At 40.8% G+C, this 72,089-nt stretch overlaps 2 long non-coding RNA genes across 2 annotated transcripts; one reads left to right on the top strand and one right to left on the bottom strand.

Annotated features, from left to right (window-relative positions):
• Positions 1 to 17,942: 17,942 nt before the first annotated feature.
• Positions 17,943 to 24,964, bottom strand: LOC117064521. Its single transcript, XR_004429511.1, has 4 exons — positions 24,729 to 24,964; positions 21,777 to 21,864; positions 20,364 to 20,489; positions 17,943 to 18,077 (listed from the first exon to the last, which is right to left on the bottom strand). It is a non-coding gene; the product is annotated as an uncharacterized LOC117064521 (long non-coding RNA).
• Positions 24,965 to 38,370: 13,406 nt separating this feature from the next.
• LOC117064520 lies at positions 38,371 to 40,363 on the top strand. Its single transcript, XR_004429510.1, has 3 exons — positions 38,371 to 38,576; positions 39,476 to 39,551; positions 40,161 to 40,363. It is a non-coding gene; the product is annotated as an uncharacterized LOC117064520 (long non-coding RNA).
• Positions 40,364 to 72,089: the final 31,726 nt, after the last annotated feature.

Below are 72,089 nucleotides of genomic sequence, written 5' to 3'. Positions count from 1 at the left end.
ACAGTTTATTGCCTTTCCATTCAAATTTAGTCTGAGCAATATATAATTTTAATTACAGAAATTAGATGCTAAATATCAGAAATATCCTTACATTTCTTGAGTTAACAAAAATTATCTTCCTTTAGTTGTGTAAAATTTCATTTGGAAAAAGACAGAGAACAGAGAGTAAAGAGATAGAGTAAAAAGATGTGCATTTGTAATGCTGGCTCTGTGCAATCAGTATCTTGATAACTATATTTTATACAAACTCTCCAGCAAAACCAGAGAGTCAAGATGTTTTAGGAATTACTCCTCCCCACTCCTCCGCCCTCACATTCCATCACTGGGAGTCAAATTGTCTGTGGAAAAATACATTCTAATATTGAAAATGGCCTTCTGATTGAACTGTGGCATATTCTTGAAGCTGCCATGCAGGAGTCTCATTTAGCAAATGCAAGAGTTTAAAAACTCTAACTGTACAGATCAGGTACTTTATGATTTACAGAAGAGGAAAAATAACGCTGGTGGTTTGAGCTGAAAAGCACTTTGTCAGGACTGCCTATGATCTTAATACTGACAAAGAATAATGACTCATATTTCTAACCGTTATAGTTGGGTTGAGGTGAGGGTCAAAAGCTGGGCTGTATGAGATACTGGTTCCTAGCCGGTCCCCATCCTCCTCATCCCCACTGTTCTCTGGGCTGAGTCTATACTCAGGTAGAGGAGAGATAACTGCTATAGTCAAACTCAGGATTGCTGGGAAGGATCTCTTTCTTCTTTTCTTTTCTCTTTTCTTTCTTTCTTTCTTTCTTCTTTTTCTTTCTTTCTATTTATTTATTTATTTTTTTGAGATAAGGCCTCACTCTTTCACTCAGGCTGGAGTGCAGTGGTGTGATCATGGCTCACTGCAGCATTGAACTCCTGAGCTTCAGTGATCCTCCCATTTCAGCCTCCCTGGTAGCTAGGACTACAGGTGTACATCACTACAATCAGCTAATTTTTTCTCTGCGTATTTTTTGTAGAGACAGGGTTTCTCCATGTTGCCCAGGCTGGTCTGGAACTCCTGGGCTCAAGTGATCCACCTGTTTTGATCTCCCAAAGTGCTGGGATTATAGGTGTGAGCCACCAGGCCAGGCCAGGATCTATTTCTTTTGTACCCTGATTTATTTCAGGGTGTTGTATGCAGGAAACTGATCAACCCTCACATTCTCTGCCTACAGTGTATATAACTGTGCTCAAAGGGCCTTTTCCCAGAGCCAGACTCTAAACCTTGGATATATACAGATGCCCAAATGCTGTAAAGTACTATAGAGTACAGATCATTATATAGTATGAATATGATCATTTCCAAAAAGCAATGTGATTTTAAAACTTGCTTTATTGCCTAAGCTCTGGAATTGATTATTTTTCAATCTTTTTTGGATACCTGTGTTATTTTGGTCAATTTAAATTAATAAGAATGATGGTTATGAATAATGTGCTGTCATTAACATTTACTTGGATGTCAGAGAATGGATGTTGGCAGTGGGGATATTTGTGTGGATACAGAGCCTGGGACTCATTCCTTCTTATTCACTACCTTTAGAATGTATTCTTCCTTGTACTGCAGAGGATTGCACTCTAAAAGGGTAGATCTCTCAGTCTGGCAAGTGGAATCTCCGATGTGGAAATCAAAGAGACCATATGCCTTCTAGCTTACCTTCCTGAAGAACTGTCAGACACTTAACAAATTTTTAGGCTTGTGTGCAGCATCAGGACAACAGGAATTATATGAGTGGATAGAAGGCATTAGGCTCTAGCATGCATTATTTTTAAGCCAGAGAATTAAACTGAAAGAAAACCGAGAAGAGAAAAACAAATTGATGAAATAGCATAGAAGATTGAGAAACAGATCAGTACACATATGTTACTTAGACATGTATGTTAAAAGTGGTATAAAAATCAGTGGGGAAAAGATAACTTACTAAATTAATGGCGCTGGAACAATTTCCAGGGAGAAAAAAAATTACTGTATTCCTTTCTCATACCACACACAAAAATAAACATAAGAAACAAAGTTATAAAAGAATGAGAAGAAAATACTGGATTTCTTCACTACTTCTAGAATGAGAAAACTCTTTAAAATACCAATAAGTACATCCTATAAAGAAAAATATTTATCCATTTGAGTATATAAAGTGTAAAATTAAAACAGGAAGGATGAGGCAGGGAGAGAATTTATACCAGGTATTATAGGCAAAGGATTAATGTCCAAACTATATGAAGGAAGAGGGTGGGAGGAGGGTGAGGACAGGTAAACTGCTTACTGGGTACTACTACGATTACCTGGGTGACAAAATTATCTGTATACCAAACCCCTGTGACACACAATGTACCCATGTAAGAAATCTGCAGATATACCCCCGGACCTAAAAGTTGGAAAGAAAATAAAAGAAAGGAAAATATAAACATTCAAAAAAAGAGAGAGAATACATAAAAAAGAAGCCACTTTAAAAATAAGCAAAGAGCAGAGAAAGACAATTCAAACAGGAATAAATCCAAACCGCAAATAAACACATTAAAAAAACTTTCGATCGTATTAGTAATCAGCAAAATGCAAATAAAGACAAGGAGATACCTTTTTATAGCCAGCAAACTGGCAAAATCAAAATGGTTAATGACATAAAATATTGGTGAGAAATGGGAGTTTACATTAGCTTATTAGTGTGGTTCATGAATGTAGTCAACTCTCGAGAGCAATCAGCAGGTTTTGGTAAAATCTTTGATAGGTATAATGTATGACTCAGCATTTCTACCCCTACATCTCCTTGTTTGCAGAGGTGAAGAATTGGAAACAACCCAAGTGTCTAGTCAGTACAGAATAGGAGTGGTTTTCAAGATATTTAGCAATAAAATAGGTACAGGCACCAACCAATCAGAGCATATGCTGTTCATAGAGTGGGGCAAGGTCCTGCCGGATCAGGGCAGAGTGTTTGGGGCAATATTTTAATAACAGGAATGGCTGTACTGGTGAGGATGCCTGAATTTTCCTGGGTTATTTAGAGTGGAATTCAAGGGAAGGGATTCTGGATTCAGATCTTCTGGGGTTGAATTCTAGCTCTGTGGCTTAAGAGCTGTAAAACCTTGGGCTGATTCCTATTTCTCTCTTGCTTTACATTCTGTCTTATACACAACAGGGATTGTAACAACGTCTTCCTCATGGACTTGTTATGATGATTGAGATAATACACAAAAAGCTTTTAGAATACTTCCTGGCACATCATAAGCTCTCAATATATGTAGTAGGAAAATAGAAATGGATAAATAAAATGTACTGTATATTTATGGATAGAATATCCCACAGCAATTAGTATGAATGAACTGTATGCATTAACCTGGATAAAGTTCAAAAACAATGTTGATTGAAAAAGAAAGGCTTCAAAAAGATCAATTTATATTATTTATGAATGCATATGAGAAATTTAAAGAGACACATGGACCAGGGAGATACCCATAATGATATTGATTATTTCTGGAGAGGAAGGGGAATGTGATTGGTGAGGAATACAAAATGGACTTCAATCTTCTCAGTAATTTTTTTAATCTAAAAATAAAAATTTCCAAAGCAAAATGACAAAAACATCAGCATTTGTTGAGTAATGGTTTGACATTTATAATATTCTCTGAACTTTTCTGTATCTTTCATCTCTAAGAAAAAAAGAAAGAAGGAAGGAAGGAAAGAAAGGGAAAGAAAAAGAAAGAAAAAGAGAAGGAGGAAGGAAGGAAGGAAAGAAGAAAGGAAGGAAGGAAGGAAAAAGAAAGGGAGAAAGAAAGAAAGGAAGATGTTGGGCTAGATATCAGGAGATCTGAGTGCTAGTACCAGTTTTGCCTCTAATTAGCCATATGACTTTGAGCCAACCACTTAAATCTTTCTAGATTTCAACTTCCTCTACTGGAAAATCAAGTTAAGAATAATATTTACCTTAAGGGAGTGTTTTTTAGAATTCAATGAGATTTGGGGCATAGTTGTATAAATGCTAAAGCTCTACTCAAACGTTAGTTAAAATAAAATTGGGTTGGTGGATTAATAATTCCCGAGACTTCTGTAGCTCTGATGGCCTGTGGCTAGTGGAGGTATTTTGAGGAAGAAGCGGAGCTATGTATATAAAGTTCTTAGCTCAGGCGCTGGCACCTCACTTGGAGCAGAGACTGCTGGATGCCTACTCAGTATCGATTCTCTCCTTCCTCACTCACAGGTTCTGATTTTATTCTGGTTGGTGATGGGCCTAGAAACAGAGGCATATTTCCTAGCCTCCTGTAAGTAGGAGTTGTTTGTTGGGTTTCCAGAAATCTTCAAGAATCCTGCCTCAACTGGGAGAGCTATGTGTTTCGCCTTTCCCTTTTTCCTGGTTCTCTCCTAAAAAGCAGAAATGGTGGCTGGCATTCCAACAGCTGTCTTGGACCATGAGGTGATCTTTGAGGATGAAAGCCATATGCTAAGTATGATGGCAAAGAAAGATGAAAAATCACCTGGTCTTCAGTAACTGTGGAACTTCCATTACAGCCTGGGGCTGCCCATCTCAAGACCTCTTTTATGTGGGGAAAAATAAATTTGTATATCATTAAGTCACTTATGTGGGCTACTGTTATGTGCAGAGGAACCTAATCCTAACTGATACATTTTTGTTATTCTGAAGATGCTTAGTCTCTTCCTATGTGTTTTGACTAGGTAAATGGGTAAAAATGAAAATAATAGTAAGGACACCTGTTGCTCTGCCAGCTATGGAAGTAAAGAAAGCCCTCAATTGCTCTCTCCCTTCCTCACTGACCTGTTTTGTTGCTATGAAGATTGTCAAGGACATGCCTCCAGAGGAGACAAACTCAAGGAAAGCTCTGCTGTGTAGCAGTCCCACGACCCTGGGCTGTTCTTAGCTCTCATTATGCCACTCACATTGGTGAGTGGGGAGGAGCCCTTCCCCCAGTAGTCTTAGATGGTGAGCATTAAACTTGTTGCCCCTGGTCATACTCAAAGGCAAGACCACAAAAGAACACAAAATAGCTCTGCCTAAAAGTGGAGGGGAGAAGAAAGAACATGATTCATGTTTGTCAAATCTTGCATTTATTATGTAGTCCAAAGCTTTCTGTGGTCTGATACTGCAAATTGCAATTTGTACTCTGTAGGAAAAATATTATACCAGTCATAAATAAGTACTAATCAATACTAACCAGTAAGCAAGTCCTCATTCAAGCTTTGGCCATGTGGAGAGCTAGAGGATCATTTTTTAATGTAGCAGAGAAAAGAGAGAGAGACACAAGATGTTCCCCCATAAGCTTTAGTAGTAAAGAGGATATAAAACGAATCCATCAGCCCCTTGGAGCCATGTGTGATAAGCAAGGTCCCAAATGAGAAATTCTCTGAAACTTAATGTGATAGTTCCAGCAATTTCACTCGAGATACAGATGTTAAGGAAGTCGGTTAAAAGGGGAATAAAAAAGAAGGAAAAAGAGACACAAAAATTCAGAGAAAGCAAAAGAGGGGAACATCTCAAAGAAATGAAAGAAAAAAGCAAAGAAAAAGAAAAGAAAGGGAATGGACAAGGGAAAGAAAGAAAAAGAAAAAAGAAACGGAAAGAAAAATGAAAGTAAGAATGAACAAAAGAAAGAAAAGAGAAAGGAAGGAAAGAAGGAAGAAGAAAAGGAAGGAAGGAAGAAAGAAAGAGAACAAGCTTAGAAACCCTTCGATGAAACTTTTTCTACCTCCTGAGTCAAATAAAAGCTCTTTCTTGGCAGTGAGTTTGTGTGCGAGGTGTGATTACTTGAATTCAGGAAAGAGCCCGAGAGAAGTGTGCTTGTTCTGCGGAGAGCAGTAGTACCCTTAGCATGTCTTCCTGCATTTATACACAGTCAGGGAACTCCAGGCCATTTTCCATGGTGCTCACCTTCAGGGGGTAACTCAAACCTCAGCCCTGGGCAGCCTCATCTGGGTTTTAATTCTGATACTACCATTTATGAGCAGCGGGCCATTGGGGAGGTCGCTTAACTTCTTGCAGTCTGCTTTTCCTTGTTTCCAAATCCTGGGATTATCACCCCTCCCTTGAAGAATTGTTGGGGAGAATGGAAGGGCCATTGTGCATGAAAATTTTTGGCAGAGGGCTTGACCCAGAGGAGCACTTCCATAAATGAGACATCTGCCTCGTGCGTTTCTTCTCCCTCACTCTGGTCAGATGTTATTGGAGGTGCCCTGGGCTGCATTGGTGAGATTCTCCCTGGCTCTGGGGTCATGGGCGAGAATAACAGGCAGAAGAGTGCCAAGGGCAGGGCATGGCATGGGGAGCTCCACCCAGTGCCAGCAATAGGGGTGCAGATCTATAAAGAATTGCAAAACAATGACAAATCAACTAAAATGAGATCTGTTTTTTGATTTTTTGTTTTTGTTTTCCTGAGACACTGTCTCACTCCCTTCGCCCAGGCTGGAACGCAGTGGCGCAATCTCAGATCACTGTCAGCTTCACCTCCCAGGCTCAAGTGATCCTCCCACCTAAGCCTCCTGAGTAGCTGGGACTACAGGTATGCACTACTATGCACAGCATATTTTTGTATTTTCTGTAGAGATGTGGGCTCACTATGTTGCTCAGGCTGGTTTTGAACTCCTGGGCTCAAGCAATCCACCCACCTCAGCCTCCCAATGTGTTAGGATACAGGCTTGAGCCACCACGCCTGGCCTCTTGAAACACTGCATACAGCCCCTGAGATCTGTTTTTTCACTAGCACCATGTACCCCCACTTCTAAATAATGTCATAATAAAAACTCTTCCCTGACAAAATTTTTAATGATCTAAATGTTAAACAATAGCTGTGGTTACTGTTGAGTTTTAATGCTCTACAGGCTTCAGATCAGCACATTGTAATTCTTTATCTTTTTTTTTTTTTTTTTTTTTTGAGACGGAGTCTCGCTCTGTCACCCAGGCTGGAGTGCAGTGGCACAATCTTGGCTCACTGCAACCTCCACTTCCCAGGTTTAAGTGATTCTCCTGCCTCAGCCTCCCGAGTAGCTGAGATTACAGGCACGTGCCACCACGCCCGGCTATTTCTGTATTTTTAGTAGAGATGGGGTTTCATCGAGTTGGTCAGGATGGTCTTAATCTCCTGACCTCGTGATCCACCTGCCTTAGTCTCTCAGAGTGCTGGGATTATAGGTGTGAGCCACCACACCTGGCCAAATTATTTACCTTTTAATAAGTATGTCTTATATGGAAGTTAATCCAGAAACTTCCTGGTTATGTGAAAATAAGTGCTTATTTGAAGAGTCAGTTCACAATGGCTTGGAATCCTTTGAGCTTGCGTTGCCTGCCATTTGTTTCTTCCATGTTTATTGTGCTGAATATTCCTACAATAGATTTGAAAAAAAAAAAACAATGATTGCAAAAGACAAACAGAAGTTGAATTACCTCACTTCTGACACTTAAACATTTTGAGTGTTTATTTGTGTTTAAAATTTGAAACAGTGAATCACTGAAAATTGGTGCGGTATGAAATTTTTGTTAAGTGCAAATTTTAGTTCATACATAAAATATTTTACTGAATGTAAATGATAGCTTTAAAATGGAAATGCACTCTTATTTTAAAATTATAATTATTCCTTTTAAAACTAAATAATAAATCCAGTAAATAAAATATTACCACAATTGCATGATTTCACAGCTGCCTGACTTGTATTTTTTGTAGACATTTTGGTTTTATGAAAATTTACTTAGAAGTCGCCGGACAATTCTTTATATAAAATAATATATTGTAAAGAAAGGATCAAACCTCACGCTGTAAGGTGGATATAAAACCCTTGATTAAATAGTTGTGCCTTTCCCTTTTATGTATGTTTAATACATTTTCCCTTCCTCCCTTCCTTTCTTCCTTTCTTTCTTGCAAGTCTGGCTATATGTACAAAAATATAATAAAGAAAAATTTTCACTGCCTTTCCTGGCCACATTATTTTTAAAATTTCCAATTATTGATAGAAATAACTTTGTTGAATAGAGGAGGAAGTATTAAGGATGATCTGCTGTGAGTGTGAAATGTGGGAGATAGGCCACTGACAATAGGTTTCCCTGTCCTGAGCACAGAACACCCAAAAAGGCATGTAGGTGCCAAAGCATGGGGCCTCCCAGTTGTCTGAAGAAAATACTTTTTCTCGGCTAAGGGCATTGATTTTCCACAGTCCTGTGAGCTCCAACCTTAAGGCAAATAGCAGCAGCAGTAGTCAAAACAAATAGCTTCTCCAGGCATCAGGCAGCTATTTCCATCCTTTCCTTTCCCAAATGGCCCAGACTTAGACTTCCTTCAGTCTGCTTCAGACGATCCAATAGTTGCACCTTAAAGTCAGCCCACTCTGCAAACTGTGGAGGAAGGAGCAGCCACGTTGCAATCTTTTCTCCGTAAAGTTCATTGATTTCTTCCTGTTGTACTGTGCAGTGCTTTTTTCCTAATGCCCTTTTGAGACTGAATTAAACTTTAATTCTAGCTGAAGAGGAAGCGCCGGGAGGGTTGGACAGCACTCCTGCACCATCAGTGCGACCATTGGGGAGTTAATTATGCTCTAACTCTTTTGTGGCTTGGAGCTCATTACTTCCCCTTCCCCTTAGCCCCCCTTCCCTTTAGAGCTGTTTAGTTATTTCCAGCTGAAGTTGCTCATCGCCTGGAAGAGTCTCCTAGGACTCAACTGCTTACCAAACAATAACTGGAGCTCTTTCTGTCCTGCTATAAATGCTCTCCTTCACTGGAGATGTTTCTTTTCACATAAAAGCCTGGATTTGTATACAGTCAGGGCAGTGCCCTCCGTCCTGCTGGACTGGGCCAGGCCAGGTCAGTAGTAAAATGCATGATGCAGTGTCATGGGCAGACAGCAGCTAATCTATTTCCCCTGCATGTCATTAACACAGGTGAACACAATCCACATCCAACATGGTTTCTTATTTAAAGGCCCTATTTATAGCCCATTAGTAGTTAGGGCGAGTGAGAACAAGGTTTTTGGTGGTAAGAATGCAATCCATCACAGTAATTAAATGGGTTTAAGCATGGTACTAACCTGGAGAGTGCAAAGAGTTCCAACTTGACATATTTACCCCCCAGAATGAACAAAGGCAAGGAAAGTTCCTGTCCACTGTCAGGACAGGAATCCCTGTCTTTCAGCGTGTTTCTGCTTTTAGGAACTCTCTCCATCTCTGTTTTCCTTCATGTTCTGTCTCTCTTTAAATCTCTTTCCCTGTATATCCCTGTCTTTCTTTGTTTTCCTAGCAGATTTCTTTTTTTTTTTTTAACAAAACACTTCTTCACTTCAACGCTACAATATCTAATAGCATAAGTAAATCTTCCAGAAATTAAACCAAAAACCAAAACAAAACAGAAAAACCTTTACCATACTGCCCCTGCTTTCAGCATTTTACCCGCTAGGCATCTTGCCAACTCCAGTCAGAGTAATGCACTTGGCTATGCAATTAGATTTTTCATCAAGATTTCAGAGTGATCCTGGTACTGCCTCACATCTCCCTTGCTACCTGCTTTGGTTCAAGGGCAAAAATTTAAGCCACTCGGCTGATTAGATACCCCCCTTAGCCTCCATCCCTGCTGAGAATGTGAGCTTTCCCATAAAATGCTGATCTTTGGTGCTTACAAAATAAGCAGCCAAAAGCAAATCTCAAGCTCTGAGCATGTAATTTTTACCTGTACACTGAAGCATATCATGGACCCTAGAGCCAAGGTGCTGAGGCGCCAGGGATATCAGACTAATTTCACACAACCTCCAGAAGCAGCTGCCTGCGGAGGGCCCCGGCCGCTGTTTCATACACAGAGCAGCAGCGCACACTGGTTTAGGATGGGAAATGAAGAAGTGGCACCATATCTACTTGCAGCCACAGGGGGCACCGAAGCAGGCAGGATGTAATTATCCTTGATGCATCTCTTTGCCTCCCAACTTCAAGAAGTTTATAATTCCTCCTTACATAAAAAATATAAAAAATTATATATGGTCATAATGCCAGCCATTGCTGGCTTCTAGAAACAGCTTTCAAATTTGCCTCTCTGGAAAACGTGACCCAGGAGGGAGAATGCAAACACTAGCAACCACGTTTCTGAGGGCCTGGCTCCAGGCAGACAAGACAATGTGAGAATTTAGGGTCATCAAAAAAAAAAAAAACACCAGGTCAATCTATTTTTCATAAACATATATTTTATGCTATAGTAGTCATGGTATACCAGAAGAATATTATATATTTTTTACCCTTCTACTATAGCAGCAGGCTTTACATTGATAAAGGGAAGTTATGTACCTAATAAATCACATTTAATGACTATAAACTACATTTTTTTCTTTTACCCCTTTAAAAATCATTAAATATAGCATACATACAGAAAAGTCTAGTATAACAAATAATGAACACCATTATTTCAAAGGATGCAACATCATCAGTACCCCAGGAACCCTCATCTTACTTTTCCCCAACAACCCCTCATCTCCCACGGGAAAGCACTCTACTCTGACTTTTAAGGTGATCACAACTTTCTTTACATTTTGACCACCTCTATATCCCTAAGCATTATAGTTTAGTGCTGCCTGCTTTGGAACTTTAGATAAGGAAAATCATATACAAGATATTATTTTGTATCTTTGCCTCTTTCACTCTATATCATTTATGAGCTTCATTAATGTTAAGTGCATCTCTAGTTGATTTGTTTTTATTGCCATTTAGCATCCCAGGGTATGAATATGCTACAGTTTACCCACTCCCACTGGGTATTTATTTACCCACTGGTATTAACATTTGGGTATGTTCCCTGGTGCCTGCATTTATCTAGGGTTTTTATGTAGGAATAGAATTGCTGGATCATAGAGATGTGTATCTTCAACTTGACTAGTGTTCTGTGTGTGTCTGTTTGGCATCCACTCATCACAGAGCCAAGTATAGTAACTGTTTTTTTCTTATTTTTCATGTTCTTGATTCTGTGGCACTTGGAGGCATTGCAGACCCAGGGAGATGCTGCCCCTCCCAGGGTTAGCCAATTCCTAGAGATTGCAAAGGGCTTGGCAGAAAGCATACTTTTCATATACAAGCCAAACCAATCCAGGATCTATAGTCCCAACCGCCCTCCTTATCTAACTCGCACACACCACGCCAATACTTCTTCTGCCCTAAGTTATCCCAGGGCCAAGTTCCAGGCAACTTGAGACCACCCCTGTAACCCAAGGGCTGATAGAGGCTATTCAAACTAGCTCATCCTAAACTGTTTACTCCACCCTGCCTTCCCTTTTCAAGGAAACCCTGCTAAAGGCTGTGCCCCCAGCTTTCCCCTACCTCCTGTCTTCTGCCTCCTGACCATACCCATGCTTCCCACGTGGCCCTGCGTGGTGAGCGTGCCCCCTTCTCTTGGGAAATGAAGTAATAAATTCTACAGTGGCATCAGCTTCTCTGTGTTGTCACTCAGTCATACCTCTATAAATTAAGCCCTGGGTATAATTTCAGAACAACTAGAAAATGTCAAACTGCTTTTCAAAATGCTGGTGTCACTTTATACTCCCACCAGCAGTGTATCAGCACCTTTCCAGAGATGCTCCTTGAATGAACAGGATATTTGATTGTTGTAATATCATAAAATCAGAATTTGAGTACATCTGGGTGAGCTTCCTGTTTCAGAGATCTGTGCTGAATGCATAGTGAGGTCATTGCTGCAAAGCCATGGTCTTAGCCTTAGTCCTGGTGATGGGGCAGTCAGGAGGGCACCTGACGGCATGTTCTTTGGGTCTTTAAGGAGAAACCTTAAGATTCACAGTGAGTGGTGAATGCTGATTCTTTTGCATTCTGATGTAATGCTTTTTTTAAAGCACTGAGCTATTTTCTGAATCCGCATATGCTTTAGTTGTCTGCTCAATATCTAGTTCTGCCATCTTTCTTACCAAGAGAACTCTGATTTGGTTTGGGAGACAATGTGCCCAGCCCTAGTGATGGATCATGCCTGGCCCAAGTCAGTCGAATAATTTCTTTTCAGCTTACCAGCCTCCCTCACCTTTAGGGGTGAGACTATTCCCTGATCATGTGACTTGGTTTTGGCTGATGAGATATGAACAGAAGTCTGGGGAGGAGGCAGATGTAGCTGGAACCCCCTTATCATTGCTTCCTGTTCTGACTGTTGGAGTTATTTCCAGAGCTTTAGGAAACATCTTGAGGTGATAATTGAATAGAATTTTCGAGTCCTGATAATGGCAAACCACTGAATCAATATCAGCAGCCACTTTGTTCCAGACTTCTTATGTAAGAAAATAAACCCTTGCTTGTTTAAACTGGTTGTTCAGGTTTTTTTGTTGTGCAGCTACATGCACTCTTAACTAATACACTGAAGGAAGCCTAAGTGTCTTCGTGCAGAAATTTGTAATTTAAAGGGGAGTAGAGTGGGAAATGTTGCGTCTGAATGATGCAGACATGAACACATGGAGGATTGCCTTTGCCTTTTATTACGTACCCACTTCTTTAATTTTTCACATATTAATCTATGTATTTTTCTATCACACATCTGAGCATTTACTATGTGCTAGGCATTGACTTCAGTGCTGGGGATAAATAAGAGAGTGTTGTTGTCCTCAAGGGCCTTGTGCTTTATTAGGCAGACAGATACAGAAGTAGTAATATGAACACTAATAATGTCAGTGTGATAAGTGAATGACAGAGGAATGTCCAAAGTACATGGTTAGCACAGAAGAGGAGTGCATCACTTAGCCCAGGGTTGGCAGGGGTTGGGGAAGGGTGGCAGATAACCCAGGGAGGAAGTGAGTTATGGATAGTTGCTATTGTTTAATCTTGAAGTCTTGAAATGTCAAGAGGATTTAAAAGTCACCTAGAAGGGAAGGGAAAGGACATTCCAGGCAGAAGCAACAGGGTATGTAAGGGCACAGAGGTTTGGAACCATGCGATATGTTGGGGAACCACTGTCCAGTATTATTGGAGTGTGGCCTTTGAATCAGTGTAAATGTAGTTCCCAATATGAATGGGGCAGTAAATGTCGAGTGCACATTTGTGATATAAGGTGACACATTTGAGTTGTCACCTTTACAGCAGGGGTCATGGAGTTCATTTGTAGTGGGACCAGGTAATGGGGTCCATTAGTCATGGGACCAAGATCAATCCTTGGCAGTCTTGTTTGCTAGGGATCATCTAATTTTTAAACGGCAAGTAAGTTTTGTCTTGTAGTCAGATCTGATTGGTAAGTAAGCACCCAGAATTCTATATTTTAAAGAATCAGAAGCTATATCTATTATCAGCAAGAAAGCCTTGATTGATGGTGTGGAGCCCACGGCCAAGAATTTGCCACCCTTTTTCTAAATGCCTTGCTCTGCAGTAGTTCAGACCCTGTGGAGGAGCCCTCCAGAATCCAGCTCATGCTGTTTGCATATTGCTTGCTTTATTATGTGTGCAATGCTGCTCTAATCACCAGAGTTACCATTATAAACTGCATCAGCCATCTGCGTGCCTGGGAAGAACAGACACTAGGGTGAACACGATTTAAACTCTCTTGGCTTTCAAATGACAGGAAGATGAGGTACTGAATGTCAAGGTCTTATTTAAGGAATGATAAAACAACCCGCTTCATGTGCTATCATTAGAGCAACCACATTTGTTATAGATAAAAATGAAGAACAATTTATATTTTGAGTCTTTCTCTTTCTCTCTCAAGCTAAAATGATCTCAACATTCCGTCCTACAAGCTGTAATGGTACAATGTGTATTGTGTAGCAGGCTGGTTTGATTCGCAACTCTGAAAGAATCAGTTTCCTGGTGCTGAAAAATAAAAGCCCTCTGTATTCAAGCAAAGCCCAGCCTCAGGTAGCTGGGTTCTGGAACACATCTTTATTAAATCAAGGGGCTAGAGAGAAACAGTTCTAGGTACTAAATGAATATGATCAATTTATTTTTAGTGCACCTATGGAAGACAAAGGAGATTTTCTTGTTAAATGGCTACTCCCAGAGTGGGCATGTGGGCAGACCCCAGTCACATAAATGTGCATGCTAAACCTAAAAGACCCTTGACCTAATGAAGACAAGAAAAGAGATACCCTCCGATGCCACAGGAACACAGGTAAGAGCAGCTCCTGGGTGTCTACGGCAGAAAGAAAAACTACAGAGCATTTCAGCACTGAAATGACAGCCAGGAGAAATCATTCTTTGTTGTGTGGACTTGCATGGGTTTGTTGTCATTCCTGAACCCAGTTTCCTCATCTGTAAAATAAGAAAAATACTCCACACCTTCATTAAATGGATCTGGTCAAATGAGATTGTGTGTGTGAAATGGTCATTAAATTATATAACACCATGTAAATATTAGGTAGCATAATTACTATTGTTACCTCATAAGGCTATTACAAGATTCAGAAGAGATAATGTAGGTGAAATCGCTTGGAAAAGTACTATGAAAAATCTGGAAAAGTACAAATGTAAAATGGTAGTTGAAGTAATAGTATCAGTACTTTTAGTTATGAGAGGCTAGAGACAGTATGAGAAGTACATGAGAGAGTACAAAGGCATTATGGAAATAAAAGGTTTAGAGCATTTGAAAAACAGGCAAGTGGTCATTTCAATAATAACAGAAGACAAACCCTGGAATTTCCCAGAGCAGAAGCATCCATGTTAGTGGAGTTGTGAACAGGTTAGGAGTCATTGTTCAAACAGTAAGTCCATACGGCATTTTATACTTAATAGGCCTTTTCGATGATCAGAACGAGAGACTGACTCAGGTTACAGTGAAGAAATCGAGATTCATTGGTGGATATATGTAGGCAGAAATCTGTACCAGACCTCATGGTGGAATTGCAAAGAGCCAAGACTCATGGAGAATGGTATGTCCATCAGGAATTAGGAGGTTATACAGGATCAGAAGCAACTCTGGAGACTGGATTGTCTTGTGATCCTACAGCAGCAGGAGTTTTCGAATTTTCTACTATTTATGCCACTGCACAACGAGTATCTCATTGCCCTTCTGCATGTCACTCAGTTTTAGCTGTCTAGGACTGCAGGCTTTCCCCTAGCTTTTGCCTTCCCAGGCTTCCTCTTGCCTGTGGCTTCTGCTGCTCTAGGTTTCTGCTGAAGGCCTCTGGGCTTCTGTTTCCTTCCTACTTTTCAATTCATGAATATCTGTATGATTCTCATTTAGACTCTTCTAGAGAGGGACTCTGAGTGCTTCCATGATCCCCATTGTCTGTGTTGGGCTCGGCTTTTGTGTCAGGCCGACTCAGAGAGGAGCTGCTCTGAGATCAGACTTCCACACCTAGATTGTGATGGTTAATACTGAGTGTCAACTTGATTGGACTGAAGGATACAAAATATTGATCCTGGGTGTGTCTGTGGGAGTGTTGCCAAAGCAGATTAACATCAGAGTCAGTGGGCTGGCAAAGGCAGACCCATCCTTAATCTGATATCTAATCGGCTGCCAGCACGGCTAGAATACAAGCAGGCAGGAAAATGTGAAAAGAGAGACTGGCCTAGTCTCCCAGCCTACATCTTTCTCCCATGCTGGATGCTTTCTGCCCTCAAACATCATACTCCAGGTTCTTCAGTTTTGGAACTCAGACTGGCTCTCCTTGCTTCTCAGCCTGCAGATGGCCTGTTGTGGGACCTTGTGATCATGTGGGTTAATACTTAATAAACTCATATATATATATATTCCATTAATTCTGTCCTTCTAGAGAACTCTGACTAATACAGGGCTCAGACCAATCATCTGTGAATCAGGAAGGAGAGTCACCTGATCTGAACCTAGCAAGAACCCCTTCCCTTGGGTCTGTTGGCGGGCAGGCACTCCACAGTTTTCCTGTTCAGTACACATGTGAGGATGCTTGGAGTTCTGTGGCACTTAGTTTACTTTCCACTACTAGGTCAGTAGGAGCAGTGGCTTGCAGAAGGCACTTTCTGTAAAAACATAACACATTAAACAAACACCCTAAGTACAATCATGATGATAATGATGGCAAACAAGATGAAGGAGGAGGAGGAGAGGGAGAAGAAAAAGAAGAAAAATGTAGGGATTTTGAAATGTCTTCCTTTTAAGACACTGAAAGAAAATACACACTGTAGAGCAGGTGTGTCCAATATTTTGACTTCCCTGGGCCACACTGGAAGAAGAATTGTCTTGGGCCACACATAAAATACACTAACACTAATGATAGTTGATGAGCTTAAAAAAAAAAAAATCTCATAATGTTTTAAGGAAGTTTATGGGCCAAATTCAAAGCTGTCCTGGGCTGCATGTGGTCCACAGGCCACGGGTTGGACAAGCTTGGTGTAAAGTGTCAGGAATATTATGCTTGGCTGAAAGTCGAACTTTGTTTTGGATTCTGATTATTTTATCTAAAGTGGCTTCAAAGTGGCTTCCTCAACATAATTAAGAATCTCAGAATTTTGGAACAGAAAGAAACCTCAAAGAAATCTATTCTTTGGTTAGACCATTTTGCATGGTGTAATCCCTACATCTTAGAGAAGTAGAAATGAGGCTCTTTGAGGCTGAGTGGCCCGGCAAGCTTAGGAGGCCTCTGTTCTGGGATTTCAGAACACAGCGGTGATTTCAGAGATTCTCTGCCACAGAACTACAAACTCTGGTTGGCTGGTTTCCACTTGGGCGTTTGTGTAGATGGAAACCTTATTGGCTTAAATAGTTACCTCTTTCTTGGGGGCAGCTGGCCTGGAATTCCTGCCAATCTTTCCCTTATAAAACAGAAATCTGTTTTTTTCTATAAAGGCGTGGTGTATTTTCTAAGCTTTATTTTAGACCCTGGGTGTTCCCAAGCCACCTTTCACTGTCACATTCTCACCTCCAATTTATTCAACCTCAGAGCTGTTACCAAATAGCTAGAACCAGAAGCCACACTAGTTTCCAGGTATTTGTAAAAGATCTGGCCACTAACAACACAAAACAAAAATAATATCACAATGTCACTGTCATTGTAATCAATCTCCCAACTTTATCACACAACAATGGCTATCCTGGGTGAAGCTTTTTATAAGTTTTGAGTTCTGCCAACAAACAACCAAAAAATAAAATTGTCACTGGATTAAAAAAAATCATATGTTATAGTGGTAGCTGAGGTGTTCTTGTGGTTCTAAAATGATAAACAAAATAACCAGAATATGTATAAGATATCTGCCATGTTTTAACTGTGTAGCTCTGGGCAAGTTACTCAGTCTCCACCCTTTACAATTCCTATCTGAACACTAGGATATTTGTGTTCTTAGCACTGTCGTTGGCTTACAGGAAATGCTTAACAAACTACCTATTAATATTGAATATCTATTTATTTAGTCATCATAAGAACTGTATAAAGAATGAAACTCAGAAAAAAATCAAGTAATTTGCTCAAGTTCTAAAAAGCTGTAAGTGGTAGAGTTAGTAGAATTAGAACCAATTTTCTGAATTCCATCTGGTGGTCTTTTTGCTTCACCAGAGCTAACCACAACTGCCATGTTTTAGGGCTAGGCAATGGGAACCCCAGTGTGTATCCTGGATCTGACTCTCAGCTCCCAGAATTTAGAAACCCCAGTGCAACCCCTGTCTCAGTGCCTCTCTCCTTGGAGGCATCTTGTGGGCCACGCCAGCACCCACTGTCCCTCTGCTCTGACAGGTGGCAGGATCCCGGGATCTGGAGGTGTTGAAGGAGAGCTATAATTTTCTTCCTCCCCTGCCTGTGGTATGGACTGTTTGACACTCCCTGAGGAGCCTCAAGAACTTCTTGCCATAAACTCTAGGCTCCTTATCTTGGTAAATCAACATAATGCTCACCGAGTTGGCTTTCCTCAAGTTAGGATGGCTGATGTGTATGGAATTACTCAGTAAGATTTATTGAGAGCCTCACAGAAAACTTGGCAGGTTTTATTTCTTAAGTGATGACAAAGGTGGCCCTTGCCAGTGAAAGGCCACGCTGCTGGCCACCCCTTCTGAAATAGTCTTGTTGACTAAAGTTCTGTGCAGGATTTTATTGGCATCTTTAAATAGACAAATTGGCGACTCCTCGTTTTCTTTTTTATTGACAGAGGTGGTGGTGAGGCTTGCTCTCGGATGCTGTCAGGGAGCATCATCTGACTGCGTTTGGTACCCTGGGGGAGACAAACAAAAACTTGAGTGAAAGGAAAATGAGAACTCACCTGAAACCAAGAAGAGTCTTTGGAGAAGGATTTTTGTGTAGGTCATCTGGAAAGTGTTTACTCTTAGCGGTTATGCATAACTATAGTCTTAAGAAGAAAGTGAGGTGGGGGTGGGAGTGGGGTAGGGGTAAAGGAGTGGGTGGAGATGTGTCTGTGTGCCCAAAAAACTGTCCCAAAGCAAACATGGTCACATGAACACATCTAAACAAATGTCTCTTACGACTTTAGCCTCCAGCATACTCTGCAGTCACTGCATTTGTTGACTTGCCTGTCTTACCCAGCAAAAGATGTAGACGATTTCCACTATCTTTCTGTAGACCCTCACTAAATGACCAGATGGGAAAAGTCAATTGCCTGATCAAGTTGCCAGTCAGCCCGTGAGCAGTCCAGATAGTGCAGAATTTATAGCAAAGGAATTTTTATGATTTCTCCCTCCCCAACCCCCACGAAGAAGCAAAGGCCCTACCCTTGACCTCGGCATCCCCTTGTTGCTTTCTTCTCGTCCATGACACCTAGGCTTGATATTCTTTACCTTGGGCATTCTTGTGAATATATGCTGAATTTTCATTTATACTGAATACAATTCAGAAGACAGAGGCTTTCCAAGTTTCAGATCTCCTGAGAAAGGTATGAGTGTGTGAGTATGTTAAAGAAAAGCTCTTAGCTTGTCTCATGGTTTAAAGTCCTCCTGAGATATCTGAGCTCAATCTAAGGAATAAAGTAGATTGGTTCCTCCCTGTCTGATGAATTTTATCAAAATGTGATAAAATGTGGTGAAGAAAAATGGTGGGCCAACTTCGTTATAGTTCTACTAAGGGACACTGTACAGGTAAACCAGGCCATAACTCATTTGTCCTGTGACAGTTTTTATTATTCTGTTTTTATGCAGTTTTGAAGAGTGAGGGGAATTGCCCTAGACAACAGATGTGAGAGACTTTTTTTCTTTCTTTCTGTCCTGTGGACAGGCCTCAGGCTCCAGCCCAGTGACTCATTGTTGTAGTATTATATACCTCAAGATGAAGTGTGTGCGGTGGAAAGCGTGGGCAGGATTTATCAGTACGACTTCTTCCTTTGAAGTATCAGGGCAGGCTACTTTGCTGATGGTTTCTGGAACCTGGCCAAGCCCCAATATGCTGTGAAAATAGCCGTCTTAGGTTTTCTTGGCACATGAGCACATTTGCACTTGATTCTCAGACCTCCATTGCTTTCTGATGTTTTTGAGGCCAGTGTTCTTGGGATTTAGGGCCCAGGGCCAGATTGTAACCCTGCCTGTTTGTACTCCTTCAAATGCCCCATCCCAGCATGGTTTTGATGGCTCCAGATACAGACTGTAACACCAACTTGAGTTCCAAAGTGCAGGCTGGCTTTAGGTTGCTTTTAAGCATTCATGCATAAATTTCTCTATAGCCCACATTTCCTGCTGCCCTGCCCCCACTAACAAAATGCTGACTCTCAAGGCATTTTACCGTGACAATGCTTTCTACAGCAATGCATCTTTGCATTTTCAACTTGAAACCAAGGCAATGTGTATGCGGAGAAAAACATAGGAATGCCATGATAACTCTATCAGTAATTTGAAAAAATAGGGCTGGGCATGATGGTTTACACCTATAATCCCAGCACTTTGGAGGCCAAGGCCAGTGGATTACTTGAGGCCAGGAGTTTGAGACCAGCCTGGCCAACATGGTGAAACCCCATCTCTACTAAAAATACAAAAATTAGCTGAGTGTGGTGGCACGTGCCTGTAATCCCAACTACTCGGGAGGCTGAGGCAGGAGAATCGCTTGAACCTGGGAGGTGAAAATTGCAGCGAGCCAAGATCATGCCACTGCACTCCAGCCTGGGTGATAGAGCGAGACTCTGTCTCAAAATAAATAAAAAAGAAGAAGAAGAAAAAAAAAAAGAAAATTGCTCCTTTTCTAGTAAAAAAAAAAAAAAAAATCTAACATCTATTTGCCTGTACCTTCCTCCTCCCGCCTTTATTCATTGTCATACTGTTATCAATTTTGGGAACAAAGGACGTAAGAGCCTAATTATGTTAGACTCCCAGACACCCTTCCAGAGGTGAATGTTTCAGCCACATTTCTCATCACCCAGCTGTGTGTAAGAAATAGCTTCCCTGTAAATGCATATTTCCCAATAGATGCCCCATTTCAGCTTTCCCTCTAGCCTGGGAACCAGACTCTGTCGTTCTTGATTAAAATATTGCCAGCCTGTATTGGGGAACCCATAACTAACCTTGCTGAGCATCTTTTGCACTTTCTCCTTTTGAGTGGGCAGACCCTTTAATACGGCAACTTGATGTGACCGGACTTAAATCTGGGGAAAGGCTGAGAAAGGTGGCAGATCCATGTCAATGGCCTCCTAGTTGAAAAGAAAATTGATATGTTTGCAGGTTGGGTCCTGTTATGGGTTGAATTTTCCCCCCAACCCTCACAAATTATGTGGTGAAGTCCTAACCCCCAGTATCTCAGCATGCCCTTGTTTGGAGATAAGGTATTATAGAGGCAATCAAGTTAAAATGAGGTCATTAGGGTGGGCCCTAATCCAATATGACTGACGTCCTTACAAAAAGGGGAAATTTGGGCTGGCCACAGTGACTCATGCCTGTAATCCCAGCACTTTGGGAGGTCGAGGTGGGCAGATCACAAGGTCAAGAGATCAAGACCATCCTGGCCAACATGGTGAAAACCCATCTCTACTAAAAATACAAAAATCAGCTGGGTGTGGTGGTGCATGCCTGTAGTCCCAGCTACTTGGGAGGATGAGGCAGGAGAACAGCTTGAACCCGAAAGGTGGAGGTTGCAGTGAGCTGAGATTACACCACTGCACTCCAGCCTGGGTGACAGAGCAAGACTCTGTCTCAAAAATAAAATAAAATAAAATAAAATAAAAAGATCGGTGGGGGGGAAACTTGGAGACAGATCTATATACATTGAGACTGCCATATGAACATAAAGACAGTTCTCTATCAGCCAAGGGGAGAGGCCTGGAGCAATTCCTTCCTTCACAGCCCTCAGAAGGAACCAATGCTGTGGACACTTTGATCTTGGATTTCCAGCCTGCAGAACTGTAAGCCAATAACTCTGTGCTGTTTAGGCCTCCTCATCAGTGGCACTTTGTTGTGGCAGCTCCAGCACACATATATGTCTCTTTGGCAGCAGGCTCTGAGGCAGAGATGAGTATGTACGCTTATTAGGGAATGCTCTTGGGATAAACTCCCATGGAAGAGAAGGGAAGTGGGCAGATTGGGACGAGGGAGAAGTTGAGCTGTGATGTAGTCCCAGCAAAGGTCTCAGCTAACTCCATGGGAAGCTCTGGAGCTGGTATGGCGCTTCATTGTTGGAATATGAGCTTGGGCCTTTATAACTCCCTGCTGATCAGTCATTGGGTCGGGGCTGCCTCTGCCTAGTTTTCATAAGCCTAGACAAATCCTGAAGAGGACCTACAGCTGGGGATGGTCTTTTGGGAGCAAATTCCAGCTTCTGTGGGATAAATCCTTCAGTCCTCATGGGGGATCTCACAGCACCACCGTGAGTACATATCCCCAGTAGCTGGCTGACTTAAGGGTGGCTTATCAAATTTCCTAATTTTCAAAATGGGGTTGAACTTTGTAAGGTGTGGTACTGTTCAGTTGTCTTTCTATCTTACTTTGTAGGTGAAGCAGGCTGTGGCTCCCCCAACACTTTGATCCTGTTGTGGGTGAGAGGTGGGACATGGGAGGTGTATCAATCATTATCTAGACGGAAAAACAGAAACTATTCTGGATGTTTCAAACAGAAGGAATTAATGGAGAAAGGTTACAAAGGTGTTAGATGGACTGGGGAAGCACATAGAGAGGGAAATGTGCCCCAGAGATCAGGAAGTTGGGTTTTTTCAACCTGGGTTGAAACCTGCAAGCCCATACTGTCTGCTGAGTTTCTAAAGATGCTACTGCTGCTACCATTGCTACAGTGAGATCTATGCTGTTCCCTCTGACCAGGAACCCCGGACACCACATTTTGATGCTGGCGAAACCAGGACGGACACCGCTAAAGCTCAGTGTTACCCATGGAGCTGCCAGAGCACATAGTTGCTGATCTCGGTACTACTGTTACTGGTGGCTCTACCAGTAGCAGACAAAAAAGCCTTCTTCCTCCTATCTTTTAGCCTTCCTCTAGCAAGAGGAAGGCATGGAAGAATGGCATGGATCTGGGACCAGCAGACAATAGTCCACTCTCTTTCAGACTAGCTCTTTGCCCTGTCTCTTCTTAGTGTACTGTCCTGAGAGGGAGGTCACATAGCAATGGCCAGGAAGCCCCTCCCCAAGACTGAGGAGAAACCAGGTCTACTAGCTCTCATCCAATATTCTCTGAACCACATCATGGCATAGCTAAAGCCTCACCTCCCTTTTCCTTTCCTTCTGGTTTCCGAGAGGAATACTGGGTCACCACTAAAATGTGGACCTCAAAAGGGCCAATGAGATCAACTATACTACCCAGCCACTGCAGTCAATACCTGTCAAACTGATGTTTCAACTGAATTTCTGGTTAGTTGATTGAATTGGTCAAATAAATGTTCTTTGGACACATTTATTTCTTTGGGACATTGATAAAATAGTAGCATCTACTTATCATGAATACAACTTCTTGTATTTATTATCTATTGACTTTTTACAAATAAAATTCTTGTATTTGTTATCTATTAACTTTTCAAGGTGATACATTTTTTCCCCATTCTTCCAGCAACCGGGGACATATCATAAATCATCCTCCTTTCATCCATTTGTTCTTTCAGAAAATATTTACCAGAGTCCAACTATGAACAAGGGTTTGTATTTTGTAGTGGAAGGAATACAAAGAAGTAAAAGAAATGACTCTACAAAGAAGGAGTTGATAGCTACTAAGAAGGAGACACTTTTACAAGGAAAGTAACTGACCTGAAGAAAGAGAACAAGGAAGTTCTAGAATCAGCCAAGACTTCTGATTGGCAAGCCCAAGCCCTCCCAATAAACAACCCCCTACTTGATGAATACTGAGGTGACACACTCAGTTGCATCAGCTCTAAGATTCAAGTCAATGTCTTTTATTATTTTGAATGGCATCTGATTATAGATTAATATGTGTTTGGTCTAAGGTTACCTTGAAGTGTCTTCATTTGTCCTCATGGAAGTGACTGAGCAGGCTTTTTTTTTTTTTTTCATGTTGCTTAGCTTTGTAGATACAAATTAAGCAATATATTGTATTCCTTCTGTCTAACCATGTGGTTGGTATAATTTTTCCACAGACAGCTGAATTCAACAGCCTGTGCGTAGTGATTCAACATGAGTAAGGACAAAATGGTAGGCGGTAAAGGTTGTCAGAAGGACACCTGGGCCTTCACTAGATGCTGCCACTAAAGCCAGACCATCAGATATGGCAAACCTCAGGGTGTTGCCAAATCTTACAGACCAAATTCTTTCACCTGGGAATTTTACTCATTCATCAGACCTAATATTTCCCCTAAATTAGGAGACATGATGAGAATTTTATCAAATCAATTCTGCAGTTAGTAATTTGACTACCATCTAGCATATTATTCTAGCAATCTATCCATTTCTTCAAATCATGGACTATTTCAGGATATTTCCCCAATCATACTCGGATCTCAAATGATAGGCTGAACTCACTCTCCCTCTTTTGAGTGGTCACCATGCTCAACAGAGGCACTGATGTTACCATGGTTTTCTTAGTGACACAGATACTACAAAGGGGAGAGTGTGGTTGAGGAGGCAAAGCAAGAAAGGGAAAAGGGACCTTGATATTCCTATGTGCAGGGTGCTAGCCAGACTTCACTGCCTCACACAGGGGACAATTGTCCAGCTCATGAAAGATTGCTGTCAGGGCATAAAAGCCTTGTTTGGCTCACTTAAGATTTATGAAGTATGTTCTGTGCATTAGGCATTTTACCATTTTAATTTCCAGAAAAGAGAGCTAATTTTTCCTGTGCATCTGGGATGTTCCTCCAAGATAGCAGGGACAAGAAGGCAGTTTTGTGGTGCCACAGTTGTATATGGGCTTAATTTGAAATGATTAGTTTCATTAGCCTTGATATTCTAATTATATCTCTACATTTCACCATCTTGCATAGAGAATATGCAAAACAAAGGGCTACTGAGCCAGGGTTGGAAGGAGCCCTGATTTTGATTGTTTCTCATTTTCATTTTTGTTTTCTTTTTTTTTTTTTTTTTTTTTTTTTTTTTTTTTTGAGGCGGAGTCTCGCTCTGTCGCCCAGGCTGGAGTGCAGTGGCCGGATCTCAGCTCACTGCAAGCTCCGCCTCCCGGGTTCCCGCCATTCTCCTGCCTCAGCCTCCCAAGTAGCTGGGACTACAGGCGCCCGCCACCTCGCCCAGCTAGTTTTTTGTATTTTTAGTAGAGACAGGGTTTCACTGTGTTCGCCAGGATGGTCTCGATCTCCTGACCTTGTGATCCGCCCGTCTCGGCCTCCCAAAGTGCTGGGATTACAGGCTTGAGCCACCGCGCCCGGCCTCATTTTTGTTTTCAATAGAAATCAATTCCTAGTGTTCAGTAAGGCCTCCAAGCCATTGGAACCATTTAGCAGAGCCCCGCCAGGGTGTGGGCTTACCTGGACAGGTTCCTGACTAGTCATCCACTGCTGTCAGGACTTACGGATGGTGCTTGTCAAGTCTTATGCTGCTAGAGAACCTGCCACCTATTTCTCAGAGATTCTTTCCTGGTTAGAGGTACCTAAGTGTTGCCCTGAGTTCCATGAAGGGTGATAGCCACCAGATTTGACTTCAATAATATTCTTCATCTCAGAAGCCGGGGTAACTGTGCAACTATGTAACATTTTGTGTTTGTAAGGTGGTGGAATTTTATAGAATAATGAATCTTCACAGAGCCCTGGGTTGCTAGGTAACCTCGATTTAGTTCCACTTTGGAATGAGGAAAATATGAAAAGAAAAAGAGAAATAAATTTCTTAGAATTTCCCCACTCATGATTCAATGCTGATACAGAATTCCAGAATGATTAAGTATCCTAAGCCCGTGTCAGTCAACTCTCAAAGTTGAAAGGAGAAACCTGGTGAAAGGATAGGGCAGTAAAAGAGAACTGAGGTGGCTGTTTGAAAGGGGCCATATCTCCTTGAAGACACGTGTCTCTCTAGGAGGATCAATATACAGCATTGCTTCTCCATGGCTGTCATGTACTGTTTTGAGACCTTAGTGTATTATTTCTAGATCAACAATTTATGGTATTTATTGAGCACCTGCAATGTGTCCAGCTTTGTGCTTGGTGATGTGAAGGCAAGAGATATAGAGGACCTAGTTTCTAATCTTCAAAAAAGTCTACACTGTGGTTGAAGTGATAAGGTTTATTCAAATAAATCAATTTAGAAACTATGTCAGATAGACATTATATAGAAGCTTATGCTACCTGTTTGCAGGTCAGAAGTTCCTTTCTTGCCATTGGAAAAGAGAAAGGAGAGAGAACACCAAGTGCCAGAGTCCCTAGGAAAAGCTTCCAGGAAGAAGAAAAGCTTAAATTGTGGAAAAGAAAAAGGAAGTCTGATAGGTCCCTGACATTTGTGAGCTTCTGATTACACCAATATCGTGATAATTTCTTCCACAAAACAGTCAAACACAAAGAGAGTTTTTGCCTCTGAAATGACAAGCAGAGAACCACAAGGCAATGTTGAGATGCAGAGGATGGCAGGTTCCCTCCTAGCTGAGTGACTCATGCCTCCACTCCAGGGTGCAGGGCTTAGATTCATGACAGATAAGGACAGGCCATAGGCCTTACAGGTGGCTTTCAAATACATGAAATCAGGGATCTACTATATTTCAAGATGGCGAGATTTAGCATGAGGCACAGAGGTGAGACTGATGAAGAATCTGTTCCAGTTAGGATGAAAGTCCATGGAAGAAAGCAACAGAAAACAGGGTCTGCTCGTAAAAGGTATTGAGATTAGACCCGATGCAGTAATTAAAGAGGAATTATTATATCTTATTGGACAAGCTAAAGACATGGGATAAGGGCTCTTTTAGAAACACTTGAATGGGAGTGGCATAGGAAAGAATTGGAGGGGAAGGGAAAACTAGAATCAAGGAGATGATTTAGAATGTAGATTGTATCAGAGGATGGAGATTGCATTGGCAGAAAAGAAAGGGCAAGTCGGCAAGATTCTGCAAATAATGGGCTTTGGTGATAAATTTACACAGACTATGAGGAAGGAGGTGAAGAAAAAGGAGGGTAAGAAAAGATGGTCTTAGCAATACTCTGCAACTTCCCAATACTCTATTGTCTAAAGTAGTTTCTCCACCATGAATGTGTGCTGGGTGAGGCTTCACAGGCAAAACACTCCATGGGCCCATGGTTGTAGTTCTCTTTTTTGAAAAATTACAAACATCTAAAATTGTGGTAAAATGGACATAGCATTAAGTTGATCATATTAGCCATTTTTGAGTTATACAGTGCAGTAGTGTCAAATACATTCATATTACTGTGTAGCCAGTTTCCAGAACGGTTTTCATCTTGCAAAATAGAAACTCTGTACCCATTAAACAACAACTTCATATTATCAACTACCCCTCTGCTTTCTGTCTGTAACTCTCATATAGTATTTTTCCTTTTATGACTGGCTTATCTTACTTAACATCATGTCCTCAAGGTTCATCCATATTGTTGTGTGTGTCAGAATTTCCTCCTTTTTTAAGGCTGAATAATATTCTGTTGTACATATGTACCACATTTTGTTTATTCATTCATCCGTTGGCAGACATTTGGGTTACTTCCACCATTCGGTTATGGTGAATAATACTGCTATAAATGTGGGTGTTCAAATATTTCTTCAAGACCTTGCTTTCAATTCTTTTGGGTATATACCCAGAAATGGAATTGCTACATCACATGGTGATTCTATTTTCAATTTTTTGAGGAGCCACCATATTGCTTTTCAGAGTGGCTGTAGCATTTTACATTCCCACCAGCAGTGCACAGGCATTTCTAATTTCTCCATATTCTCACTTTATTTTCTGCTTTGTTGTTTTTTGTATTTTTTGCTTGTTATTGTAATCATCCTGATGGTTGTGAGGTGGCCCATGGTTGTATTTTGAGGGTATATCATTCCACTCACTGGCTGTAATTCTGTCTCTTTTTCTGTCATTTAAGAAAACACACTGGAATATATGAGTTTATGAATGACTTTGAAATGGTGAGAATATTGAGTTAGCTGTAGTTTGTCTTTTATAATGGAACTCATTCTGACACCTTGGTATTTTATGATGAGTAACGACTTATTTGTGATACTCCCTATGACTTATTGAGACTCATCAGTGAGTCCTGACGTCACAGTTGAGAACCACTCCTCACTGAATTGAGTTTACAAAACAAAATATTTCTTCATAAACACCCAGTGAAAACAGCATGTTCCCCCCAGAATCAGTGCTACCAAAAGGAAGGGAAAAAGCAAAACTAAAAAGGAAAGCCAGTCATGTAACAAGATTTTATTTCCTCCCAAGTGGGTTTATCAGAGACACTTATCAGAAACAATGCCTCTCTCCATTTACAGAAACTCTGAAATTCAAGGTTTGAAACCTGAGGCTGAAGTACACCTATCACTCCTCTCTTAGGTAGATGGTTAGTGATTCCCACCTGTCCAACTTGGTCACATGGCAGCATCTAGAAAGGCAAAGCTATAACAATGAACAAGAGTGTTTTCTTTCTTTTTTTTTTTCCTGAGGTTTCATTTACACCAACAGGCTTGGTTCAGTTTAAGGAAAAAAAAATTTTTTCCAGCGAGGAACTTACATCTGTAGAACTGCCATAGACACTTAATAAGCAATCTAAGTACACAGTAGCTTCTAAGGTCCCTCAAAGATGATGAAAAGCTGAGGATGCCAAATGCTATACCCCTAGACTACTGTGAAATAGAAAAAAGATAGGTCTTTGGCCAGAGATTCTGGTGGCAACTTTCTCCCAGCAATTTCTCCTCAAGGCCAGGGGGAAGAAGAAAAGATACATAGAGGGTGTGATGTCAGAAAGCCAAGAAGAATACCCCAGTATATTCTGTGTCTGGATGATTCCTGATACTGTTCTACTTGAGTGCTTTATCCTTAGTCAACAACTCTTTAAGTTGTTACAATAGAGTGGGGTTTTTTTTTTTTTTGTCTTCAGCTCCAGTTTGAGGGTTTTGTTTTCCTAAGAGACCAGGGTCTCGCTATGTTGCCCAGGCTTGAGTGCAGTGGTTATTCACAGACACAACACTGTTACTGATCAGCACACAAGTTTTGACCTGCTCCATTTTCGACCTGGACCATTTTGCCCATCTTTAGGCAATGTGGTGGTCCCTTGCTCCCAGGAGGTCACCATACTGATGCCAAACTGAGTGTGGACAGTCGATCCACATAGTGCACTACAGCCCAGAACTCCAGGGCTCAAGCGATCCTCCTGCCTCAGCCTCCTGAGTAGCTGGGATTACAGACACATGCTATCACATCTGGCTCCAGTTTAAGTCTTTAAAGAAGACTGAAGGACACTTAGAAACTCAAGGCTGAGGCTTTTTAAGCAGCAGTGGGGCTATGAGACAATGATACCCTTAGGAGACCTTTCCTCTACCTACTCAATTCTCAGAACCAACTGAAGAACAAAGGAAAGTCAGAGGTTCTAAGCCAGGGATTTCTCTGAGACTCCTGCTCACTCTCCCATGTGGTGGAGCATTGTTAATTATCCAGCTCTCCCACATTTATAGGTTGCTTTTCTAAAGCCTGCTTGAAATTTGTCTGCACCCATTTCTTTCTTTTTTTAAACTTGTAACTTTGCTTTTGGGAAACGATTACTGAGAGTAACTATGAACACACACTACTGGGTAGTGGTAAAGAAGGCTGGGCTCAGGGTCAGACCACCTGTGTTCAAATCCTTGGTGCCCCATTTACTAGCTGTGTGACCTTGGGCAAGCTGTTTGCCCTCTCTGGGGCCAGGTTTCACAACTATAGTCGGGGAGAGTCATATTGCCTTCTCAGAGAGTTGCTGTGAGCATTAAGGGGATTAAAACATGGTATGAGTGGAGAAGAGTGCCTACATATAGTATGCACCGTATAAATATTAGTCATCATCGCCATCCTGGGCTCCGAGCTCCAGTTCCTCTGTCCAGCTCCCAGAGGAGAACATTCAAAACCCAGTTGTTTATTCTGTACTCAAATCTCACTTTCAGTCTCTTCAGATTCTGTTGTGGGCAAAGTCTGAACGTATTTTTGTTCCAAAATCACTCAAAATATTGCCTCTCTGACTATGAAGTGACCTTGCTTTCCCCTGTTCTTGAGTTAGCTCCCTTTTTCCTTTTTTCTCTGTTCCTTTTTCTGTTGCCTCTCTTTCCATTTTTTGGATTTTTTTCCTCATACCAGAAGATATTGCAACCTTCCCTACCCTTGGTCCCCAGTATTCTGGAGGGAACGGAGGTTCCACTCCCATGCAGATTCTTTCCTCCTTTACTTGAAAACCATAGAAATTGTTTTTCCCTTAATTCTTTTTAGATTCAGTGTTTTACTCTGTTTTGATTTTTTATTTCCAGGTCTGGCTTGCTGCTTACAACTAGAACACCTTACACACATATACATGCATCTATTTTATCCTTGTATAGACATGAGAGCCAAGATGAGTGCATCAAGGAATCCTTCAGGATCTCCAGAGAATATTCCTAGAGCAGGTTTTAAAAGCAGAAAGGAGAGGGTACGGTGGGTGGTATACTGGTGAGGCCGGAGCGGAAGACAGGCTTGGAAGCCATGGCAAATGGGAGGGTACAAGACAGGTGGCAAACATGTGGCCTCAGCTGAGACCCCAAGGCAGCCATGATGGCCCAAGGAGGTCTGGTGAGGGAAGGAGACTGGTGGCTCTTTCTAAGAGAGCTTTAGGGAGCAGCACTACCTGTGACATCATGATCTCATAGAACTTCTAGCACCTTCCTTATCCCTCCCTGTAGTGCTTCCTCGCTTTCTGTTACTCACCCCAGAGTTATGTAGGCTCTGAATTCCCTTCCAGCACCTCTCCCACTGCCCACAGCCTGGTGCCATGGCAACTATCCTCAAAGATATGCACAGATGGCCAGATAAGGCCTGGTGGCAATAGCCCGAAGCATGTGTAACAGGACCTCACCATGGCAGCCACTTCTACTACACTTTAGGGCCCGTTCCCTGTGAAGACTCCAATCAGGGGGATGACTAGCCTGTCAAGCTAAGGGCAGCTGAGACATGGTGCCTGAGAACCCCAGGGGGAGGCTCATCTCCCCACCTCACTGCTGAGGAGGGAACGAGGGACTCGGAAGGTTCTCTGGGGAATTCCAGGCTGGGTCAGTGCAGAAACATTCCCATGAGTTAGCCTCCTGGTTGCAGACCAGCAGCCTGCCTGGGAAATGAGCCATTCAGTAGTCCCGTGACAAGTGCTCCTTGCTGTGAAATGGTGCTTATACTGCCCGTGTAACTGGGAGACAATGCACAGACATTTGCATAGTCTTCTTTAAAATAGAGCAGGCTAGGGTTTGTTCTTATTATCAATTTACAATAAATTTAGCTCTGCCATTCAGTTGACCAGATGGCTTCTTTTCATCCATTTCCTCTCTCTCCTACCCTTTGCTCTGATTTATAAGAACTGAGGACATTAGATTCCATATTTCTACCCTCAAAATGTAAGGCAGCACTTGAAATACTAGATTCATAGGATGCATTCTTAAAGCTTCAGCTCTAAGTACATAAGTAATATAAAAGATTATTTTTATATTGAAATATGTGGACTTACAGGGAAAAATGAAAGATTATCACAAGTTTTAAGCATGAAACTTTGAAGAAGCCATTCACTTGTTGAAGGCCTTTAGACTCACCCTCCAAGTGATGTATTGGCTCCCTCTGCTCTCGAGAGATTCTGGTGGAAAAGTTTGAGAACTACACTATGACTTGGTGACCCTTGGTGACCTTTGACTATCTCTGTACCAGTTCTTGGAAGAACAGTGATTTCTTGTGGACCACATGGATAGCAAAATTGGGAGACATGGATTTGGGAAAAGGCTGAGCAGATTCTAACCTGATAAAATTTCAGATACATAGTTATGTAATCATAATTATTCCCACTATGGTGGGCCATACTGATTAGCTGCAATAAGAGAAATATAGGTGGCTGGAGGTGGTGATGAGATCAGCTTGTCTTCACATTGAGGACTAATATTCTTCAATATGGTTCTTTTCATATTCTAATTCTCTGCATTAACCAGACCATATATGTCCATAAATAATCAAAAAAAGTAATAATTTATGGTTGTATTCTCCATGAATTTAACTGTCCCATACCTAGAACTTTCTAACGTGTGGTAAAATTGTTTACTTTGATCATTATCTCTTTCCCAAGAGGCCAAGTAAGAAAGTCAGCACTGGGCTGATCGGATAGCTGGTAACACAGGATGGTTCACACACCATTTGCATGTTTCTTATTTTGGTAGGCTCTAGGTACTTCTTTTGTCCACCTTACTAGCCATGGGTTATGTATTGAGGTTGAGTTGTAGATTTTCACATGCAGAGGAAGAAATAAATGCTCCTGCTGTTCTTGGGCTCCCAGTGACTGGGAAGAATGGCAGGCACCTTATTAAGAAGCTGGGCAAATGCTGACACATTCACATTTTGTGTAGGTAGGACTATTGCAGACATGTTTGTGTGGCTACAGTTCACAGATCCAGTGGCAGCTTCTTCCTGGTTCTGATGGTTGGGCAAAACTACAGTCCTGGGGAGGGGGCTCTGAGATAGTCAATAGATGTATATTTAGCTTCCAATTTTAAAATCATTACTTTCTTTTAGCTAGGACAAGAAGCTTAACTTCTTGACATATCAGTTTGCATAATGGAGAGATATGATATCCATCTCAAGAGACAATTATTGAGATAATGCATGTGCATGAACTAAGCACAGGGTCTGGTATGAAGTAGGTGCTCAATAAATGATACATGAGCCAGAAGTTCTAAAACCTCCAAGGTATGTAACGTCAAGGTAATAATAATATTCCATCACTCCCTAAGGAAACATCAAAAGACCCCAAAACTAAAAATTCCAGCTAAGCAGAAGGCTGAACACCAGCATATTCTGGAGACAGGAGAGAGCATCCTCTGTGTAGATACCATGTCACTAGTCATCCCTGTGTGTTAAGCCAGTGAAACACAAGGATGAGTTATTAGCATAATCTCACTTTGAAACTTCTGCTTACAGAGAATAGCACCATCTTCAAGATGGTAAATAAGCTCAAAGGGATTAAATTTACCAAATGAAATGTGGATAATACTGCTTTATCTTTCAGAGAAGACACGTTGCTGCCTTTATAACCTCAGTAACGAGGCTATTACCATCTGAGAGTGACTGTCTCCTGAGTTTTGATTGAGTTCTGAGGGAGCAGTAGGCCACACAGCTGTGATTCATCTGCAGAAGTCATGCCCTCCGTTTAGTCATCTCAGGTGACTCCCTCGGTTGTGCATTGCTGTCTCAGGTGGAAGGAAAAGGCAGAGAGGAAGGGGACTGAGGGGAAGGTAATGGGATGCTGGGCTCACTGCTGTATTTTGTAAAACCATTATTCTTCATTGCTATGAGAGTGTCCTCATTTCCACACAATATTTTATACTCAATTCCTGAATGTATCATCAGAGACTAATGTGTTTTGTGTGTGTACTGAATAACCTGGGATACGTTTTATGTTGTTATTTATTTAGATCATATTTTTTCAGACAGCAGTAATATATTAATTGCTCATTTGGAGAATAGAATGGCTATCCTGGAACCATCTTTCTTTGCTTGATTCAGTTCATCTGTTCTTATTGAAAATGCCATTGGCAATGGGGATCACGAGCCAAGGATCCTACTGTGATGTATCTGTGTATGTTAGATATTGAGTTATTTATTCATCTTCAAGTTCCTAACTCTGTTGATGAAATAGGTGTCAAGAAAAAAACGTCAAACGCTGTAAAATATTTGAGGAGATTTATTCTGAGTCAAATGTAAGTGACCAATGGCCCGCGTGACATAGTCCCAGGGGATCCTGAGAATATGTGTCCAAAGGTGGTTGGGCTGCAGCTTGGTTTTACACATTTTAGGGAGATATAAGACGTCAAATGAATACATGTAAGATGTACATTGGATTGGTCTGGAAAGGTGGGAGAACTGGAAGTGGAGGGCAAGGGGATTGGGAGTTGAGGTTGGGGGGTATTTCCAAGTCATAGATGGATTCAAAGATTTTTTTTTTCTGAGAAAGAGTCTCGCTCTGTCACCCAGGCTGGAGTGCAGTGGCACAATCTCAGCTCACGGCAACCTCCACCTCCTGGGTTCAGGTAATTCTCCTGTTCCAGCCTCCTGGGTAACTGGGACTACAGGTGTACTCCACCACACCTGGCTAATTTTTTTTGTATTTTTAACAGAGATGGGGTTTCATAGTGTTGCCCAGGCTCGCCTTGAACTCCTGAGCTCAGGCAACCTGCCTGCCTTGGCTTCCCAAAGTGCTAGGATTACAGGTGTGAGCCACCACGCCTGGCTGGATTCAAAGATTTTTTGATTGGGAATTGGTTGAAAGAGTTATTATCTAAGGACCTGGAATGTCTGGGTTATAGAAAGAATGTCTCGGTTATAAAGGGGTCATGAAGACCAAGGTTTTATCATGCAGAGGAAGCCCCCAGCAGCAGGCTTCAGAGAGAATAGATGGTAAATGTTTCTTATCAGGCTTAAAAGTCTGTGCTATCAATCTTAAGGTCTCCGTGTTGATGTTGAAAGCTGGTCAGCTCTGCTTGAATTCCAACAAGAAGGAGGCTATAATGAGGCACGTCCAGCTCCCCCTTCCCATCATGGCCTGAGCTAGTTTTTTAGGTTAATTTTGGAATGCCTGAGCTAGTTTTTTAGGTTAATTTTGGAATGCCCCTGGCTGAGAAGATAGGTCCATTCAGATGGTTGAGGAACTTAGAATTTTAGTTTTGGTTTATATTCACAGGATTGAGAAGTGATTATCAGGAGCCCAGAATCTGTGAGCTCCTCTGATGTAGAGAGACACTGTGGCCATGTAAAACATCACGATGAGGACCCATGTCCCCAAGTCCTGATTGATTCAGATGGCATTTGTTTTTTTTAGTCCTTACTTGGTTTCACTGCCTAGTAATGTAAGATTTCATAGGTTTGATAAATTCCTATCAGACAGCCATTGTTTGCATGAGCCAAATAACTGGGTCAGAGATCTGTTGTGGGTTTTGAGCTCTCCCCCTGGAGGCTTAATGGGCCTGACTGTGAGGACAGGACATTCTTCCACATCCCTTGGCCACAGTCCCCTCACTGTCTTCCTGGCCGACCTCTGCATGAGCTGCTGGAAGGATTGAACTGACAGACATCAGAGGTTTGCACAGAGGCCAAAGAGCCTTATTTCCAACAGTGCTTTGGTAATAGGCTTCTGCTCTTTTGTTTCTTGCTCAGTTGCTAAAGTTTTGGGTACAGTTCTTGAAGGATTCGTAGGTGCCTGAAAAGCCAATACATTCATCCGCATTGCCCTGTCCTTAGTGCTTATGTTTTTCCTCTTTATCAGCAGGAGTTAGAAAAAAAGCAGATTTTCCCTCTGAGATTCTCTCAGTATTGTTCTGGGTTCTATTAAAATGCTGGGTTAGTTTTCAGAGACATTGCTTCATCCTTTGAGCAATTAGTACCTTTTAAAAATTCTGACATCTTTCAGACCCTGTCCTGCAGACCCCACTAAAGTGCTTTTGTCAGAACAGTTTTAGCAGTCCGAGATCATGTTTTGCCAGCTGCTCCAGCCAGCGGTACAGAGAAAACACTTAAGCATATGGTTCAGATGCCTGCATTTTTATCTGGGTAAAATCTGTGTGAAAAGGCCTCAGAATTTAAAAAGCCAATCAGTGTATATGATGTCAGAATGCTCACTGTTTGTCTCATGGGGACATTTTCTTAGCATCCTGGTGTGATCATCTAGGTGTGTCTATTGTTCTAAAGGCACAGCTGTGTGGATTTGATTTGCCTACAAAAAATAAAAATAAAAATAAGCCATATCCTCCAATTTCGGGGAACAATCTATGACTTCCCTCCTGGTTCTCACCTTGGAATTTCTATGAAGCCCCCAGACTTTAAACTCTTTTGGCGGCAAAGTAGAAAGCATTTTTCCTTCAGCCTTAAAGGCTGACTTTTGATACCTTTGAACTTATCCTGAAGAACAAGGACCATTCAGAATTGATCTCATCACGTGGACTTTTAAGCATGTTCATAGCTCAGAGCTAAAGGGAAAAAAAGGGACAGAGAAGAAAGGAAATCTTTGCTGATCTTTCCCTTTGTAGATACTTGTGTGACCCTTTCCTGCAGGCTTTTGTGGGGGCGTTGCAGCAAAAGATAGTTTTGCCTCAGAGAACAATTGTTTTGAGACACAACAGACTTATTTTCCTGGAGCTGAAATGAGTATTTTAGCATTGACGTTTAAGGCACCATTTGAGTCTGATCTGGGGAAGTGGGAAGCTACTATTTGTAGTTGGAAAAAATATCAACCTAAGATGAAGAGAATCATTATGGCCAAGACTTTACTGTTTCCTCAAGTTACTCAAGGTTAATAATGTCAAAGATACTCACTAAGCAGTGGGCATATTCCTCTAGGTAATGTTCTGACATGATCCAGTATTCAAGTCATGCAACAAAGCTGCCAAAATTGAGAGAGGACAGACACATTTGTGATAAACTTTCATCCTGAGAACTATCTTCTTGAGTGAGTAGGCTATCACCTCTCCCCATTACCTCTTTGTCCTCTATGGAAAGGATCAAGGTGTCTGAGACTGGAGTGCCTGTTCTGTGCCTAGATTGGAAACCTAGGCTGGTTTGATTTGCCTACAGAAAAAGCCTGTGGCTAGAAACCAACTTTTTCCACAGCTGCCTGGTCCAGCTCCACCTCTCCTTGGGAAGGCATATCTCCTTGATTTGGAGATTTCCTGCAACACGCTATCCTGACAGGTGACTCAGCTGCCAAACTTCCCATCCTGGCCCAATTGCACTGCTGTTGAAGCACTTATAAAGTATACAACCTAGTCTCAATTATTAGTACTCATAGAAGAGAGCAATGATATAAAACAAAAAACAGACCCAGCTAGCAGTCGCTTCCCAGAACATGTGCTTTTGAATTGCTATGTTTTCTACTGCTGGGGTATGAGCTTTCCTAACATCAGCATAAATACCACCCACACAGCCATTTCTCATGTTTTTTATTAGATATTGTTTTTGCAGTTGATAGGAGTCAAAGAAGGTCCTTATAAAGCTTTGTCTCAGGGAGTCTGTGTCAATAATAAGTGACAGAAAACTCAAAAAAGCTTAAGCAGAAAAGGGAATTTATTAACGAAAGGTATGCAGGGCTTCAGGAATGATAGATTTGGGGGCTTAGGTTAGTTAATCACAACTGTTGTTATCATATTTTGACTTGATCATTTATTTTTTGTAAGCTTAAAAGTCTCCACTCCCTGTGACAGCAAAATAGTTCTTAGTTTCAAATCCAGCAAGCAAGAAGAGTGATTGTTTCCCTCACAAACACCTCAGAAGAAAACTCTAAGGTATCTCATCGTGCCTATAGGGTTAAATGTCCTTTCTAAGCCAGTTATTAAAAAATGTAATAATCATGTTGGGTGGTCTGAATCACATATCACAATGAACTTGTGTTATGGTCATCTCCCTGGAACCACATAGAGTGAAAACAGGAGATGAATGGATTTCTAAATGAAGATGGGGACTGTTTCCGTAAGAAGTGGAAGTAGAAACTGGGTGTGACTAAGAGTACACACGTTCACTATAGGCACAGATATAGCTAAGCAACCATACTTTCTCTAATGGTGCCAACTTCATGGCAGGCTATATCTGCCATGACTTAGTACAAGGGGAAGAGAGGAAGATGTGTAGAGATGAATAAAACAGAATCTTTGCCTTTGGGAATGTTGGGGCCCAGAAAATGATGTCCCAAAGGCTGATGCTGTGATGTGCTGAGGAGCATAGGTGCCTGAAAAGCCAATACTTTGCAAAAAAGCTAGAAGCTGCCTCTACCTTTGTCTTGCCTCTTAAGCACAAGGAAGGACTCTTCCTAGAATTTCTTTATGTGACCAAAAAAGCTTCTTTCCAAAAGAAATGCAATTATCTTAAATGCTTTCCTTAGAGACATCATCAAATAACCAGGAAAGATTAATCACCTGAGAAGAGAAGAGAAGAGAAGAGACTGGGGATCTTCACCCTGCCAAGACAGTCTTTTCATCTATTCTTCTGAGAGCAGCTCCAAGAGATTACCTGTGGGACTCCATTTGCATAACAAGATGACCTTTGTTCCTGTGCAGTTCCACCCCTCACCTTCCCATAATGTCTGCCTCCCACTCCCAGGTCCATTATTTTTCCCTAATGACTTACTGCTCCTTAAAAGAAATGTCTACACTTCCTATCTCCTTCCTCCCCTATGGAAAAGGGTATATCACTTCTATCATTCTCTGGTGATCCCCCATGCTATGTACATTACTATAAAATTTTGTATGCCTTTTCTCCTATTAATCTTCTTTTTGTCAGCTGAGTTTTCAGTGAAACTTCAGAGGGCAAAGGGGTAGTTTTACTTTGGTCCCTACAAGAAACTCCACATTGTAAGTTTTGCTTTGGCTGGAGATTGCAAATTCATGGTTCAAGTGCCAACACATCTTGTCTTGTGCTCATAGCAGACTCACAAACAGGCCCTTCCTGATGAATCTGGATATAGCTTTAGAATTCTTTGCATCACTGCAATCCAGGCAGCTGGTACAAATCAACAGAGATTGGCACATAAGGTATTTATTTTTCAGCCTGTGTTAGATTAATATTAGTAGGTTGGACCAAGTGAACGTTTATTTTCAGTGTGGTTGGGTAAAGTAGGTTGGGTGTGAGCTGGAGGAAGAAGACAACTGGTTGGCAACAGACCACAGATCACTAGTCATCAGGAAAAGCCTGGATCTGTATGAGGATAATTGCTAGTTGACTGTATTTCACAATTTGTAGATATCTAGCTTCTTACAAATAGCTCAATGAACATATCACATTCATTTCTTTTCAAAACACTTGAGTATTTAAAATAATACTAGATGAAAATAACTGAGTAATCAAGCTCACATTTTAAAAACAATTTTATTGAGTAAGATCTGTGTAGGGTAGGGGGAAGAAAATTCTTAGTTCACATTACTACAGCATAACTAGTTGTCTACCCTCTATGTTTAGAAATCACACTCAGTTGGTTTAATGGTAGAGTTAAAGGCCAAATCTGCCATGTGGTAAGTAGTACATGAAGCCAGGAGGAAGGATCCAGGACAAACCATGGCAGAATACCACACATTTTGGAGATGCATGCTTTCTCAAAGCTCTGAGGACCATCATGAAGACATATTGACTGAAAGAATATGCAGTGATGATTCTGAATAGGTCCTAACTATTGGAGGTAAGCATTTCTAAAATTATTTGGACAAAAAGTTAATACATGGTACAAGTTACTCTTAAATGCTTTGTGAGATACAAAGAGGATAGGCTTGCCCCTTTTAAAAGAAGAGGTAAACAAGTTGGAGATACAAGATTTACAAATATGAAAACAAATAACAATAGAGCATTTAATAGTAGCAAGCAATCATGGAAAAGATGTCAGTAGGCAGTAAGTGGTTAATTACCAAATGTATTATCTGAATAATAATTGTGGAAAATTTTTTGAAAGGAGTGATTAGTTCAACTTAGGGAATGAGGAACATCATTACTAAAGAAGTGAGATCTGACCTTGGTCCCATTTGGGAGTTAGGATTAGGTTAGGAAGGCAGTTTTGGTGGGGAAAGTAGTCTAAGAAAAACAAAGATGAATGGAAGGATCAAAGTATATTTGGAAGAGAACGAGTAAATAAGTTTATCTGGAGTTGTTATTTTATGTAGACAAGTTGAGGGAAGGGGAGGTAGTAAAATATATTGAGGCCCATTGTGGAGGCTCTTAAACTCTGAGCTGAAGGTTTTAGATACAATCCAGTAAGCAATGAGGAGTCCTGGAAGGCTTCTGAGTAGCAGTGTGGCATGGTCTGACAGTATTTTGGGGAGGGGTAGTTTGACATAGATGTGAGGTATAGAATGGAGGTAACTGATACTGAAATTGAAGAAACCATTAAGGGGCCTTTACAGCAATCCTAGGAAAGGTAAAAGAGTCTGATTTAGCTTGTTGTCAATAGGAATACAACAAGCACTGTGAAATAAGAATCAACAAGACTTGATCACTCTCTGAGTCTATTTTGTGTTGCTATAGAGAAATACCTGAGGCTGGGTAATTTATAAAGAGAAAGAGTTTATTTAGCTCACTGTTTTGCAGGCTATACAAGAAGCATGACACCAAACTCTGGTTGTCTTCTGGTGAAGTTCTCAGAAGTTTCCACTCATGGCAAAAGGTGAAGGGGAGCCAGCTTCTGTAAAGATCCCATGGCAAGAGGAAGTGAGAGGGAGAGAGGAGGTGCCAGTTCCTTTTTAACAACCAACTCTTGTGGAAACTAATAGAGTGAAAACTCACTGACAACCGCCAACCCCAGGGAAGGCATTAATCTATTCATGAGGGATCCACCCCTATGACCCAAACCCCTCTCATTAGGCCTCACCTCCTAACACTGCTACACTGGGAATGAAATTTAATCGTGAGGGTTGGTGGGGACAAACGAACCACATCCAAACTCTAGTGGTCACTACTTAGATAATTTCCATAGAGGAAAGGGAAGACATAAAGTTGAGATTTCAGTCCCAAAAGATTGGAATAATGGAGGAATCTGTAGAGAAACACAGTTTTGAGCTCAGATGAGAAACTTAGACCTAGATGTTGAGGTTTTGGTGAAGGTTCAGTGATCAAGTAAAATGTTCATTGCTTTGTTGTTTTGATTGTCAGTGAGGTTTTGGGTGGAGTTTCAGGAGTCATCTGCATGGAGGAGATGTTGGAAGTAAGAGGAGAGGGTATATCCTAGGAAAGCCAGAGCCAAAGATTGAACTAAAGAATTTCTCATTTTTAAAAGGTAGGTAAAGAAGGAGCTAATGAAGAAAAAGAAACAAGCTGTCAAGAGGTTGGAAGAGAACCAGGACAACACAGCATCATGTCAGATAATAAAAGAGTATAATTTCAAGAAGGAAGAGTGGCCAATAGCCCATTGACTGCAGAAGAATCAGAGCAGGAGAAACAGGAAAAGGCCTTTAACTTTGTGATTAGGATGTCAAAGATGACCTTCCAGGCATTACAACATATCAGCTGAAAGAAAGTGAATGTGATCTAGAGAGAGAATTCTACAACATGACCCAATTAGCTTAATGGCTCAAATCACTAAAATCATACAGATTCTTGGTAAATCTTAAGCTGATAAATGTTACTACTATCAGAGATCATGGAAGGGAATGCTAATACCTCAGGAAAATAACAGATTAAGCATCCATGTAATTTATAACATATGCATAGTCTTTGTTTCAATGATGTTGGTAATATTAATGCAACGTCGCTAAAAGTAAACACCCTCTATAATCTAGGCACTGTATTTAGCACTTTAACACATTTAGTTCACGGCACAATTCTGTGTTTTGGAGTTGAGGAAACTGAGTTTTGGAAAGTTAAATATTGCTTCTGAGATTATATAGCCAGTAAACAACAGAGTTAGTATTCAAACCGGGGTCAACCTGACTCCAAAGCCCACGTATTGTCTACTACACCAGGTGGAATAGCTTTACAAAATGAGCACTTGACAGGAGAAAAATCCTTTACCTCTAGGACTTCCTGTTTAATGCCAAACCCTGTTGATAATGAGAAGGACTCCTCCTCAATGAAAAGACAGTTTCTTTTATAACGTGAACATTTATCTTCATTTGTGAATTTGATCGTATTGGATTTAATCACCCATACTGGCCATCTGGCACTCACCTTAAATGTCTTGTCATCTTGGCCGGGAGCGGTGGCTCAGTCCTGTAATACCAGCACTTTGGGAGGCCGAGACGGGCGGATCATGAGGTCAGGAGATCGAGACCATCCTGGCTAACACGGTGAAACCCCATCTCTACCAAAAAGAAAAACTACAAAAACCTAGCCGGGCTAGGTGGCGGCGCCTGTAGTCCCAGCTACCCGGGAGGCTGAGGCAGAAGAATGGTGTGAACCTGGGAGGCGGAGCTTGCAGTGAGCTGAGATCCAGCCACAGCACTCCAGCCTGGGTGACAGAGCAAGACTCCGTCTCAAAAAAAAAAAAAAAAAAATGTCTTGTCGTCTTGTTAAAACTTTTAGAATCATGGAAAACTTCAAAACTATGTAAATTAGAAAGAAGAGTATTATAAATCCCCATGTACCTATGCACCAGCTTCAATATTGATTTATTACCATCTGATGAATCTTGTTTCATTTGCCAGACCACTTCCATCCCCTTCACCACTTATATTCTTGGAAGAGGGGAGTGTGCTGGTTGACTTTTCCTGTGTCTCACTGAGTGTCAACCTGTTTCTTTCCAGCACAAAGCATCTTGTCTGATATAAATTTGTGAGGAGTTTGGTGAACCTGAGATTTGAGGAAGAAAAAAATATTTTTTCTCTTTGGAAACAATTTTTAGGTGTTAGAAGAAAAACCTTAGACAAATTCGATTTGACAGAGTTTAATTGAGCAAAGAACAATTTGTGAATTGTGCAGCCCCCAAATCAGAACAGGTTCAGAGAGAATCCAGCACTGTCACATGGTCTAAGGAAATTTATGGACAGAAAAAGAAAAGTGACATACAGAAAATGGAAGCAAGGTACAGAAACAGCTGGATTGGTTACAGCCTGGTGTTTGTCTTGTTTGAACGTGGTTTGAACACTTGGCCACATGTGATTGGCTGAAACTCAATGATTTGTACAAAAGTCGTTTATAGCCTGTTTATACATCCAGTTAGGTTTCAGCTCACTATCTGGAAATCTTTAGGCCAAACTTAAAACATGTAAGGGGGCAGCTTTAGGCTAAACTTAATTTAACATAGGGTACTTGTTTATAACTACTACAAAATAAATTCGTAAATATACCCTATTCCTAGACTTTCTCTAACTAAAACTCAGGAGATCCTGAGCTTAAGAAGACGTGTGCATGTGGTATGAGCTGCCTCTTGGGAATCCCTCTGCTGAGGGCAGACAACCATCTAGTCTTTTCTGTTAGGCCAGGCAGGCATCTGTGATAGGTATGTTAGTGCCGACAGTCACTAAAATCAGAAATGAAGTGTGGAAAATGAGCAGGAACCAACAGTCTGGTCTCTGTGGGAGGTCGGAGTCAGAGTGAATTGACCTCTGCTCTGCCTCCTTTCCTCTTTCTCCACTGGAGGTGTCCAAAGCCTTAAAGAGAGATCTGCTCACAGAGGGTCACCAAAAGGAACCCATGACAGTGGCCATTGCTGAGGTCTTTAGCAGAGCCACAGATACCTGAGTCTGCATCACAGGTAAGTTTTAACTTATGCTTCTTGCAAAGTTTTGTGCTCCAGATTTAAAGAGGGTGAAGTTCTTAATTGGTCATCTTCGTTTGCAATGTTTCTTCTTTTACTTTTTATGGAGGCATAATATACATACAGACAAGTGTATATATCATAGGTATACAGCTCCATGAAGTTTCAAACTGAACATACTTGTGTGTGTAACTAGCACCCAGGTTAGGAGACAGAACATTAGTGCACCTAGGTGTGCAACTGTGCTTCGGTCCAGTTGGGACCCCTCCCAGCAGTAACTACTCTCCTGATTTCCTTACAGCATGGATTACTAACAATGCTTCTTACAATAAAATAAAGTTGGAGATAGTTCTTAGAGAAATCCTTTCCTTTTAGGTCCTTTTCCTCCTTGTTATATTTTTAATATCTTTTAAAAAATAAGCCAACGATCCCAGTGGTATGGGAAGTACCTAGGTAAGAGGCAACAACCATCTGTCAAGAGCAGTACCATCATCTCTTCCTGAGTCCACTGTTGGTTTTGACCTTAGTCATTGCCTTTCTATCTTGGCTAGCTCCATGAAAACTCCTTGGAATTGACTGTCTTAACTAAAAGCTAAGAACTTGTTGCCAATGCATTGCAACACCCCCGTAGCACATGTTGCAATTATTGAATCCTCCATAAACACCCATAAATAATGCAAGAGGGGGCAACTTGGTGGGTTGGGCTGCTGTGTGATGACCACTCCCGGAAGAAAGCTGTGCTTGCAAACATCCTTGAGTCCTCCGTCAGTAAGATACATAGCCAGCTTCTGTGGGGCTCAGGTTTCTACTCACAAAGAGACACAGGCAGGGCAGAAACTTGAGTCTTTTAATCATCTGACTCTCCTTAGTCTGGTTCCAAAGGGAAAGTCAGGAAGGAGAAGAGGTGAAGAGCAAGGGCTTTGGAGTCAGAGAGTTGCTGGCTTCAGCCGCGCTTTTACCATGGGTACCTTAAAATTTTTTTTAAACTCAGTTTCTGTGCCTGTAAATTTAGGATAATAGTATCATGAAACTCATATGTGACAATGCATGTGAAGTGCTAGGCAAATTATGTGCTACATGGTAAATGCTCAATAAACATGAGATCTTACAATTTTTAAAGAGTTGTTTTCCCAGAAAAAGAACAAAGCCATTTTAGATTGACAGAATGACACAAAACTTGACTAATTTTTAAATACTTAAATCAATGAATCAGGACTTAATTAGAAAATTTTGATCCATTCAAACCTCTTGGTTTTGTCTATAGGATCAAAATGGCATCTTCTGGTCTTGGCACCTCAGAGACACTGCTCCCCGCACAGAGTGGCAGGACAAGTGGACTTCATCCTGCCATGGGTCCAGATTTTGTGGGAGGGAGACCCTCTAGGACAAAATAAAGTTTTCATAGAAGTTATGAGGAAGAAAATAATCATCTTAAAGCTTATAATGAGATAAGGGAAAACTGGAATACTTTTCCCCTTAGTCTATTTTAGAAGAAAATAAAGTGCTTTCTAACATCCTTTAACAGCAGAATAGTGGAAGCTGAAGTACTTTTGGCCACAAAAGTTGGATCTACTATGGTTCTCTAATGATTTCTGTGGCTATCATGTTGCCCCCTTCACCCTACCTCAACACTGTTGCCTCTCCTCAGCTGTGGGCCTCATGTGTCTGCCCCAACTCTCCAAACTGCTGCTTTCAACAAACTTAGTTCATGCTCAGTTCCCCTTGCACTGTGTGTTTCTCTCTGAATCATTTTCTGGGATTAGATCCTTTTGTCCAACATTTACTACTTGTGCAAAATTGGGGAGGATTCCTGAACTCATTACATTTCAGTTTTCTCCACAGTCAAGCAGGGCTATCAACAGTACCTGATTCACATGGCTATTGTGAAGAATAAATAAGATAATGTATGTAAATGGCTCAATACAGAGCCTGATACTTAGTAAGCACTCAAGAAATGACTGCTGCTGCAATTGTTATCAATCACTATCATCATCACCATCATCACCATCATCATCAAATTCTGAGGCATGAAAGTCTTATTGACAATCTCCCTCATGTCTCCGTGGTGTAGTTTTACCTCCTGACTTGCTTTGAATGTGAAATTTTGGATTTACATCTTTAGGTCATACAGTTGTCCCATTTACTTCCAGCTGCCTTGGAAATCTGCCCATCCACTTCATTGTTCTTATGTTCATTTTGCAACTGAACACCTGGATGAAAAATGAAAAACTCAATCAAATGTTCAGCTATTCACTCCATGTTTTACCAAACATTTAAGTTGTTCTAAATATTTGGAGCATTGACAAATTTTTAGTCTGCTTTTGGATATTTGGCAGATTAAGAATCAGAAGACAAAACTTTATCCTGGGCAAGGCTGGGAAGAAACAAATCTCTTTCCTGTGATCAATTTGAAACAGCCTGTTGATGTGGACAACATTTTTGTTTGATGGATCAGAACAATTTTAAAAATTGTTTTTACCCAAAAATGGGGGTCTCCTTGCAAGATGATGGATGGGATGAAGTTTAGGACTGGGGTAAGGCTATCTCTTGCAAACATTATGGTTTGTAATTCCGTGATTTATTTAAATTAAGGCATAATTTACATTCAATGCAACTCACCAGTTTTAAGTGTACAATTTGATGAGTTTTGAAACATATACACTATCACCACATCAAACTATAGACTATTTCCATCACTCTAGGAAAGTCCCTCATCCCTTTACAGCCAGGTCTCATCCCTTTCAAGCACTGATCTGCTTTCTCTCACTATAATTCTGCCTTTTGTAGAACTTCATATAAATGAAATCATAGGATATGTGTTCTTACATCTGGCTTTTTTCACTGAGCATAATTCTTTTGAGATTCTGCATGTCGTTGCATGTATCAGTAGTTCATTCCTTTTTATTATTGAGTAGTAGTTCATCATATTACAATTTGTTTATCTATTCACCAGTTGATGGATATTTGGCTATTATGAATAATGCTGCTATGAACATTCAAGTACAAGTTGTTGCATAGAAGTAGATTTTCATTTCACTTGGATAAATACCTAGGAATGGGAATACTAAGTTGTAAGTATATGTTTGACTTTTGACAGAACTGTCAAACTGTTTGCCAAAGTGGCTGAACATTTCACATGTCCACCAGAAAAGTGTGGGAGTTCCCACACCCCAGTTTCAGTGACACTTTGTATGATAATTGATATGGTTTGGCTGTGTGTCCCTACCCAAATCTCGTCTCAAATTGTAATCCCCATGTGTTGAGGGAGGGACCTGGTAGGAGTGATTTGATCATGGGGGGCTGTTTCCCCCATGCTGTTCTTGTGTTAGTGAGAGATGATTTAAAAGTGGCAATGTTCCCTGTACATGCTCCTTCTCCTGCCACCATGTAAGATGTACCTTGCTTCTCCTTCACTTTCTACTGTGACTGTAAGCTTCCTGAGGCCTTCCCTGCCATGCAGAACTGTGAATCAATTAAACCTCTTTCCTTTATAAACTACCCAGTCTCAGGTAGCATCTTTACAGCAGTGTGAGAGTGGACTAATACAGTAATCTTTCTTCTTTAGCTATCCTAGTTGGATTTGTAGTGGTATTTCATTATGATTTCACTTCTCATTTCCCTAATGACTATGATGTTGAGCATCTTTTCATGGGCTTATAAGTCATTTACGTATCTTTGGTGACCTTTTACCAAAGGTCTCCACATCTTTGGAGACCTTCTCTTCAAATTATTTGCCCATTTATTTTTAATTGATTATCTTATTCTTATTGTGTTATAAAAATTCTTTACATATTCTTGATCTCCTTTATTGAACTTATCTTCTGCTAGTATTTTTCCCGGTTTGTGGTTTGTCTTTTTTTTTTAGTGGTATCTTTGGAAGGAGAGACATTTTTAATTTTGATAAAATTCAATTTATCAATTTTTAAAATGGTTTGCATGTTTTGCATCCTACCAAGGAAATCTGCTTATTCCAAGTTCATAAAGATTTTGTCATGTTGTCTTGTAGAATTTTATAATATTCTAGAATTTAGATCTAGAACTCATTTTGAGTTAATTATTTTATAGGGTAAAGTAAAGATTGAGGTTCATTTATTTGTACATAGACATCCATTTTCTCCCCAGCACTATTTGCTGAAGACTATCCTTGAATTACTTTGACATACTTAGTAACTTTTAAAGAATTGAAAGATGTCTTTTTTTTTCTTTTTTCAGTTATGCCAAAATGTTTCCTTCAAAAAGATGTATCAAATTATTGGGTACCATTTTTAAAAATTAAAGTTATTAAGAAGGTACTCAAAGATCAGTATGCAAGGATGCTTATTATAACATTGTTTGTAATGATAAAAGCTGGAAACTGTTGTAGGGGATGAAAGATTTCTTTTCCTCACTTATCACTAGGTTCAAGGCTGAGGCACTATAATATAGATTAACAAGAGAAAACCATACAGTTTTATTTAATATGTTTTATACAATACAGGAGGCTTCAGACAAAGAAACCTGTATATTTTTATGGTAAGTTTGATGAAGGAGTCGATTATTGTGGAGAAATGTGATTGGACAAAGGAGGTATGATCTAATGGTAATAAACTAGGGGGAACGTAGAAAGGCCTGTTTGTTTAGATTCTTCCTTGTGTTTCTGTGTCTTCAGAAATGAGAATGTTCCTTTTCTGTGGGCATAGAGTGGGCACCTTTCACATGAGCTTGTTATGACCTACTTTAGGAGAAGGTCAGAAAATTTTTTCTAGGTTTTATGGCCTACTCCAGGGCAGAAGGGCAGGAGAAAGACAGAGAGACCTTCCTTTCTCTGCAGTTTTCTCAAATGCCAAGGTGTCATATCTTGGGGTAGTGTGTCCTGAATCCCATCACAATCTAAATATATACCACCAGGAGGCAAGTTGAATACATCATGGCATATTCATATAGTATAATATTGCAGCCAATAAGAATCTTGATGTTAATCTACATATGTAACCAGGAAAAGATATTCACAACATGCTTTAAGGGAACATGCAGAGATCACAAATAGGAAATCTGGTATTTCATTTTTGTAAGTATAAAAACAATAAAAATTATAATTGCTTATGCATGTATAGAAACAGAAATAGAAAAATATATAGTGCTTATCTTTGGATGTTAAGATTCCAGACAATCTATTGCTTTATATTTCTTTTTCAAAGAGTGTAAACTACCTTTAAAATTAGAGAAAACATTTCTCTTTTTTCTTTTTTGTTTTTTTGTTTGGAGACAGTGTCTTACTCTGTTGTCCAGGCTGGAGTGCAGTGCTGCAAACATGGCTCAGGCTTAAGAGATCCTGTCTCAGGATCCTGTCTCAGCCTCCTGTGTATCTGGGATCATAGATCCCATGCAATCACCATGCTCAGCTAATTTTTAAAGTTTTTTAGAGATGCATCTCACTTTGTTGACCAGGCTGGTGTCGAACTCCTGGCTTCAAGCGATCCTCCTGCCTTGGCCTCCCAAAGTGCTGGCATTAGAGGCATGAGCCACTGCTCCTGGCCCAAAAACTTTTTTTTTTTACAAAAAAATTATGTACTGTTGGCAGCAGGGTTTAAAGGATTCCCAGAGACGTGGCTTAACAAATCAATATGCAACATTTTCACCTTAAATGCTTTTAGGTGGTATGAACTCTCTGGCAAGCCAGTTAGCTGAAATCTGGTTTGCTTAAGCTAGAGAGACCCACAAAAGGCTTACTGTCTCAAAGACGCTGAAGAGAATGAGGCATTTAAAGCTTCGTTTCCATTAAAATGCAAATTAGAATTAAGGTTAGCCATATGGTGATGTTCTAATTTTCCCCCAATACTCCTTCTAACTCAAATAAGAGACAATTTCTATTTCTAAATTCTTTAATGATGTAATTCCTTACAATTAAAAGTATATGTAATATACTCTATTTTTCTATCAACAGCACATAGAAGTGCATCTGATCACTTGTAGGGCCATATGGTATGATGAGAAACTAATCTACTTGAAAAAGTTTTATTTTCCCAGAATATGTTCTCCCGTTAGTTATATGTGTACCATCATTCAGCTTTTTAGACGGTGGCTCTCAGAACTTTGACAAAGCCTTAAATAAGTCTAAAGAACTCAGAACATCTGGAAGATAAGGAATATTAGAAGATTAAGTATATACCACCAACTAAAGCCAGAACAGGGCCAGACTGAAAGTCTCCTATGAGGATAAAGTATTTGCAACACTGTGTCTGACTCCCAGAAGCCCTTAGAAAATGAACTGGAGAAGCACATGGCTGCTCATTTAAGAACCACAGTCATGTTTATATTAATACTTCCATGATCAAAGAAAACAATGTTTTAACTTCAGGGGTTCTTGCATCTTTTATGATATGAAAATAATTAGAATCCTTAGCATTATCTTATTCATCACATAACCGTTTTATTACTCCTTTTTTTTAATGTGAGAAAATTGAAGCTTTGGTAGAAAGTGTCAGAGTCTCGATTCGATACCAGGTCTTCTGATCAAAGTCCTGTGTGTACACTCTTCCCCCACCTGCTTCCACACCCCTTCTAGTCTCAGCTCCAGGAGCTCAAGCTCCTCATCTCCCACTTGAGCCTTTCTCCAAGAAAACAGTTGAGGAGCCTCAGAAGCCTCTCAGGGAATAGAGGAGAAACGAAGTGAACCAAGCAGAATGTGAATAAAACACTTTACTCCATAGCATCAGACCCTCTGCTGGTTGGCCCATTGTTTTTTGTAAACTATGTAGAAAGAATCACAGAACTAAGGAGTATGAATCTGGCCACTGTGTAACCACAGGCACATCAGAAAAAGCTTATGGGACTAAGCAATTAACTAATTCAATGAGTATCTACTGCATCCTACCATGTATCCATCACATGGTAAAATATAGCACATTCTCATTCATACTTACACTGAAATTTAGTGGTGGTGGGCAGCAGAGGACTATGTAATTGGCACAAACACCTAATATTTAGTGGCAGGAAACTTTTAGATGTAGATAAGAAAGCTAAGCATTGTTACTTATAAAATACATGCAAAATAAGTAATATAGTTTTGTGGTGTATTATAATTTTCAGTTCACATGTTCACCTGGTTGGATTCAAACAATACTGAGGGTGAGAGAAACAGGTGTTATACCATTTTGCAGACAGGAAAATCGAGGCTCAGAGGGCAGAGACTGTGTCTGACTAATGAGTATGTGAGCTTACACATTCTGAGTCTCAGGTATTCCTGCAGTTTATTTTGAGGCTTTGTTTGGACAAGCTCATTCTTTTTTCTTTTCTTTTTTTTTTTTTTTAAGAGAGATAGGACTATATCTCTGTTTGCCAAAATAGATGAGCAAATTAGGAACTAGCTTGGCAGAATCTCCCTTTCTTAGAATGGATGTAGCAAGTTATAACACACGAGGGCCATGGCAAAGCAGCTGCCTCATAATTACCCCGATCAGCCAGCCCTGTTGTGATTGCCACTGACAGTCAGTCACTGGCACAGAACATGGCGATGCATTCATTCTCAATTTAGAAACCATATAAAATGACCCAAACCATTGTGTCTAATCTGATTCTTAAAAATGCATGTTCTGTTGATCAGTAGAAAGAGAATCCAGATGCATCAGCGCCCTTTGAGAATACCTTTGGGAAAGTACCAGAGTGCTATAATGCCTTGAACCTGAGCAGCGGCTGCCAGCAGCGAGCCGTCAGAACAGCTTCCACAGTGCACACCATTGACCTGGTTCCATGCCGCTTGTGTTCTACAGTGGATGTTTGATCATCATGGGAAGGGGAGGAAAGGGGAGGAAGCAGGGCTTGGGGGATCATTTGGGAAGCTAGAAAGGTCAGATATGATGGCATCTGGTGGGAAATGCTTCCTACAGATTGAACAGTTTGGGGTGGGTATGAGGATAGCTCTCTAAGGGTCATTAATAAAGATGAAAATTGTTGCTGGAGAAGTGTTAAGGTCCAGTTATGATGGCTGAGTATTAATGACATCACAACTAGGTCCTCTGCCTCTCACCATTTTCTTTTTGAAAATCTTTGGTTATTTGCCTCATCTTTAGTGTTTAAATTCCAGAAAATACTATAGATCAGTGATTCGCTTTGGTTATCTGAGCAAACAACCTAACTTACTAGAGGGAAATCAGACATAGCAGCTCTTTTTTTGAGATCGCTTATTTAGGGTGTCAAGGCTGTTTGTCATCTTGACCTTGCAATCAGCATTGTTCATTTGCCCATTCCATCAACACTGTGGAAGAGACATGTGCCAGGGACTATGCTGGACACCATGAGGGATAAAGGGTGAATGAGAGTTAGCCTGAGTGGGTTTACAGTTGAGAAGGAGAAGTGAGAGGATACACACGTGTCACAGGCTGTCCTTATGAACTGTCATGGGGGCTGAGACCAGTGCAAAGATCCCTTCCTCTAGGAAATAAGGGAAGAAAGCCTTGGTGGTGTGGAATGGAAACAAGGAATGGTGAGGTATTTTAGTTCAGGGAGTGGTTAAAAAGGTAGAGTCCTTTTTCAGGAATAGTACGTTTTCCTGTTTGGTTAGAATAAAGATCTGAGGAAGGATATAGCAAGACCCAAGGCTGATGGGTAAGCTAGAGCCAAACTGTGGACGGTTTCAGTGTCAGGCTGAGGAACTACTAGGCTGTGGGAGTAATGAAGGACTTTTTTGTTGACAGCAGATGCAAACAAGCCTGTGCTTTAGAATGATTAATCTAATTGGTATTCAGGAAGGATTGAAATGGAGAAATGTTATGGTGAGAGAGACAAATTGAGTGGGAGAGCTATTGCAATAGACCAGATGAAAGATCATGCAGGCCAGAGTTCAGAAAGGTGGTGCATAGACTGTGAGCTATTCGGAAATTAAAACTATGAAGTCTTGGACATTGATTAGATGTGGGTCATTAGGGAGAAGAAAGAGATACAGGTAAGTTCAAAGAGGGTCTGCAGTAGGAGGAGGAGCATGTTTTAAGGAAGACCTAGCAATTTCAGCCTAAGCCATATATTCATTTGCTAGGGCTGTCATAACCAAATACCACAGACTGGGTGGCTTAAGCAACAGAAATTAATTTTCTCACTGTTCGGGAGCTGAGAAGTCCAAGATCAAGATACTGAGTAAGTTTGGTGTCTCCCGAGGCCTCTCTCCTTGGCTTATGGATGGCCGCCTTGTTGCTGTGTCCTCCCATGGTCTCTGTTCTGTGTGCACATATCCTTGGTGTCTCTCTGTGTGTCTAGTTTTCCTCTTCTTAAAAGAACAACAGTCTGATTGAATCAGAACCTACCAATAATGGCCTCACTTAATTACCACGTAAAGGCCCTGTCTTCAAATGTAGCTGCATTCTGAGGTGAGACTTCAACACATGAATTTTGTGGGGACACAATTCAGTCTCTAACAGGACATGCAGAGTTTGAGGTACTGGTGGACATTCCAGAGAACCTGCCTAGTAGGTGGGTGGTTTGAAGCATATACTCAAGCTCAGGGGACAGGAGAGGGTTGGGGATGGAGAGGTGAATGTCATAAACTGTGCATGAACTGAGGTCGGGGGAGAAGATGAGAAGAGATCACTCTGGGGGTCACGGTGATGAAGATAATAATAAAATAGTAATAGCTGCTGTGCATCAAGTTTTCTGTATACTAGCACTGGGCTAAGCCCTGTGCATGCTTGGAACAACAGATCTGTGAAAGAACGATTATTATTACTATTATTTTGATCATTTACCTTGATTTTATAGAAGAGAAAGCTGAAGCTTGGAGAGGCAAAGTGATTTTCTAAGGCCTAATAGTTTTTAAGCAGTAGAACCAGAATGTGAAGTTCAAGTAAGTCTGACTTCAAAGATCCATGCCCAAGCACAGGGCCACACTGCCTCCAAGGAAAGCAAGTAGAAGAGAAAGAGAAGAAAGTCAGAGGCAGCATCAGTATTTCGTAGGGGAAGCAAAGGAGGAAGAATAGGGAAGAGGAACAGAGAGAGGATAGTCAGAAAAGAGAAACATCAGAAAGAAAGCATGGGCCAGGAGCCAGAGGTGGTTTTGGGACACAGCCAACAAGGCCAAATATGGCACAAAATGAGTAGGAAAGATTTACCAGTGGGCTGGGTGGCAGGGAGGCCGCTGGTAACCTTCGTGAGAGCTGACTTTCTGGAACATTGGAGGTAGATGACAGATGGCCATGTGTTGAGGAGAGATTGGGAAGTGAGAAGAGGAGGTGCCAAGCTTCGTCATCACGGGAAGAAGGCGAGAAAGCTATGGTGGGAGGGGAACAGAGTCAAGGGGAATTTATTTTTAAAACGGGACAGAAAGATTTTAAAAGATGGGTAGGTCGAAGGGGTGGGGGAGGATGTAACTTCTGAAGATAGCAGAGAGGAAATGATTTAATGAGTAAGACCTTGGCAGAGGTGGGTGGCAGGTGAGCCTTCAGGTTGAAACCAACTTTAAAAAGAAGCAGGGACCCTTTCTCTGAGACTAGAGGGGATTAATGAAAGATGGGTGGTGAGATGAATGAGCTAGGAGGTTGACTGGGTTGGAACAAGAGACAAATGGAATTATACTAAGTAGAATAAATGTGTCTGAAGAAAGGTAGCAGTGAGAATGACGAGTTCCTGAACCACAAGTCACATTAAGCCAGATATGGTTCTGTTTTCTCAATCTAAGGCTTGAGCTGGTCTTAAAACTCAGCTGGGCCTGAGAGTGGACCCAAATAGCTTCAGTTGGCAGGATTATTGGGCTGCCCAGGACCAAAAAATATTAGAATGTGCACTTTGAGAAACATTCTCAATCCCGTTGATGTTTATGGAATGACCTCTATGTTTAAAACATTATAAATTCTTGGGAAACCGATTTTCCCAACTTGCCTTCATGTGTAAATTTAATCCCACCCTTAGCCTGTGGCATAAACTTGTGCAAATATAGAAATGTGGATTAGAAATGGTTACATTCTGGTCCCTGGCCTTCTCAAGACTGTGTTTATAGTTGTTTATACTTTGTTAGAATTGGCTTTGGTAATAAGCACATCATATAACAAAGGGACTCAGCCTCTAGCGATCTGGCTTGGCAACACTGAGAGCCAATTAATTAGAAAGTAATTTAATAACACTGCTTTTAAATCATCCACGTGATATAACAGGATTCTGGACTTTTTGAAGCAATAGGCATTGTCTAGCGAAAATGCAGGTATGCGTGTATTTAACAGTGTGGGTGTGAGAAGGGCATGGGTATTCAAGTGTTCTCCCAGTGGTTGAAGCACTGCTGTGTGTTTGGGAACTGAGAATGGCTGATTTCTTCCCAGAGAGTCTTGTTGGTGTGAGAACCACTTGGCTTATGTGTCCGGATCTCATATGAAGTGGATGTTGAGGTGGCAGGAAACAGAGGAGGAAGGTTTGTATGAATGTTGCAAGGCCATGTGTCCCACATCAAATCTAAAAGGCACTGGGAAAAAAGGCTGCCATCATTTGCCCCAGGAGCTAGCAATAGCTCACTGGTATTTGCCTCCTTGGAGGCATCTGAGAGTTGGCTTCTTAAATATTTAGAAGCAAATACTTGGAACTTGGCTAAAGTATTTCTGGGTCTTGTGTTCCAGCCTGCACCATGGTTTATACAGGAGGGTCTTTGCAGCCAAAATCTGAGCTTGCAGAGGCAATGTCAAAACATACTTTCACATCTTCAGACTCCACACACCTTTGGCATCTTAAAGTAGGCATTTGTTTTAAAATGACAAATGATATATCATGAACTTCAACAAAATTCATCATGCAACTAATAAAAATTTGGCATAGTTCCTCTGGGAAGCACAGTAGGGAATGCAGGTGCCTGGGGACACATACTCCACAATAAGATCCTCTAAGTCTGTAAGCTCCATTTTTTTTTTAAGGAAAGAAAATAGAAACATTGAGCTCGAGGTATTGTTAGAGGCCATTTAGTTTACCCTAGTGAAAAGTAGGAAGAAATACTTTGCACATTACAAGTGCCCCTCATTCCAGACTAGTCCAGGACCTGGATGGAGGAGGAGCTCTGTCAGTGTTTTCTGAATTATATATCAGAAATGTAGACGGATGAATGCTACTAATATTGGATGAAAATATCTCCAAGTTTCCTATCAATTAAAGCAAAAAAAAAAAAAGCTATATTCACGAGTTCTTGTTTTTAAAAAGCATGCTGTTTCACAGAGAGAAGCGTCCTGAGGACTGAGAGCAATTTATTGCATGGGTTATTCTATGATGGGCATGGTAACAACTCGCTATAAATATGGCTGTTTCTCACAGTGGCTCTTAATAAAAACACTGAACATGATCTGAAGTCACAATGATGTGAACGGATTCTAAAGAGAATTTACTAGTACAGTTCGGCTATGTAGGTCTTTGGTGGTTTGATTTGAAGGATTAACTGGCTGACTGCTGGCATTTCTTCCTGCGTACCTAGCCTGGATGCCAGGGAGCACCCAAAGCCACACAATCAACATAGGGCACAATCAAGGATGCTCATCTCACTCAAATATAAGAGTGGAAGGAGGAGAAAAGGTTGAGCATTTTAACTGGCATTTTAAAATTCTATGTGTTAAAATAAACATGGATAGATTATGATGCCTGGTATATAACAAAAAAAATCACAAGGATATATATACACACATACACAAATATATATATATATATTATTATTATTATTTTGAGATGGAGTCTTGCTCTGTCACCCAGGCTGAAATGTAGTGGCACAATCTCGGCTCACTGCAACCTGCACCTCCTAGGTTCAAGCAATCCTCCTGCCTGAGACTCCTGAGTAGCTGGGACTACCGGTGCATGCTGCCACACTCAGCTAATTTTTATATTTTTAGTAGAGCTGGGGTTTCGCCATGTTGGCCATGTTGGTCTGGAACTCCTGACCTCAGGTGATCTGCATGCCTTGGCCTCCCAAAGTGTTGGGATTACAGGCATGAGCCACCGTGCCCAGCCAAGAATATTTTTATGATGAAATCTCTTTGAAAAAATTTCTTTTTCATCATGTCACTTCAGGCTATACCTATAGATGTTGTGATAAATACATTCTCTGCTGACTCTGGTAACGATTTGATGGAAAACTCTGAAAACCCTCTTATATTCTTTTACATGAGCTTTCAATAGGAGTTACGTGGCTGACAATTCAAAATTGGGGTCCCCAATCAGAACTTGAAGAGCAGACTTTGTAGATTAAGAAAGGAACCCCAGACCTTTGTCTTAAGCAGGCAGGCAGAAAAAAATGAGATTTTTATTGTTAAATGAACACATCCCCCATCATTACTTCTGAGCAAAAAAGCTTTATTCCTGCCAACACACAAATGCTAGCATACCTAGTCGTGCCTGGATGGAGAAATAGGTGAGCTGTGAGTTATAGATGCTATTCTAGCTTAAAAATCTATGTGATTCAGTGAAGGGTTTTGCATTTGCCTGCAATAGTCTTTGCTGTCATTTTAACCTTTACACTAAAAATGGGTCTTTACATTACGAATTGCTTTGAGTTATTGCCAGGGTTAAAGAGCTGCACTAAAGTTTCAAGCATGGTGGAGACTTCTGTTTAAAATAGGGAACAAGTGTCATTCTGATCCAGGGACACAAAGGCAGCAGAGTTTGTTGCTTTTTATTACTGTGGCAGCTCCTTTGTAAAACTTCCCTTCCCTTCTCCAGTGGTTTCCTGTCACATACTTGGAATAAAACCCACAGTCTTGCCCATAGTCCACAAGGACCTGTGGAATCTGTGCCCTTAGTCCCTCACTCACTGTCTGGCTTGCTTCTTTCTAGCCACGGTGGCTAATGGCTCCTCATGTCCACCTCTGGCTCAATGCTCCACCTGGTGCCTCTCCCTCAGACACCAACAACCTTGATCTCTCACCCTCAAGTACCTCCTCTGTTTTAACCTTCTCTCTGCAGCCTTTTCTGATGCATCCTTCCTATCCCCTTAGCCAGCCTGTTTTTTCCTTCAGAGCACTTATCACTATCTGTACATATTTCTGTGATGATTTGGTTTACTATCTATCTTTTCCTAGTAGAATATAAACTCTACAAGGGCAGAGAATTTGTCTGTTTTGTTCACTGCTATATTCCATTATCTAGAACAAGACCTTGCCCAGAGTATAGGCTCCATAATTATTTTGGAAAGAATAAGTTAATACTTAATATTCTGTTCATCTTAGAAGATCAATGGCCAGAAAGAGGCCACTGTATGAAGATTGGTGGCCTGTGGCCAGTGTCACATGACTAGAAACAGCATTTGTGTGGTGAGAAGAGGCAGGGGAATCATGAGTTGGAACATTTTCAAATCTCCTCTTATGGGAGAAAATTCTGGAGAATCAGGATCTTTAAGGAGGATGCTAGAAATAGAATATGGTAGAGCCAATTAGTACCTTAGGAGATGGTCCTGAGACTTTGCATCACCAGGGATCTCTTTTTAAAATCTCTCCCATATATTTTGTCAGATCTTTCTATTAAAACCCTAAACTTTTTCAGTAGTTCGTTGATCATTTTCACTTTTGCCAGGTAAAGTCATATGCAGCTGCCAATTAGAATGCCAGATTGAAGTAAAGTAATCAGAATATCATGAGACTATGAGATAATTTCTTCCAAAAGCAAAGGCAGAGCTGGTGCAGCTTCAGTTCCCATAGTTAGGTGCTCCCCACTGGACTCTCCAAGGTTTTGAAAATAGCTCAACGGAAATGCTGTGACTTACCCAAGATCACATAGCAATTTATTGGCAACATTAGGCCAGAATCCTGGTCCCGTGACTCCCATGTTAGTGCTCTGGTATATTAAAGTATAATTTCCCATGGAGCCTACTCACATGGTAGCTCTGCATGAGTTATATACTTAGAGGCCAAGGCAACAATAGCTATTATGTTTATTAAAGATATACTATATCTGTGCCAGATGATTTTCCTAAATTTGATCCAGTTCTCAGAATAACCTTTATAATAGGTATCACTGCCCTCATTTTACTACAGAGGAGTCACAGAGGCCAAGTGAGTTGTTCAAGGGCTCACAGCTAGAAAGTAGCAGAGGCAGAACCTGAAACTGGGTTTTTCTGCTTTGAAGTCGGTATGTTCTTCCTTACACCTTGCTGTCAATATACCCAGAGCCACTCATCTGTTAAGAGAGTATGCCCTGGAACTGTGATAATTTTCAATTATTTGGACAATGGAACCCTTCTCCCAAGTTGGTAGATTCCCCAGAACACTGACTCTGTAATTCACTGCTTTCTGCACCACCGGGAGGAGAGAAGACAGTTCGTAGGAAAAATGTTGAGGAAGGTGGGTGGAGGAGCCTTCAAAGAAGGATGATCTCTCAAACTCAAGTTATTTCTATCATCACCCAAATCCTTACAATATTCCACAGCTTTTCTATCTCCTTCTATAGTTCATCCTCATCCTGTATACACACAGTGTATTATTTGTGTCACCATGACCTGGGAATCTTTCTATCTGGGAATCACATTTCCTGGCTATTTTTAAAGATTACAGAATTGTCTCTTTCCTATGAGCTGCCTCTGTGAGCATTGGTAGATGGGGGGTATCTTGAGCCGTGGTCACAAATGTTTAGAAGCTCTAAAGGTCATGTCTATTGCCTAATGAATATTTGGTTTCTGATAATGGACTTGTTACAAACACCTATCATTTGAATACTAATTACAGTGATTTATATTGAATTCTCATTGGCTGCCTTTTGAGATGATGTTACAGAAAGTCCCTGGTGGGTGAAAGACATGGAATCATGTCTGGCATTGAGATGTTAAAAGGAAAACAGTACACTTTGTTCTCTTGGCAAGCTCCCATTTAACTGACAAATCTGTTGAGCTGGAGAAGCTTTGTTTAAGTAAGAAATAAGGAATGATTTAATTCATGTAACAGTCTAAATATGATATTTCCAAGACAGGCTGGGAGATGTCTGACCTCTTTTCTCTAAAGAAGAAAGTGTAATCTGGTGGGAAAAGCATGAACTTTACAAACAGAGAGACCTGGATTTTTAATTCCAGGGTCATGGTTCACTGTTAATTTTGCTGTTGTAAGTTATAACAATAATAATAGTAATATGTCTGTCTTAGCTGATTTTCCTAAATTTGATCTGATCCTCAGAATAATCTTTATAATAGGTATCATTACCGTCATTTTACTAAAGAAGAGACACAGAGAGTTTACTTTGCACATATAGGCAGTATACTAAATGCTTGCCTGAATTATCTTAATTATTACAGCAATCCTATGACTTATTATGAAATAGTATTAGTCGTTTCTATTTTACAAGTGAGGGGACTGAGGCTTAGTGTATCAGTCAGGGTACTGGGAGGAAACAATTGAATTCAGATGATTCCAATAAGGACACTTTAATGAGAGGATTCCTTACAGAGGTGGGGCAGGGATAAGGAAACCAGCAAAGGATGTTGAGGCACCCAGAGACTGCAGCCTTGGCACACTGTTACCACCCCTAGTGCTGGAGGACAACTGAAGGGAAGATTGAGTGGTGGCATGTTGCAGGGGGTCGGGGGCTGCCTGGTGGGAGCTGATATACAGGGAAGCTGCAACAACCAGAAATGTGTACCAAGTCAGGGAGAAGCATGGAAGAAATGCCTCAACCTTTTTCTCCTCCTCCCTCTGATCTGTCTGTGCTTCTTGTTGACTAAACCCAGTGGGAAGCTAGAGGGCAAGAGAGAGTGATGATGCTTTGCAGATCAATCCCAGGGCATAGGCAGATTAGAGGATCAATGAGTTCAGAGTTTTTTCATCCTGAAGAAACAAGATGGAACCCATTTGGTTTGGATATTAAAACTGATGATGCCACACATATGCCAAGAGGGTGTGAAAGGCTTAACTCACATAATGAGGCTTTCTGGGAGGAGCATGGCAGCTCCTAAGCAGGTTTGATAATAGGTTAAGAGAGTAGGGAAAGGAGACTAATACGGTATTTTTATGGTGATTGAAGGTTACAACAGGGCAAGGGTTCTCATACATGGTTTAAAATTCCAGCCCGTACCAAAGAGAAAGTACCTAGGCTTTCTAATCATCTTATCAAGATGGGGCTGGGGGTGGAAGAAGAGGGAGGAGTGAGTGTTAAAGGCTGTCAGCAGTCAAACATTAAAACTGGTGTTAGATCCATTATAACAAGGTGACAGATGGAGATTAAGCAGCAGAGAGGGATTCGATGGAGATTAAGGTGCAGATTCATTAATTAATGATTAATCACGTAATCATTAAGTCATTAATTAATAGTTAATCACTTGGTTTTCAACCCAAGTCAGTCTTTGGCCAAAACTTGTGCTTTTAACTATCACAGTAACTGACTTTGTGACCTTGAGCAAATTATTTAATCTCTCTGAGCCTTGCTTGACTTTCTTATCTATAAAATGGAGATAGTATCTGCGTGCCTGACACGTAGCTGGTGTTCCATTTATGGCAGTTATGATTGTTATCCTTTTGCTTCTGCTGCAGTTGTTATTGTTCTGGAAAGCCTGGTGTTCCAGTGTCTCTGAGAAAAGTCTGGCATAGATTCGACTCCTATTTCTCTAAGCAGCATATCCTGCAACATCAAGCTATTACCTTTTTCTTAAGACAAGGTTGAGAGACTCATCTTGCCAAGTCAATCAACAGACAAGTTTAACATCTGTCTCCCTGGCAGATGTCAGAAAAGAAGGCTGCACAGCCTTCAATCATTCAGATGCCACGTGATATAATGGAGTTGCTGAGAAGTGAAAGGGGCCTCTCTTACTTCGTCCTTGGCTATTAGCTCTGGAAGATTGTCTTTCTAAGATGCCAGGATAAGAGGGATGTGAGATAGGCAAATTTGTTTTCCAGTGTTCCTTTAATGTCATGTGGTTCTAGAATCTTCCATTTATTTAACAATACTCCAGTTCATCTACCCCATGGGCTAGGAGGTGCTTTGCACATAGTTATCTCCTTGATCAATTTTTGCTGAGTTAAAGTCTGATTTTTTGAACCAATGGCATACCAACTAAACTACTAATGGCTTATGCATTTTTCTTTAAAAAAAAATGCACCTAACAAAATAAATTATAATGAATGTTTCAAATAGAATTTTGCTGGCGGCTACCTTTTCGCTTGTGGGAACTGAAATCACTTCTGAAAAATCCCAGGTCCTCAGACTTCATGTAAACAATTGATCAATTAGTTGATGACACCAATCCACAGCCTGGGGATAGGTATGTACCAGGCCTGCAAATGCCAGTTCTTCCAGCCAGGGGACTGTGGGTGTTAGTTAAAGATAATCTGTCAAAAAACTGTAATAGGAACTTTTGGGGGGATTTCAAAAAAATCATCACTGAAAAAAACAAAAAAGAAAAATCCTGGCATATGTCCTTTAGCCAGCCGTCCTGTTGTGGATAAGAACAGATGCTACCCTGGCTAAGTAAAAAGCACAACATGAGTCTTTTTCTTCCTGCTTTTTAAACCAGAAAACACCATCCATTGCAGGCCAAAACAAGACAGGTGGCATCCATTCGAATTGGAAATGAGGTGCTGAGATAATAGACTGTGGGATCCACCGTGGCCAGCCTCCAGGGAGTGGCTCCCCGTCGGAAGGCTCATTGTTTTTCTCTTTTAGTGAGCAGGCTCTATAAAATGTACAGCTCCCAATGCCACTTTGATTCCATAAATTGTATTAATTGTTCTTTTGTGTGCCCTCCTTTGCACAATTTGCTTTTGATGAACCGCGAGTGCTCATTGTGACTATGCAGGGCTGTCTCACATGGAGACCCTGGGCTTCCTGTGAAGCAACATGGGAACAAGTGGTTCTATGTGGGATGATTCTCAAAGCATCTGGAGAGCTCTGGAAGTGCCTGTGTCATCTCCCTGGCACAGCCCTCTGTGTATGGGAATCACTAGGGCCAGGGAGTGTAGAGTTAGAATTTATGGGTGAAGACAGCTATAGAAGCTTCAACCACCACTCGACTGGAAAAGGCAGAATTGTGTGTGTGTGTGTGGGAGGGGTCAGGTGGGCTATGGGCCTCTCTGTCCCCCTCATTATAGGATGACACCCTCAGCTGTCCCTGGCTGCTCTGTTCTCCCAGTCCCTTGCTTCCTACAAAGTAGGGTGGGAAGGTTTGGGGGCTGGGGGACCAGACCTATGTTTCAGATTCTCCCCTTTTCATACTGTTTCTTATCTTTATATCCCCATACCCCCCGACAACAATAAAACCCATGCTTTCTGGCACTCAGGGCTCAGTGAGGGGTTCCTAAATTGAAGGAAAGCTCTGAGTTAAAGCATTAATGCCTCTCTATGGATTAATCTATTTACCAACCTGGCTAACGGTAACTTTTGTATTTTGACAGCATAGCTATGCTTATAACCAAGGTAGGGTAGGGTGGATTTCAGTCATCATGAAAGAGCTGGTCTGGGAGCTATTTGGGAGCAGAAAGTATCTTTCCATTTTCAAAGCCTCTCAAATTAAGCCATGAAGAGCCTGTATTAGGCTGTGGCCTCATGGGAAAAGAATGGAAAGATGATGGGTATAAAGAGGTCCACTGTGTCCATATCTTTTGATCCAGGAGTTGCAGCTCTAGGAATGTGTCTTAAAGAAGAAATATTCAGATGCAGACAATGCTTATGCATGAAAATGTTTATTGCAGTTGTATTTTCCAGCTGGAAGATTAATTATTCTAAGAGCTAGTCACATAAACCTTTTGAGTGAGAAAGCTGCCTTGGGTCAGGTGACAACTTCTGGGGTAAAGCTAAGGCTTCATGAATATGCCTGATGATGCCTGTGAAGATGAGTGTCTAGTGAGGGACAGGAACTGGACAAAGAGATAACGAAAATATTTCATCCGTGATGCTTACAGTTATCTAGGGGTTAGGAAGAGCAGACAGAGGGGAGAGGATGAGGAACAGAGCATTGGGAAGCAGGGTGGCATAGGAGCTATTTAGAAACGTCAGGGTTTGCTGGGTAAGTTGAAGGAGTGTGTGGCCTGCCGGCATCCGTCTGTATAAGTTTACTTGAATGAGAGAAAGATAAAGGAAAAAGGAGAAAAGCTGGATGGGGAAGACAAAGTGGTACTCACCTGGTCCATAGGAAGACCTCATGGGCCTAAGCAGAGAGGTGATTTTCCCAAAAGAACTTTAGGGCTTTGCTACTCAATGTGTGGTGCTGGGACCACCAGCGTGAGCATCACCTGGGAGTGAGTAGACCCACCAAGACTTCATGATTCTGGATCTGCATTTTAACATGATCCCAGATGACTTGTGTGCACATTGACGTTTGAGGAGTGCTGTCCTGGGAGACCCATGGTATCTGAATACATCTAGGAGAGTGGAAAAGAGCAGCCTCTCCTCACGTCTGCTTAAAGCTTTCCCCAGAGTGGGACACAGAGTATGGAATAGAACCAATCAGGACCTTGAGGTCTCAGGGAGGGAGGAGTGGCAGTTAGGACACAATCCTCAAGAGGTTTTTCAGATGGTGGAAACCAGGTGACAGCAGCTAAGAGAGAAAAATGGGTGAGGATTGAGAACAAGCATGAGATATGGTGGGAGGTCTCAAAAATATCATTGGGGTTTGAAGAAGGCAGGGATCTTGTGTCACACACGAGCACTCTTTGGGTTGGTGCTGTCAATACCACTTTAGATCCAGAGGCTGGAAAGACCTGGGGAAGACTTGCTGCTCTGTGTAGTTAGTATAATTTTCTCATAAATAAAGAACATAGGCAGGGAAATACTATATAATCAGTTATATTGGTTTTAAAACATGATTAGGAAAAAAGAATGGAAAGAAATGTATATTTATTTTTGTGTGACTCAGATTTTACCTTCATACATACTTGTACTTTGCAATTTTTTCCAATGAAGATAAGTAAATATAAGTATCAAAAATGCAGCAAAATGTAAATAGTGCCTGCTTCTGAATGGTAATGGTGTGAAATTCTCTCCTTTTCTTCATATTTTTCTGTGGTTTCCAAAGTTTCTCTGTGAACAAGTAATACTTCAGAAGGGAAACAAAAAGAAGTACAGATGTGGAGTCAGAAGACCTGTGATCCAGGTGGACACCTGCCCCAATAGCTAATAGCCTAATCATGTGTGTTCTACGGCCACTGTGACCTCCTTCAACCTCTCCTTGCTCACGTCTAGACAGACACAGTCACAGACCCTAGCGGCCATAAAGATAGTGTATGGGGAGTACTCTGTGAACTGGTAAGTACTACACAAATGTTAATGCCAAGGCTGGCTTGGTGAGCCATGAGGTCCATTCCTTGGAGCTCTTCGAACTCCTCCCTTGGTCTACCCTGTGGGAGATCAGTAGAGGGTATCTACCTCAGGCTGGCTTCAGGGAAAGCATCAGAAGGGGTCTTTCTTTTCTACAAATTAGTGGAATATGTGGGCCCAAAGTTCCTCTTCCCCTTTAGCAAATTTGACTGAGATAGAATTCCTGAACTTCTCTTAACAAACGTCACCTGCTGTCTGTCAGGCAGGAGTAGCATTTCTCGTTAACATTGTTAGGATCTGGCCATTATGCTTTTCTATGGAGTCCTTACCATCGATGTGACAGTGGCATTCTTTAGGCCTGTTCTCTGGTTTACTTTATGAAGAATTATTATCTAAATCTCAGAGTAACAATAACAACAATAAAACCAGCAAAGATATATATCTGAAATCTTGAAAAGGTCTTTGAAATAGTACTAGATGTGACTAACGAGCAAAATTATCTATGAGGCCAATTCCATATATGTGGAAGAATCATCTTCCTATACCCACTGAAATGTTCTGCCTAGGGCTCTTCACCCATAAAAGCCACTTTGGTCCTACAAGCCCAATGCATATGTTCTGTAGGGTTGCTGAGTCCAGAAGCATTTTTAACTTGCAGTCTGGGGTGCTGAAATTCAGGGCAACCACAAACTGATGAGATAACCCACATGACCTTTGCTTTATTCAAATACTAGTGAAGACGTGATATGGAAACCTGAGGGTGATGGCTCACATGGAGGCTTGGCAATCCAATGCCTGATAATGACGCAAGAAACCTTGTGAGACCAAAGTTCCAACTGACTCCACTTTTAAATTTTGCCAGACTAAGAGGAATTGGAGTTCAGATCTTCCGTATGGTTTTAGAAAGATTTCTTACCTTGCAGAGATGCAATCTTAAGGTAATACTATAACCCAGTTCTCTAATTTCTTTTTTTCTTACATTTGTCATGTGTGTCTTTGTTTACATTTATATGACATATAAAATATAAAGCATAACAAAGATTTTAAAGTTAAAAAATTGACACATACAAATATAAAATGACCAAATGTCAATGATTTTATTCAACTCATAAATAATAAAAGAAATCAGTAAGACATTAAGACTGATTTAGAGGAACAGGGATATATATAACCAGTCAAAAGAATTCTGAAATCAATATGTGAACAGATATAAACATGTTTGAAATGCTAAAGGGCAATGCCATTCAAGGCTGTCTTTTCTGTCAGAGAGAAATCAAGCACATCCAATTGCATCAATTCTCTCTTATCCCTTTGCATTGTTACACATGGGAATTCTTTGAGTGACTCAAAAAATAATCTTTGCAATGATATCAGTTTTCTAATAAGTTAACCTCTACCTCTACAAATTTCAAAAATAGCCTAGTCAATGAAAAATTGTTCAAAGGTGCACACACCTGGTAGAAAAATAGAATTCCAAGAAGATCTACTAGATTATATCAAGCACTCCACTGAAAGGATACCTAGCAATCTTTTTAACTTATTTCCAGATTTTGAACAATTTTCTTAGCAATTGTTTGATAGAAGGGTACATTTCCAAATATTATTTTAATTTAAAACACTTACAATGTATGTATCGTGCTTTTGTTTGGGGTAGTGTTTTATTTTGTTTTGTTTTACCTTTGAAAGGAATAAATCCTTTTATCTGTAAAATAGAGATTATCTTACATGTTGATACAGAATTGCTTACATTACAATTATTTAATATTAGCATATCTGACTTACTTCTTATTGGCTTTGATCTCATCAGATACAAGCTAGGCCATTTGTTGACTTATTTGCCCTTGTTCGTGTCATCGCCTTGACAGACGGTGAGCAATGTGGTGGTCAACAAATATTTACAGGGCCAGCTTCCCCTGGGATCGGCCAGGCAGGCTCTCTTCCCCATTCTGTCTCTGCTGCTTTTTCATGGGCCTCACCTGGGCAGTGACTCAGAGAGGCAGCTGGGGAGAAAAGCCTGCCAGGTGATAGGAAAGAGACCAGAGTCCCTTGTTGGCACACAAGCAGCCCATTAACTCCCTGGGCCATCAAGGTGAGGAGGGAGACAACTTTTCCTTTCTTTCCCACATTCTTGTTCTTCAGGCTGTCTCCCGCCCTGCCACTACTTGTTTTCTCTTCCAGGCTGTATGTGACATCAATTTTCTCCAGAGTCCAAGTGGATTTTTTTAAGAAGTGGGTTTGAGGTAGAGGAGACATGGTGTATTTGCCTTGAAGGTTAGATTCTGGCTTTCTGCAATTTGGGAACAAAGTCTGATGCACACGAAGCGATCATACAAAACATAATACTAGCAGTATTTTTTAATGACTCTCATTAGTTTCCAGATATTGAGATAGGTGCTTCATATGTAAATTTTAAAGAATTTAATGTAGCAGAATATTCAAATATAACTACATTATTTATTTATGCTACTTGGAAGAAGTGAGCTCTTTCCTCCTGGAGGAAAGAAAGCTGCTACTGCTTTTCTAAGGGCTGAGCCTCCTTTCCCTAAAGACAACCAGCTTTTTGGTGGTGATGGGCTATTGGCTTCATAAATCATCTACCACTACTCCCTAGAAGCAGTCTAGTATCTGTCATTTTAAAAAATGTTTTCTTACTCCTTAATCTTGTAATCCGGGAACCCAATGAAGGAAATCTGGGAAGAGGCCTCAGTTTCTCAGTCTACTGAAATAACCTCTAAAGATGCTGTCCCCATCATGAAACCAAGGGGTAGAAAGACATGTTGTTGTTGTTTTTCTTCTAAGTGTTGAAAAAGAAGGGTGCAAGGCAGAAAAGAGTGGAATTCCCCATGAGTCAGGACAAGGAAAGGGGGGTGGTGGACAGATACAAAAGTGATAAAACTTGGGCCACATGTTCCCAGCACTCTAGAGGGTGCTGGTGCTTGGAAGGAAACAGCTCAGAGTTGCATGTGGGCACTGGGCACCAAAAGCAATGGGTCCCTAAGGTCAGCTGGGCATGGAGGGATTGCAGCCACCAGTGGGGCCACCTGTCTTCTACAAGGCTGTGTGAGTGTGCCACGAAGTGCCTTTGGAGGTGATCTCAGTAGATTGACAATCTGAGGCCTCACCCAAAGATCTTTGACTGGGTTCCTGGATTACCAGATTAAGCAGTAGGGAAATGTAAAGAAAAATGACAGTTACTGGACTGCTCATGACATTGGTTAGTGGAGACCTGTGTGTGGACTTGCCATACTTTAGAAAAAAATAATTGGAAAAAATCCATGATAGTCCAAAACAGGAAGAACTAAGCTCTACACTTTGGAATTAATACGTAGATGGTAAAACTAAAGAAAAGCAAAAGAATAATTATCAGAAAATTTAGGGAGGAAGGGTAATGTAATGGGGATTAGCCACCTAAGTAGGGCCTGAAGACAAAATACAGGGCCCCCAATTGAATTTGAATTTTAGGTAAATAATAAATGATATTTTAGTAAATGATTTTCCAAATATTGCATGGAACAAACTTATACTAAAAAAATCATTCATTGTTTATCTGAAATTCAATTTCCACATTTTTAATTTGCTGATCTAGCAACACTGCTTTTAAGACACCGACCATGATGTATTTCTTGACCATGGCTATGTTATTACTTGACTGAGAGCATTCACTTTATTTTTTTAAAATGCACATACATATTTTATGAGCTTTTCTGTGTATACACTATCTTTCATGATAAATTTGTGTTGAAATGTTCTCACTTCTTAAATACAATAGAACAATTTATTCCAATTGCAAAAACATTATCTTATTTACTCCATCTCTCTCTCCACTCAAATGCTGAATGAAATCCATTCATATCCCATTACAGATGAGGCAACTGAGTCTTAAAAGTTAAATGACATGTCCATAGCCACACAGTTGGTAAATAGTAGAATCAGGTTTCAACCTGAGTCTATCAGACCCCAAAGTCTGTACTCCTAACCACTATAAAATGCCTGTGTTATGCAACAAAAAACAACGTGGACCAAAATCTCTGGAGGCCCTTAGGAAACTCGCAACTGTGCTTGTCCTTGGAGCAAGGGATGGCCAAATCTCTCTGACAATGGAGTCAAGAGTAAAAAAATTTATAAAAGAATAGAGGGTATCAACGAATACCCACACTGAGATGTCACGTATGTTGGAATTATCTGGCAAGGATTTTAAAGCAGCCATCATAAAAATGCTTTCCCAAGCAGTTATGAATGTGCTTGGAACAAATGAAAAAATAGAAAATCTTGGAAAAAAATGTAAAGAACCAAGTGAAAATTTTAGAAGTGAAAATACAATAACAAAATTTTTAAAAACATAATGAATGGACTCAATAGCAGGAGAGGCCAGAGGCAAGAATCCATGAACTTAAAGATATAACAATAGAAATTACTCACTCTGAGCAACAGAGAAAAAAAATAGACTAAAAAAGAAATGAACAGACTCTTTCAGGAACCTGCGCAAAAATAACAAAAGACCTAACATTTTTGTCATTAGTTTCAGAAAGAGAGGAGAAAGAAGATGAAGGTGGAAAAGTACTCAAATAAATGAAGGCTGAAAGCTTTCCAAATTTGGCAAACACTGAAAACCTATAGTTTCAAGAACCTGGGAGAATCCCAAAGAGGATAAACCCAAAGATATACACACCAAGACATCTTATAATCAAACTTCAGAAAACGAAAGACAAAAATAAAACATCTTAAAAGCAGCGAGAGAGAAATGCCACTTTACCTATTGAGGAAATGAGAGTGGATTCCTCATCAGAAACCAGAGGGGCCAGAAAGAAGTGGCACAGGATTTTTTAAGAGCTGAAAGAAAGTAACTGTCAGCTTTGAATTCTATTTCCCATGAAGTTGTCCTTCAAGAAGGAAAATCAAGACATTCTCAGAGGAAGGAAAACTAAGAGTTTGTCAGTAACAGACCTACCCTAAAAGCATGGTCAAAGGAAGGAAAATGATAAAAGAAGGAGTCTTGGAATGTCTGAAAGCAAGCAAGAACAATGGAGGGGTAAAAATATGAGTAAATACAATAGTCTCTCCTTCTGTTCTTAAGTTTTCTAAATTAGATTTGACAGTCAAGGCAAAAAAGCATGATATTGTCGAATATGAATTTCAATGTACATAGAGGAATATTTTAGACAATTGTGTTATAAACAGCCAGGGCGGGAAAAGAGAAGATACTAAGAGGAAATAAGCTTTCTACCCTTTACTCAAACTAGTAAAATATTGACACTAATAGATCTTTGTGGTGATCTCTATCTTGGTTGTGATGGTGGTTAAAAGAATCTATCTACATATGCGATAAAATGAAATAGAACTATACACACACATTATACCAATGCCAATTTCCTGGTTTGAATATTGTATTATAGTTATACAAGTATAATATTGAGAAAATTGAGTGAAGGGTAAATGGGAGCTCTCTGCTCTGGGTACCTGGGAACTCTTTGTCCTATCTTTGCAATTTCCTGTATATCTGCAATTATTTCAAGATAAGAGGAGAGAGAGCGAGAAGAGAGTGAGAGAGAGCGAGAGTGAGTGGGAGAACACAGAGTGCTACAATTTTCATGTTCTTCGTGGTATACTTGTTTGACTTTATGGTATCTAGAAAAAGCCCAAGTGGCTTTAAGATGTCTAAGTTCTGGCTAGATGGAGACTACACTAATTGAATTGAGGCGTCTGTGGGTCAGCCTGAAACAAGATGATCTTGTGCCTGAAACACATCTTGGTTTCCCATGTCCTTTCAAGGGAATCAATATATTGATTTTCATTTACGTAGCCATATGTGGACAGGACATGGTTTATTCAGAGATGTCCCCTTTCTATATGCATCAAAAGACAGAGAGTGGGCTGAGAGGTCTAAAAACACAGTTTTCCTAGAAAGGAATAAGCCACAAAACAGAAAGGCTCCTTCTTTGGAATTTCCTCCTCTTCCTTCCAGTTTGGCCTTCTGTGCTCATGGTCTGGTCTGAGTAATGTGTATGCCATGTATACCCAGACCTTATCTGAGCTCTACCTCCAAACTACATTTTTACTTTCCCACTCCTTTCTTTATCCATCACCATCTTCCTTGCCCAAATCACTTTCATTGCCCATGGGGATTACTTCAATATTTTCTTCTTGGTCCTGATTTTTCCATCTTTTCCCCTTAAAATCTATGCTCCATAGAGCAACCTATTTAGTATTCTAATAATGTACATCCGATTGCCTACTTAGCACCTTTAATAGCTCCCCTCGCACTTGGAGTAAAATGTAAACTTGGTGCCATGGCCTGCAGGATTCTGCATGTCCTGGCCCCTGCCCATTTCCCTGGTCTCACTTTTCCTCAGGTACACTGGCCGCTTTTCTGTTCCTTCACCATCTAAGCTGTTCCATGCATCAAGGCCTCACCCCTCTCCTTGGAAGGGACCTCTTGCTGCTCTTTGTGCAGCTGGTTCTCTTTCTTCTCCATTGTGTTGCAGCTGAAATGCCCCACATCCAGGTGGCCTTCTTGATTATTTTCTAAAGCAGCTCCCACTTCATTGACTACCTGTTCTATCAGCCTATTTATTTTCTCCATCATGTTTATTATACTTTCTAATTATCCTATTTGTTTTCTTATTTATTGTCTGTCCTTCCCCTAGAACATAAGCTTCATGAAGGGATTTTGCCTTCCTATCGACGGTAGTAGCCTGAGCTCAATAGATACTTGCTGAACAAGTGAATGAGTAGATGAATGAGAGATGAATTATAAACTATTAGAACTGGTAGGAATGTTTTTGCCCCAAGACAAGTCCTCTGGGAACATTTGGAGGGTCTTGAGGAGGGAAGTAATGACAGTAAACTGATATGTTCATAGAGCACCTTAACAGTGTGTACAGCGTTTTGAACTGTAGCACCTACAGCTGCATGAAGTGGACAGGATATCATTGTTTTCATTCAACAAATAAAGAGAAGTGAGATTCCTTGGGTCACACAAATAGGAGCAAGCAGGAGCCTGGAATCCAGATAAGACAGTTCAGCTTCTCAGCACACAGACATCTGGTGGAGTGCTTTGGAACAAGATGCCCCTGTCACCCCCAGCAGCTGTGCAGCCTTCACTGTTTACCTGGCAGCAGGGGATTCTGGTGGTCTGCATCAGGTCCTGTCACCTGAATATATGGCAAAGCTAAGAAGAATTCCCCAAGGAGGGCAAAGACTTCAAGAAGGAATGGAAGTACGCCACTGTGATACATGGGGAAGAGAGACAGAAGCAAGAAGAGAGATGGAAAATAAATCAATGGCAACATTTTTTAAATGAACTGGTGTCTTGGACGCTTTAGTTCATCAAACCTTAAGCACCTGTTCATCCATTCCAGCGAATGATCAGAACAGGACCTGGTCTCTCTTTTCCAAGAACCTCACGGGGCCTCTGCAGTCCCAGAGCCGAGAGCACAGAGGGGAGACATCCACTCTGAAATCTGACAGTGCCGCCGCTAGATTGTAGTCTTGCATAACATCCTCTGGTTTTTTTTTAAAAAAATGAGATGATGATGAAAGAATCTCAAAAGTGACTCTTTGTTGTTCCCCTGCTATCACTTCAAAAGATCATAGTATTTAAGTGACTAACAATCCCAGTTTCCAAAGAGCCTCCATTTGAGCAAGAATGTTACCGCAGAAATTCAACTTGCATATACATACCTTTAATCATGTGGCAAATCACCTTATTAACCACCGGGGAGTCTAGTCTTATTACTTAATTAAACCATCTCTTTCTTTTCTTCTTATTAAAGCCACATGGGTTTTAACTTCTGTGTGGTTTTAGATTCTTTCCCTGCTTTTTGGATGTCTGTGTAATAATAGCTGCATAAAAGAATTTCTGTTATTTTATGTTGATGTCTAAAGGGTTAGCAACATTAAATAAAGGGTGGGCGGGGGCAGAGATAGTCTGGATAGGCTCACACTGGCCAGTGACGTCACAGCCACTTGGGTGGTATGAAGGTCTGAGATGTGTACCGTCGCTTACTGCTTTCTCTCGCCAAAACATCTGGAATACAAAATCCTGTCATTAGACAGCCCACATGTTAGAAAAACAAAAGGACAGAAAAAAGAAAACCCAGTTCCCCCAGAATGGCTGGAGAAAGCCTCATTATTGCTGGTAGGAAATTAGACATTTAAGGTTATACATCAAAGCAACTATTTTTATTACAAGAGGCTCAACATTTTGATTTATTGGGCAGCAGAACAAGATTGTGACAAATATTTCCACCTCAAAGAAAAGACAGATCAGGCCTCTAAAAAGTCATATATTAAGTAGTTTAAAAATAAAGTCTGTTGCAACAATAGTTGTAATAATGAAAGTTGTGTGCTTCCATTCATGGCCCC

The sequence above is a fragment of the Trachypithecus francoisi genome, unplaced genomic scaffold (genome assembly GCF_009764315.1).
Source record: "Trachypithecus francoisi isolate TF-2019V2 unplaced genomic scaffold, Tfra_2.0 Lachesis_group2, whole genome shotgun sequence".
NCBI lineage: Eukaryota > Metazoa > Chordata > Mammalia > Primates > Cercopithecidae > Trachypithecus > Trachypithecus francoisi.
The sequence above is the reverse complement of the archived record's forward strand: the minus strand, read 5'-3'. Positions and strand labels throughout refer to the sequence as shown.